This window comes from Apium graveolens, chromosome 1 (genome assembly GCF_009905375.1).
Source record: "Apium graveolens cultivar Ventura chromosome 1, ASM990537v1, whole genome shotgun sequence".
Classification (NCBI taxonomy): domain Eukaryota; kingdom Viridiplantae; phylum Streptophyta; class Magnoliopsida; order Apiales; family Apiaceae; genus Apium; species Apium graveolens.
Window position 1 is genome coordinate 108,540,201 of NC_133647.1, and position 72,089 is coordinate 108,612,289.

A 72,089-nucleotide genomic window follows, 5' to 3' on the forward strand; every position below is an offset into this window, starting at 1 on the left:
CATAAATTCTAAGCATAATTAATAGATTAACCTCAAAAACCATCAAACCATGACAACAATCTAGTCCTTAAGCATACTCTAAGACTTAGTGAAATTACAAGTATTTCTAGCATGCATGTCAACCTACATGATTCAACATTACTCTAACGCTATCACTACACTCGCATCAATATCACAAATCAATCGGTAAAGCAACGCAAAAGGGATCATGGTATATTCATGAGCTAAATAACATGATAAATAAAGCTATAAAATAAAATAAAAAAAACTATATATGGAAAAACTATGCAACTATATGAACTAAATTATCATGAATATGCAACTACATGACACACACACAAATATGCTCCTTAACTACCACCCGAAAACTTAAAATCTTCACTATCCCCAATAAAGGCAGTAGAAAGGAACACAGGGTATACCTACTCGAAGAAATCATCATGAGCACCCTCAGAGGGTGGAGTGTCAGGAGGAGGATAAGCAGAGTCCTCACCAAAAATGGGCCACTGGATGTCAGCTCCAAGGCCTCTGAAAGCACTCCCAAGTGCGAGGGTGAGCTCGTGAGCAAATCTACTCTGCGACTCGTACATCACATCCATCCTCCTCGATAGCCTCCTATACTGAGCATCAACCATCCCTGAACCAGCACCTTCCTGGGCTCTAGAAGAGCCTACGTTATTATGAACCTGACTGGGCCTAGCCATAGTAGCACCAGCTGCTGGACGTCCACCTGGAAAATGATATCCCAAACCATGCTCTTCGGGCTCTCCACCCGTCCACTCCTGCATCGCATTCATAGTCGATGAGTCAATAGGAGCGGCCGGTATCTACAGCTGCTCATAAGAAGGCCAGTGAACTCCAACTGCTCTGCATAACTTCATGACAGTAGATGCATAAGGGATGTTGCTTTAAGTCCTCCCCCTCAAAAACTTCAAAATCCCTTGGTAGAACTCACCAAGGTTCACATAATATTCCTCATTCAAGATCCCCCACAACAACCTGGCTCTCTCAACTGTAACCTCATGTGCATATGAAGAAGGCAAAATATTAGCATAAATAAAGGCATTCCATGCACATGCATACCTGTTCATCGCAACCGCCGGAAAAGAACGATACTCGTTAGATTCCATTTTGAACTTCCACACCGTGCCCTGCTGACAGAGAGTAGCACAAATCAAATCCAAATCAAAATCCTCGGGGGTCTTCTCATTCCAGTTCTCCTCCTCGGGCTTCCTTTGTCGCTGCCCAATAACACGGTGAATCGCCTCAGGCTGATAATCAACAGTAAGCCTCCGAACAACCGTTTACCCATTCTTGTCAGCCTTGGCGTTCTCATAAAACTCGTGAACCACACTCATTGGAACCGCCTCCGGTGACTCACAAAAAGGAATCCACCCCTTTTCCGTAATCATTGGCAATAACTCACCATCCCTCCCCGATGGAAAAAATCCCCTCTCCTTCAGAATCGGCTTAGTCAGAAGCCTAGTATACTCCTCCTCAGCAGCCTTATCCATCAAATGGGGCCTCACAGTAGTTCCTCTCGATAAATCAGCAGTAGGAACGATGCTGCTGCTATCAATAGTTCGAGATCTCTTAGGTGCCATTGAACTGAGAAAAAGTGTTTGGGGGTGTATTTTGATTGTAGGAGAGAGTTTTGGAGTTGAAAGTATATGGGAGTCTATATGGAGGTGTTGTGTGTATATATAGGGTGGAATTTAGGTTTAGAATTAGAGTAGGAGTGGGGTTGATGGGAGAGAAAATGTGGGTTGTGGGTTGTTTGCTGTGGGTTTTTATTTTATTTTGGGTTTTCTGTTTTTTTTTGGTTTTTTATAAGGCCGAAAAAAATTCTGATAGAAGGGTACCAGGCGGCCGCCCGGGCTTTTCAGGCGGGCGCCCCAGGGGTTTCTGGAAAAAAAATTTTCTGCCCAAATTTTCTGAATTTTTTTTAGGTTTTTGGATTTGGTAATAACTTCTAAAGGTTCCTAAAGTCTCAAATCTTGGGTTGCCTCCCAAGAAGCGCTTCTTTTACGTCATTAGCTTGACATAGAGGAGTTCGATCAAGTTGACAATAAAATGGCACTAACCACTTCCCGGTTTGCCATGTCCCCATAATAATGCTTCAATCTCTGACCATTAACCTTGAATGCTTGGCCCCGATCGTTCTCAAAAATCTCCACCGCTCCATGTGGAAACACAGTTTTGACGATAAAAGGTCCAGACCACCTTGATTTCAACTTTCCAGGAAAAAGTTAGAGACGAGAGTTGAATAAAAGAACTTGTTGCCCCGGCATAAATGACTTAGGAGATAGCTTCCTGCATGCCACCTTTTTACTTTTTCCTTGTACATTTTGTTGTTCTCGTACACTTGAAGTCGAAATTCATCAAGTTCATTTAACTGAAGCATTCGCTTCTTCCCAGCTGCATCTAGATCAAGGTTCAACTTCTTCAATGCCCAATAAGCCTTATTCTCTAGCTCCGCAGGTAAATGACATCCCTTACTATAGACAAGTTGAAACGAGAACATCCCAAGTGGAGTCTTGTATGTTGTTCTATATGCCCAGACAGCTTCATCGAGTTTTAAAGACCAATCTTTGCTTGACAGACAAACAACTTTCTCTAGAATCCGCTTGATCTCTCTATTAAACACTTCAGCTTGACCATTAGTTTGCGGATTCAACATGCATGCATGTCAACCTACACGATTCAACATTACTCTAACGCTATCACTACACTCGTATCAATATCACAAATCAATCGGTAAAGCAACGCAAATGGGATCATGGTATATGCATGAGCTAAATGACATGATAAATAAAGCTATAAAATAAAATAAAAAAAAACTATATATGGAAAAACTATGCAACTATATGAACTAAATTATCATGAATATGCAACTACATGACACACACACAAATAAGCTCCTTAACTAACACCCCCAAACTTAAAATCTTCACTATCCCCAATGAAGGTAGTAGAAAGGAACACAGGGTATACCTACTTGAAGAAATCATCATCACCACCCTCAGAGGGTGGAGTGTCAGGAGGAGGATAAGCAGAGTCCTCACCAAAAACGGGCCACTGGATGTCAGCTCCAAGGCCTCTGAAAGCAGTCCCAAGTGCAAGGGTGAGCTCCTGAGCAAATCTACTCTGTGACTCGTACATCGCATCCATCCTCCTCGATAGCCTCCTATACTGAGCATCAGCCATCCCTGAACCAGCACCTTCCTGGGCTCTAGAAGAGCCTGCGTCATCATGAACCTGACTGGGCCTAGCCATAGTAGCACCAGCTGCTGGACGTCCTCCTGGAAGACGATATCCCAAACCATACTCTTCGGGCCCTCCACCCGTCCACTCCTGCATCGCATTCATAGTCGATGAGTCAATAGGAGTGGCCGGCATCTGCAGCTGCTCATAAGAAGGTCAGTGAACTCCAACTGCTCTGCACGGCTTCATGACAGTAGATGCATAAGGGATGTTGCTTTGAGTCCTCCCCCTCAAAAACTTCAAAAATTATTGGTAGATGAACTCACCAAGGTCCACATAATATTCCTCATTCAAGATCCCCCACAACAACCTGGCTCTCTCAACTGTAACCTCATGTGCATATGAAGAAGGCAAAATATTAGCACAAATAAAGGCATTCCATGCACGTGCATACCTGTTCATCACAACCGCCAGAAAAGAACGATACTCGTTAGATCCTGTTTTGAACTTCCACACTGTGCCCTGCTGACAGAGAGTAGCACAAATCAAATCCAAATCAAAATCCTCGGGGGTCTTCTCATTCCAGTTCTCCTCCTCGGGCTTCCTTTGTCGCTGTCCAATAACACGGCAAATCGCATCAGGCTGATAATCAACAGTAAGCCTACGAACAACCGTATACCTATTCTTGTCAGCCTTGGCGTTCGTATAAAAGTCGCGAACCACACTCATTGGAACCGCCTCCGGTGACTCACAAAAAGGAATCCAACCTTTCTCGGCAATCATCGACAATAACTCACCATCCCTCCCCGATGGAAAAAATCCCCTCTCCTTCAGAATCGGCTTAGTCAGAAGCCTAGTATACTCCTCCTCAGCAGCCCTATCCACCAAACGGGGCCTCGCAACAGTTCCCCTCGATGAATCAGCAGTAGGAACGATGCTGCTGCTATCAATAGTTTGAGATCTCTTAGGTGCCATTGAATTGAGAAAAAGTGTTTGGGGGTGTATTTTGATTGTAGGAGAGAGTTTTGGAGTTGAAAGTATATGGGAGTGTATATGGAGGTGTTGTGTGTATATATAGGGTGGAATTTAGGTTTAGAATTAGAGTAGGAGTGGGGTTGTGGGAGAGAAAATGTGGGTTGTGCATTGTTTTCTGTGGGTTTTTATTTTATTTTGGGTTTTCTAATTTTTTTTGGTTTTTTATAAGGCCTAAAAAAATTCTGATAGAAGGGTTCCAGGAGGTTGCCCGGGCTTTCCAGGCGGGCGCCCCAGACTCCAGGCGGTCGCCCGGGCTTTCCAGGCGGGCGATCTAGGGGTTTCTGGAAAAAAAAATTTCTACCCAAATTTTCTGATTTTTTTTTTGGGTTTTTGGATATGGTAATAACTTCTAAAGGTTCCTAAAGTCTCAAGTCTTGGGTTGCCTCCCAAGAAGCGCTTCTTTTACGTCATTAGCTTGACATAGAGGAGTTCGATCAAGTTGACAATAAAACGGCACTAACCACTTCCCGGTTTGCCGTGTCCCCATAATAATGCTTCAATCTCTGACCATTAACCTTGAATGATTGGCCCCGATCGTTCTCAATAATCTCCACCGCTCCATATGGAAACACAGTTTTGACGATAAAAGGTCCAGACCACCTTGATTTTAACTTTCCAGGAAAAAGTCGGAGACGAGAGTTGAATAAAAGAACTTGTTGCCCCGGCACAAATGACTTAGGAGATAGCTTCCTGTCATGCCACCTTTTACTTTTTCCTTGTACATTTTGTTGTTCTCGTACGCTTGAAGTCAAAATTTATCAAGTTCATTTAACTGAAGCATTCGCTTCTTCCCAGCTGCATCTAGATTAAGGTTCAACTTCTTCAATGCCCAATAAGCCTTATTCTCTAGCTCCGCAGGTAAATGAAATCCCTTACCATAGACAAGTTGAAACGAAAACATCCCAAGTGGAGTCTTGTATGCTGTTCTATATGCCCAAACAACTTCATCGAGCTTTAAAGACCAATCTTTGCTTGACAAACAAACAACTTTCTCTAGAATGCGCTTGATCTCTCTATTAAACACTTCAGCTTGACTATTAGTTTGCGGATGATAGGTAGTAGCAATACGATGATTCACATTGTAGCGCTGCATCATAGAAGTGAACTTACGGTTGCAGAAATGCGACCCCCCATCACTTATGGTTACTCGTGGTGTTCCAAACCTTGTGAATATCTGCTTATGAAGAAAATTCAACACTACCTTTGCATCATTCACCGACAGAGCCTTGACTTCTACCCATTTCGAGACATAATCGACTGCCAGCAAGATGTAGTGATTATTGCAAGACAAGATAAATGGTCCCATGAAATCGATTCCCCAAACATCAAAGACCTTGACTTCAAGAATCATATTTAAAGGCATCTCATCCTTTCTAGTAAGATTACCAACTCTTTGGCAACGATCACACCTTAAAATGAACTGATGTGCATCCTTAAACAACGTAGGCCAGAAAAAACCTGCTTGCAGAATACGAGCTGCTATCTTTTCACCACCATAATGTCCACCATAAACTGTGGAATGGCAGTCTCGTAATATCCCCTCCGTCTCACAGAATGGGATACAACTCTTGATGATCTGGTCAGCTCCTTGTCTAAACAAATATGGTTCATCCCACATATACCACTTCACCTCATGCAGAAACTTCTTCTTTTGAGCTGCATTCATATTAGGAGGCATTATATTGCTGACAAGATAGTTCACAATGTCTGCGAACCATGGTTCTTCCTCCTGAACTGCGAACAACTGCTCATCCGGAAAAGGTTTGTTGATCAATGTCTTATCATGTGAAGTAGAATCGGGATTTTCCAATCTAGAGAGATGGTCAGCTACTTGATTCTCAGTACCTTTTCGATCCTTGATCTCTAACTCAAATTCCTGTAGTAAGAGCACCCAACGAATAAGTCTAGGCTTCGAATCCTTCTTTGAGACTAGATAGCAGATGGCGGCATGATCAGTGAATACCGTCACCTTTGTCCCAAGCAGATACGATTAAAATTTTTTGAAACCAAAGACTATAGCCAAGAGCTCCTTCTCAGTAGTGGTATAGTTCATTTGAGCTTCATTAAGCGTCTTACTAGCATAGTAGACCACATGAAAAAGATTATTCTTGCGCTGCCCAAGAACTGCTCCCACTACATAATCACTCGCATCACACATCATCTCAAAGGTTCTGTCCAATCAGGTGCCGTAATAACTGGTGCAGTTATCAAACTCTTCTTGAGAGTCTCGAATGCCGCCAAGCATTCATCATCAAATTTGAAAGGCACATCTTTGTCGAGCAAGTTGCACAATGGCTTAAATATCTTCGAGAAGTCCTTGATGAAACGCCGATAAAAACCCGCATGACCAAGAAAACTATGAATTCCTTTCACAGAAATAAGTGGTGGAAGATTTTCAGTGACTCCCACCTTGGCTTTATCCACCTCAAGGCCCTTGCTAGAGACTTTATGCCCAAGAATAATTCCTTCACGCACCATAAAGTGACATTTTTCCCAATTGAGCACCAAATTAGTTTCCACACACCTTTTGAGCACCGAACGAAGATTATTCAAACATTCATTAAACGAATTTCCAAAGACGCAGAAGTCGTCCATGAACACTTCGACATTGTTTCCATTCATATCAGAGAATATAGCCATCATGCATCTCTGAAAAGTGGCAGGTGCACCACATAATCCAAACAAAACTCTGTGAAAAGCAAATGTGCCAAATTGACAAGTGAAGGTATTATTTTCTTGATCTTCTGGTGCAATGCAAATCTGATTATACCCCGAATAGCCATCCAGAAGAAAATAATACTCATGACCAGCCAACCTGTCAAGCATCTGATCAATAAATGGAAGAGGGAAGTGATCCTTCCTCGTGGCTTTGTTCAACTTTCTATAATCCATGCATACCCTCCATCCTGTGGCTGTTCGAGTGGGGATGAGCTCATTCTTCTCATTTGCTACCACAGTTATACCTCCTTTCTTAGGTACACATTGCACAGGGCTCGCCCAAGAACTATCAGATATAGGATATATTATTCCTGCATCTAGCCACTTCAGAATTTCTTTCTTCACCACTTCTTTCATGATAGGATTAAGTCTTCACTGTTGCTCAACAGTCGGCTTACTACCTTCCTCTAGCAGAATTTTATGCATGCAGTTGAAGGGCTGATACCTTTTGTATCTGCTATAGTCCATCCAATGGCCGATTTGAATTCTCTCAAGATCCTCAAGAGCTTGTCCTCCTCACTACCTGAAAGGTCAGATGCAATAATAACAGGAAAAGTAGATGCATCACCTAAAAAAGCATACCTCAGGTGTTCAGGCAATGGTTTAAGCTCCAAAGTAGGTGCTTCCTCAATAGATGGTTTGAGCTTTCCCTCAGCATTCTTGAGATCAGTATTACCAAGAGATTCAAATGGCATGTCTAGCTTCTGCTTCCAAGGAGAAGTATTTAGATATTGTAGTTGCTCATTGCCTTCCTCATCTTCACTGTCAAATTCCCCCACTAAGGCTTTCTCTAAGGCATCAGACATCAGCACATGATCAAGTTCCGAAGTTACCGCAGAATCAATCAAATCCACCTTGAAGTACTCCTCATCTTCTGTAGGGAATTTCATCGCATTGAATACATTGAATGTCACATCCTGATCTTGCACTCTCATAGTAAGTTCACCTTTTTGCACGTCTATCAAGGTACGACCTGTAGCCAAGAAAGGTCATCCCAAGATTATGGGAATCTTCTTATCTTCCTCAAAATCCAGAATGACAAAGTCTGCAGGAAAGATGAGCTTATCCACCTTTACTAACACGTCCTCCACGATGCCTCGTGGGTATGTAATAGAACGATCAGCCAATTGTAGAGACATGTAGGTGGGCTTTGGATCAGGCAAATTCAACTTTTTGAAGATAGACAATGGCATCAGATTGATGCTTGCTCCCAAATGCACAGTCACTTGTCGAAAGACAACTTGCCAATGGTGCAAAGAATGGTGAAGCTACCTGGATCTTTAAGCTTTGGAGGTAATTTTTATTGCAGCACAGTACTGCACTCTTCCGTTAGAGCAACGGTATCAAGGTCATCCAGTTTCACCTTCCTTGAAAGAATACTCTTCATGAATTTTGCATAACTAGGTATTTGCTCCAGAGCCTCAGCAAAGGGTATGTTGATGTGAAGTTTCTTGAACACCTCCAGAAACTTACCAAATTGCTTATCCAGCTTTTGTTTTTGCAATCTCTTAGGAAAAGGTGGTGGAGGATAGAGTTGTTTCTCCCCTGTATTACCCTCAGGCAGAGTGTGTTCAAAAGTAGTCTTCCTTGGTTCCGTCGCTTTCTCCTTTTGCATACCTTCTTCATCTACAACTTCAGCTTCTCCATCTTTTTCTTTTTCAGCTTCAGCAACTTTTCCAGACCTTAAGGTGACAGCCTTGACTTGTTTCTTAGCTTCCTTCCTGCCTGGCACTTCAGTATCGCTGGGAAGTGCGCCAGGTTGACGATTGAGCAAGGCATTAACTATTTGACCGATTTGATTCTCCAAGGTCTTGATAGAAACAGCCTGACTTTTGCACAATAGCTTTAGCTCCTCGAAATCAGCGCTAGAAGGTGGAGCAACACCTCTTTGTTGAGGATATGATTGCCTTTGAACATATTGATGAGGTTACGTGAATCCAGGTGGATTAAACTGTTTACTTACACCTTGCTGATATGGTTGCTGAACAGCATTCTGATTGTTATTCCAGCTGAAATTGGGATGATTTCTGTTATTAGGATGATAAGTAGCTGGCACAGGCTGCTGCGGTCGCTGATAATTGTTCACATACTAAATAGATTCATTAACGAGAGAACACTGATCCGTAGCATGAGAGCCTGCACAATGATCACAAATCATAGCTATCTGATTGACTCCATAGTTGGCTAAAGAATCGACCTTCAAAGACAGCGCTTGGAGCTGCGCTGCAATAGCTGTAGCTGCATCAACTTCCAGAATACTTGCTACCTTCCCAGGCATCATCCTTTGAGATAGGTTTTGATGCTCATTTGCAGCCATAATTTCAATAAGATTATAGGCCTCAGTATAGCTTTTGGCCCACAAGGCGCCTCCAGCTGCTGCATCGAGCATGGGCCGAGATTGGCCCCCCAAACCATTATAGAAACCAGTGATCACCATCCAGTCAGGCATACCATGATGTGGACACTTTCTCAACATCTCCTTATAGCACTCCCAAGCTTCGCACATAGATTCAGTTGGTTGTTGCGCAAACTGAGTAAGAGCACTCCTCATAGTCGCAGTTTTAGCCATTGGATAGAACTTCACCAGAAACTTTTGCGCAAGATCTTCCCAAGTAGTGATGGACCCAGCTGGTTCAGAATGTAACCAGTCCTTAGCTTTATCCCTCAGAGAGAATGGGAAAAGCCTCAGCTTGATAGCCTCATCAGTAACACCATTATATTTGAAAGTACTACAGATCTCGACAAAATTCCTGATATGCATGTTGGGGTCTTCAGTCGCAGCACCTCCGAAAGAAACAGAATTTTGCACCATCTGAATAGTGCCCGGCTTGATTTCAAAGGTATTAGCCTGAATAGCCGGATGAAGGATGCTTGACTGAATGTCATCAATTTTAGGCCGAGAAAAGTCCATAAGAGCTGGATCTGCTGCTGGAACTATACGATCACCCATGATTACTGGTTCTTTCTGCTCACTCTCATTATCCGAATCTCCAAAATCTATCTTCTCCGGAATATCAAGAACTGAGTCTGTCTCCTCAGCCGTATCTAGAGTTCTCTTGCGAGTACGAGAACGTGTTTGCATAAACGCTCACTAGAGTACCTGAAACACAACCGGAAATAATAAGTGACACGTCTTAATCAATGAGTCCTAATGACCACTGATGGTAAGTACATAAACTAAATAAATATGCCAAGTCCCCGGCAGCGGCGCCAAAAACTTGTTAGGCATAAAACACGCGCTAAAAGTTCATGCAAGTATATGTGTTCGCAAGTAATATAGAATAATTTCTAGTTCATTCCCACATAGACTCAGACTAATTATATTTAATTAACACTCACTCACCAATGTATGGTTACTTCTCAATGTCAAGACAATAACTCTTTAGGTTGATTAACTAATTATTGACTATAATTAACTACGAGAATTAAACACTAAACTAACACTTGAATTAACAATATCAAACACACATGAGATCATAACTTCATTATTACTTCCTTCAATAGTTATTGTTATTACCCTTAGCATGTAACAGTGATGACATGAATCGAACAACACGAAACTGATAAAAGCCAACTTTCGTTGTACTAATACCATTCTACCAAACATCCACAATTAAGATAAAAGTTGAATAGGCATCAATTATGTTGAGACCTTATATGTCTACAAAATTTGACAACATAACAATTTAAGCGCAAGTTATTCATTATGATTACACAGGGCAAGTAAAACGGTTAGAGTTACCCACTAATCATGCATACACATACATGAACCTATGCTAGCATAGCAAGTTGTAAATCTCAAGATCCACTGTCGCATCACAAGAGATTAACACACTATCTTATATGTTCGCGACGCACATAATACGAATAAGCACAAGCTATGCTAGATATCATACAATCATCACACACCAAAGTATTATACAATTAACTAATGAAATCCATAATAAATCTGCTACGACCCCGTGATCACGATTAGCCCATGATAGAACTCATCGTCACCATGGGTTCATATGAAAACATGATAATAACACACACTATAAACTAATAAAAATACTTATTAAAAACCAGAGTACGCCACAAGAGTAATAAGGTTCAAAGTAAAATAACTAGCATCCACTGTTACAACGAATAAAAGAATCACAAGAAAACGTATGCTTCCTCTTCTTCGTTGTGATGTGCTAAATTGGTTATCTTCCTTCTCTCCTTGCTCTTTTCTTAATACCACACACCGTGAAACGTCTCTGAAAACTACTTATATAGAAGTCCACAAGAACCAGCCGTCTCAGAAGTCCATCAGAATAAGGATTATAAAAATCAGTATTTAATTTTACATCCCCGGGCGGCTGCCCCAGCTTCTCGGGCGGGCGCCCCAGCTCCCAAGAGGCCACCCCAGATCCTGAGCGGGCGCCCAGCAGGTTAATGGAAAAAAATAATATTTTGCTCCTGATTTCTGCTGCGTTCTGCTCCCAACTTCCCATAACCAATGCCAAGCACTTCCTAGGGTTATTTTTTGATGAAATCTTCCTACATATGCAAGTTATAGCCTGAATGCAAAAACACTAGACAAACACATCAAATACATAAAATACTTGATTTCAAGACATCAATTCAAGCCATTATAGGACGTTCTAAGTGGTATAAAATGCCACTTATCAATAACCCAGAAGATTCCAGAATATTCTAGATAAATCTTGGGTTAAAAAGCCCGTGTTGATAGGCCCAAGGCTTGGGCCCAATTGTTATAGGTCCAGTACAAAGCCCAGGGAAAAGCCCAATTAATGGCTAGAGCCCAGTTTTCAATTTAAAAATCCTGATAGAAAAATAGGTCAGAATCCTGGTCGAAAGTTCGTGGTCGAAAAAACCCACGACCAGGTTGAAGGAATTTACGGACGAGTGGAAGCATGATATAACAATTATTCCGTAAAACCATGTATCTCACATATAGAAAAAAACATATAATATCAAGGGAGCGGAGGAATCGTAATCATACCTTGAAAATTGAAGCTTTATAACAATGGATGTGTGGCGCCTCAAAATCCGGGGTCAGGGATCTCGGAGGCCACGCCATCTCAATCACTATAAACCATATACCTCGCATCACAATATATAAATACTCACACTTTAAGACCCCACACTTATCACACACACACACTTACAGGCATTGTCTTGGAAACGAACCATTCATTACTAGAGTAGATCAACCACAAAGTGATAAATATAACAACCCAAAAGTAATTAAGTCTTACCGGGGAATAACCTTTAAGTAAGGCTAGTCCGTCGGCCAAATATACGTTTCTTATTTATTACTTTACATAAGTCATACTTATAAATAAGACGAACTAAAAATAACTGAAAACCAATCCAGCTTATTCGGACTACCTGTGGTACAACACCAAACAACCTACGCAACAGCTAGCCATTTCCTACCCATTTCCTGGCTGTGGTTCTCATGGTAGGCATCTTGATTCACTGTTGTGTTGTGTCAATTTAAGAAAACAAGTGTGATCTATAATGCCCAGCATAAAAATGTACAATATGAAAATGACTGTATGATAACTCACTTAAAACATCATATATGATAATTATGTTTTATTTGAAAATAGTTTTCCTTGGTGATACACACCTTCTTATGAAAACAATTCTTTAGTAGATTCTATTATCCTGCAAATTTCTTAATAGTAAACCCAGCACCTAGGCTTGGGTTACGGTATTGCATCACAATTCCAATAGGAAGAATAGGACTTTCACCAGAGCCACCGTATACGATGATCAGTCGTACTACCGAAATAGTAACCTTTTCTACATGTAGATGGACGATTCCCTTTTATTATTGGTTATCACCCTGGCCGCATTTGGGCCTTTTCTGTGTCCGTCCCTTTCAGGTACACACTTCGTGTCTATCCCTCTCAAGACACGGTTTTGCGTCCATCCCTCTCAAGTATGCATACTCTTCATGTTCATTAGTATATAAGATACCTTCTCATGTGGTAGTAAATTGGTAGTCTCCCAAGTCCACGAAGTACTGGAGTCTACCCCTCCTTGTCCTTGTAAGAATCTTATCATCAATCTGGAACTTATATTTTTCCCCAAGCATATTGCTTGTTGATATGTACACTTTGATTTATACGTGTATATATGTACTTCCGAGAATTTTTGGAAGAAGTAGTAGGGATGTGAGTTGACCGTTGTCAATATATTTGTTATATAAGGGGGAGTTTCTTTTGAAACTATAATCCAAATATTTAAAATAAGTCGAGATAATATTCTCCGACGATCTGAAATTATTCGAATGATTTTACGAAAATCAGAAAGTATTTTGAATCAGGTTCTATGCTTTTTAAATAATAACTAAACAATTAAATAACTAATGCTTAATAATCAATTATTAATCGTTGAATAATTAAACCTCAAATAATTATACTTTTAAAAGAATATTTGAAATAATATTCCTCAACTAATTTATGTTTAAGTAATTTAATAATCTTTAATATTTAATCGAGTCTGAAATAAATATTCACTGGAGAATACTTCTCCCATAATAAATGAATAATAAATAGATATTTATAATTCGAATGATAAAGTATAGTTGAGGGAATATGATTTTTAGAAATCGTTTTAATAAAAGTTTGAGGTGTTTAGTATTTTGTAAGTGGACGTTGAGTCCTTTTAAACCGTACTACTATGGACTTTTAATCGTCCTATAATATCACCGGAATGATCACCGGGTTTTTATCTTAAAATCCCGACTGACTCACGGTCTTATACTTATACGTCATGCTTAAAGCGGAATTAAACATTCTACGATACTTACTTATCGTACAACATCGCTATATTATGCAAAAAGTTCAATTACTACGTATCATGGCAAGCATGGTATTTATGCAATAATAATAAAACAATCCTTTCACAACACAACATTAAATGGAGTTGGGTTCGTAAACTTGCCTGGGTATCTCGAGTTGGAGGATGCTCTAGGTTCCGCTCGCAAATCTATAATCATAAACACAATTCGTTTCGTTAGGTCATGTTCTAATTTACGGCTACCCGCACTCATGCGCTAATTATTACGCACCCTCTCAACTTATATTATCCTTATTATTCTTTTAAGTCCTTATTCACATCATGGTCGCTTCCTTTTTCAAAGTATCTTAAGTTCATTTTCATTTTCGTCGTTGCCTCCGCTTATGGATTTTACGGTTTCAAATTGCGCCGTCTCGGCTCCGATATTTTAATAAACTTGAATAATCATTAATTTCACTTAAAATTTTTAAGAAAGTTAGGAAACTCAATATAATACTCTCTGTAAAAATTTGATGATTTATGAACATTCTTAAGTCGGTCCTTTATATTTTTAAAGTTCATAATTCGTAGTAGTTTTTGTCGCGTAAATCACTTTTAGTAAAACGGCCATAACTTTTGATCCGTAAATCGGAATCAAGCTATTCAAGAGCCTAAACGATCCTTATAACATTTTATATCATATTAAAGGGTTATTTTTCAAGAAACTACATTTTACATCTTCGGGACTTTCTGCAGAAATTTAAAGTTATGTTTTGTTCTTTGTAACGAGATTACAGTTATGATCGGAGTTTCGTTTATGACTTAAATCTTTATACTACCACCAATAATTAACATATCATCATCACCAAACTAACTCCTTTAAAGAACATCATGTTCTTGAGGCAACAACAATCATCCTTAAATCTACTTAGCTAAACATCAAGATTACAACAATACTCTCACCAAAACTAGGTTTACAACTATATACTAAAAGGATCTTGAACTTAAATCTTAAATAAGGTAGGGCCAAAGATTTATACCTTTCTTGGGAGCTTGAGATGTGTTCTTGATGATGGTGAAATCTTGGGAGCACTTAGTATAGTTTCTGGAAACTAAAACAACCATTAAAATCAAGAAACCAAAGAAGAGTTACTATTCACACTATTCATTATCAACTTTCTTGATTTTATTTCACCCATCAAACCTTGATAAAAAGAGCTCAAAGATTTATCTTACCTTATTTTGGTTGGTAGGAAGCTTGAGAGTTAATGGTAGGATTTATCCATGGCTAGAGCTTGAAGTTTTCATTTTGATTTCTTTGTTTTAGGGTGAAGGGCCGAATGGAGAAGGTTGGGAGAGAAAGAGAGAGTTTTTGGTGATGCTTCCTTGGTTGCTTCTTGGAAATGAGGCTTGTGATATCTTTTTATTTGATTGTTATTCCTTAGTATCTATCCTAGGATTTGATCTTTGTTGCCAATCTTGGAGATAAATCTAGCTAGCATTGGTAGATTACAAGCTAAGCCACTTGTTTAGCTCTTTAGCTTACTATTTGATAGCCTTGGTTGATCATCCTACACTTTAGCTCACTATTTGATAAAGTAACCATGGTTACTTTTCTACCATGGTTAGTTAGTGCGTTACATTTATTTAATTGTTTACGCGTTCGCTCGGTCGCTTAAACATTTTCGTAATACTTCCTCGTAAATGGTCCGCGACGTAATTCCTCTCGTATTTATTCCTTATGTTTTGAATTATCATACTTGGATATAAATTCGTAGGGTTTTAAATTGATAATTATATTGTGATTCCCGTAATCCTCGATGATTCGTAAATATGGTCGTTTTTCAAAGTTCGTTTTATTCGAAAACTAATAGCGTTTACATACACTCATTTGGTACGTATAATCATAATATCAACTCCGAAACTCATTTTCTCATGCACTACATAGTGTGGGCTAAAACGTTTTCCCCGTTCGTCAGAGTTACTATTCATTAAATGTTTTACAAGGTCTTAAAAATTCGAGTTATTACAGGATACTAGCAGTTGCTCCTCAGAGTGTGAAGCACTCTACTGGTATCCACCAAGAATAATCCTTTGATAAATCTTTTATAAAGATGAAGTTTATACAAATGGTGACCTTTTCTTTTGAGAGAGAGAGAGAGAGAGAGAGAGAGAGAGATGAAGAAGAAGGTGAGGGTGGCAACTAAGTTTTCACAAAAACACAAGTGCATGCCAAAACCCTTCTCATCTCATTCTTTATATAGGGCTCACTAGGTTTTCATATAATTAATATATCAATATATATTATTATATAAATCCCACACTTTATCTTATAAAATGTTTAAATATTAATTAAAACTATTTTAATCATTATTATTTTTCTAAACTCTTTAGAAAATAACTTGATCTCTCAAAATGCCTTCATCAATAAATTAATCTTTTTATGGTGTGACCCTGTAGGTTCAATATCAAGCTGGTAGTAGAAATAAATAATAATAAACCTTCTATTTATTATTTATATGAATTCTAAAATTCATTTAATATAATTAACTGATTAATTATATTTATTCTACATCGTGAGTGATGCTTCTCAACATATCGCGACTATCCAGATAATATGAATTCACTGCTTAGAATACCAAGAACCAGTCAGTGACTAGTTACCGTACAATGAATTCCTTCTACCCTTACAATATCCTGATTAAATACAAGGCATGGATCTCGTGTCAGGCCTATCAAATTTAATCATATGATTTCTTATTCATAATGTAAAGTTCATATTAATGCAAATTAGAAATTCCTTTCTAATTCATACACTATGGCCAGAGATTCCAGAACTCACATACTAAGAATAACATATAATATTCTTTTCCTATACTGGAAGGGGTAGATCCTCTATTGACGTTAACTATCTCCATACACAAATCCCTATGCCCAGAATAGACCTAATTGATGTCTTTGAGACTAAGGACTAAACCAAAGCACAGTTCATTATATACAAGATAACTTTAACGATCTCAAGTCTAAGGACACTTGTACAACTATCACTCAGTGAATAACTATCGACACGTGAGTAATCTCCATTAGTTGTCCAACTTATCGAGTCATGTTCAGTGAACTTATTCCCTAATAAGCACCTACATACCAGTTATAATGTCACCACACAAATACCTATGAGAACAGATATCCTCCTGAAGGGAGCAAGCATAGTATGTACCAATCTTTGTGGATTCACTACCTTCCGATTAGTTATCCTATGATCAGGAACTGTTTAAGTCTAAAGTTATCACCTTCTAGATCTCACTATTACAATTTCATTATAATTCTAGAAGCTTTACTCTAAACTATGGAACATCTTATTCAAAACACTTTAAATTGATAAAGCCCATAATAAAACCAAAACAAATCTTTTATTAATATTAATGAAATCAAATAAGAATAGAAGAAAGTTCTTCCTAACTCATCATGCATGATTGGATTTAGGACAAACACTTTCAATCTCCCACTTGAACTAAAGCCAATCACCCTGGTATCTAATACCCATATTCTCTTTATGACGATCAAAGTAAATATGAGATAATGACTTTATGAGTGGGTCTGCTATGTTGTTATGGTGTCAACTTTCTCAATCTTGACATCTTCTATTTCAATGATTTCCCTATTCAAATGAAAGCGTCGCAAAACATATTTGAAATTTTTATGAGACCTAGGTTCCTTGGCTTGTGCTATTACTGCGTTGTTATCACAATACAACACAATAGGCTCCTTAATGCTAGGAACAACTCCTAACTCAAAAACAAATTTTCTCATCCAGACGGCTTCTTTTGCAGCCTCGCAGCTATATACTCTGCTTCCGCTGTGGAGTCAGCCGTTGTAGACTGTTTGGAACTCTTCCAACTAATCGCACCACCATTCAGAGTAAACACGTACCCTAACATGGATTTGCTATCATCACTTTTTGATTGAAAACTAGAGTCAGTATAACCCTCTATTTTCAACTCAGATCCACTAAAAACAAGAAAAATATCCTTAGTCCTTCACAAGTACTTAAGGATGTTCTTCACTGCTTTTCAGTAGTCTTCTCTTGGATCGGACTAATATCTGCTTGTCACACTAATTGAGTAAGCAACATCAGGCCTAGTACATAACATCGCATACATGATACATCCTATTGCTGAAGCATAAGGAATCTTACTCATACGCTCTCTTTCCTCAGGTGTCTTAGGAGACATCCTTTTGGAAATGGATACTCCATGGCTCATCGGTATGAGACCACTTCTTCTTGGGAGGGTTCCGCTTCCTTTTCTTAGGATTAGAACCTTAACCAATTAGAAGAACATAACTCTTCTTAGAGGGAAAATTCAATTTCGCAGTCTTCAACCTATTGTGGAGTTCAGCCAGACTGACGTTCAGCTTATTCATGTGAAAGTTCACAACAAACTGCGAAAATGAACCCGGAAGTGATTGCAAGACCAAGTCTTGAGTCTGCTCCCCATCCATGGCAAAACCAAGTTGTCCAAAACATTCAATCAAATTGATCATCTTAAGTGCATGGTCATTCACAAATGATCCCTCAGACATCCTACAGCCGAACAACTCCTTTGATATCTCATATCGAGCTATCCTCCCTGCCACATCATACAAATCTTGTAGATGCGTTATGATAGGGTGAGCATCCATATGCTCCTGATGCTTCTGTAGCTCAATGTTCATGAAAGCTAGCATGATACATTGAGCAACATTTGCATCATCTATCCACTTACGATACATAACATGTTCATCATTATGTGCATCGTCAGCAGGTTCAGCAGGCTTAGGTGAGTCAAGAACATATTCTAGCTTCTCAACCCTGAGAACATTTCTCAAGTTTCGAAGCCAGTCAGCAAAATTAGGACCAGTCAATTTGTGAGCATCTAGTATGCTCCGGAGTGATAGTGCAGAAGATATAATGTATATAGTAAATCTGTAAATGATAAACACATAACAACACTTAGCAAATATTCAATTACATTTCAAAATACTTTATGAATCAGGTCTTTATTCATAAGTGGCTCCCACTAGTCTATCTAATATTTATACAACCCCCTAAGTGAAAAATTAAGCATTCATAATGCTAGTGGGAATATGGATCCCACATTCCATCACACAACCTCGGCTATAGCATGAAACGCCATGTGATGTTCAATAGGCAGACAACTCTTGTCAATTACATCTTATGCTATTCCCTGATAAAAATTTAGCCTCTTGAATAATTTGAGTCACGGATGTAGCACGACAAACTCAATATTCTAAGTCAAGTCTAACCCAACATTTCATACAATTGAATTAGTCTCTAACGGCCCACGACGGTAGCACGTAACGACCATTAGATTCTAATTCATTGTACACATCTCTATACAATAGGCAAGTATTTCTTATTTCAAAATCAAAGCCCTCAGCTGTAGCATGAAACGATAATGATTCAAAAATGAGAACTACTTTCTACCATGTTGGAAGGCTATGACCGACACAAGCCCGTTGTGTCATTGGCGAATTAGTACTTGATATTATTTAATTTTAGAGGGATTATATTATATTACAACACTAGTACAGTCTGAACTTTTAGCGTCGGTTAAAACAGCACTAAGACGTCGGTCAAGTGGCGAAGTAAGTGTGGGAGACGCTATAGGTATGGACCTACAACGTCGGTTAAATGAGCGACACAGAAACTTTAATTGTGTCGGTTAAACGACACACATTAAAGGTTAATCAACCGACGCTGTAGGTTGACTTATAGTATCGGTGTTATAGATATAACCGACGCTATTTGTCGCCTTGTAATGCGTCGGTTGGACAAAATGCCGACGCTTTTGGTTTGATTAATTGCGTCGGTTATATCCAATGCCGATGTTATTGGTTCTCACCTGTTGCGTAGGTTCACTAAAATGCCGATGCACTTGCCTGTCACCTGTTGCGCTGGTTCACCTGTTTGTTAACCGACGCTATTGCTTCTCACCAAATGCATCAGTTAGCAGAAATGCCGACACACTTGCTTCTCATCAATAACGCCGGTTAGCTAGAATGCCGATGCTTTTTATCACTGAAAAATTAATTTTTTTCCTGTTTTTCATTGATATTTTATATATTCTATTAACCTGTTTTATTATAACAATTAATACTAAAATCCCAAAAATATAGTACAACAAAAAATTAAATTGTACAACTTAAAAATTATATATTATAATAAATTTAGATAATTTAAATATACTAATCTTGAAAGAAAAGTATATATTGAATTACAAATACAATCCAACTCTTTCTATTATGGTTCCCTTACAGATTAAATAACACATAATGTGTCTCCCCTAACAAGTACTTCAAAATCTTCAAGTCCCCCTTCATAAATGCTTGACCATCCGTTCTCATTTTTCTCTGAAATGTTCAATAAAAAATAAATTCACAATCATGCAAATTATAACCAACATGAAGATTCTATATATCAGCTAAATGTTTGAAATAGCAAGGTAGGAAATGCTTTTATGCTTCTCCACACATATTGTAAACAAATAAAATCAACCAACACATCCAATTATAAAATGGTTATATGCTTCTATCAAGTACTTATAGCACATATGGAGGATCTAAAAATTTAAAAGAATTACCTTGTTAGAAACATTCTAAAGTAAAAAATTGTGCCCAAAGCTCTCGTATCTCTTTAATTTCCTTTTTGGTATAGTTCCTTGAACCAAGACCCTTCAATATATGAAAGACAAAGTATTAGAAAAATCTCTATTTGATCAATATTTGTAAAATAATGTGGACATTATTTTTCTTACCACTTTCCAATTTATAGTGGAATTTTTTTGAGAAAGCATGATTATGTCGTGCATGTACCTCATAACGAAAAAACCACACTCCGTGCCTCCTTCTTGTTGAGGAAACTACGCATAAAGAAACATCATTTTTCAAGTTATGTATATAAAAAAAAGATCAAACATGTAAACAAGTAATACCAGAACCTCAGAATGATGCCAGAAAAATTCTTTTCTATTATTCATTAATCCACCTTCTCGTACGTATAATTTATATGCCCTGTGAATTAAGCATACATCATTATTCACATTTATTATGAAATTAGAACAATACATTATGCAAAACTAAAATTCATATTTAACTTACGTCAGGGCAGGCGTTGCCAAACGTATTTTCCGTTCTTGTTTCAATGGATCAAACACATATATAGTACTTTCCTTGAGACAAAACAGGAGCAACATCCAATGGTTGCTGCAATGATACAAACATATGTAATAAATATTTTGGATTACACTAGTAATAAAATTAGTGATAGAGACTTATTTTGTTCGTACTCTTGGATGTATGGTGCTAGGATAAAAGGTTTTTTTTATTTTCTACCAAAATATTTGTCATGTAATCAGCTGCTTCCCGTTGACGTTGATAGTCACGATTATGTGTTATGTCTAATCTAGATGGCAACATGAATCCAAATGTATCCTTGCACAAAGTGCTAACGTACCTACTAAAATTACTTATCACAATAAGCATGTGTGTTGATAGATTTTAAAGTAATTACGGAAGAAAAAACTTGGTCTTACTTTAGAAATATTTGCAAAACGGATATGTTTAACCAACTCATTTTCAAAAATTGATCAACATCTTCAGGCGTGATGTATGTTGGATCCTCTCCATTTTCTTCATACTTAAAGACCTCACTTTTTTTTTTGTGGGAGGCCTCTTATTAAGCAAGAAACGTAGAGATTGACAATGCTCACTTGAGTGTATGACATCATCAAGCAATGGTGGAGTTTTCTTTATAGGAGTCACTGAACATTTGCTTTCAACTTTTTTTGGCACCTGACCATTTTCTTGAGGCTAGTCTCACTCTTCTTCTCCAATAATATCGGCTCCTATAGTCAAAAACAATTACAAACATGAAAAACTGTAAATGAACGAGAGAAAAAAAATTCTGGAATAAACTTTCACCTCACAAGACTTATACCTGCTCTAATGTAACAAGGTCCTTCGGCCATTGAACAAAGCTACCCGCTGCATTTCCTACCGTCTCATGTTCATCACATGGCATAGGAAGTGGGGTTAGTTGATATTCAGCTACAACATTATCAACTGATACTTTGACATTGTGAGGCACAATCGGGATATTATGAATCATATTAACCCTATTTAATGGAAAAACAGTCCCCCTTGCTGCAATAACTCTCTTTTTCTCCAGATGTATCACCCAAAGACATCAAAGTGTTGGAGTCTGGAATGTATAAATTAACAGAAATACCAAGTAAAAAATATCAATCCGCTAGAATCCTCTTTGTAAATTAAGAATTAACATTTAACCTTGGTGTTTAGATATTCCAAATAGAAAGGTTTATTTATTACCTTGAGATTTGTGAAATGATCTTCTCAATGTACCGAATCATGTACCGACTGGCAACTGCTTTGAATAATTTCATTTTTTGGTGCACCAAAATTATTCACATACTGATCATTTGAAATTAACACACCCATCTACTTCAATTGATTAAATATACCTTCAAGCTTTGAATTCATCATTTCATTCATCTTCTCCTCAAACTCCTTATGAACTTTCCTAGTAATTTCTTGTGTAATTGTGGCCAACTCATCCACCGAGACGAGGCCACTATGTTTAGTTTTCCCTGATCCAAATACATCTTTAATTTTGGCTCCTCCACCAACCCCTCTAACAGGTCCTCCATGCTCCTTCTGACCAAGTGCACGTGACAAAATGTCATCATGGCCTTCTGGAGTCCATGACCCATCTGAAAGCTGCCTCTGCAGCTCTCCCTGTTCATAATATTCATTAGGAAGTGAAGCAACATTAGCCTTCATTACTATATGTAATTTAACACAAGAATAGTTTAGTAATTTACCATTTTGTCAAACACTTCCTTCGTCTTGTCATTTGGAAAGTAATAACCTCCGCCCTCACGAGGTTTTGTACGTGCTCTAATCCAATCATAGCTACGTCCGGTAAGCTCACTCGATAAAGCTGATGAATTAATGGATTCATAACCAGTTAAAGAAGCTATTGGGTCATCAACACACCACTTTGTCCTTCTTTCCGCGTATCCACTAGGTCCAAGATAATTTACATGTTCATTATGTTGTTGACTTAATTTTGCTTTTTCACTTATTTCCTGTTTAACACAAAAAAAGAGAGGTGTGAGTTAACTAGCAACATATGTATAATCTTGGAGGATGCCTGCTGCGAGATATTATCGGTTTAGTTTAATGATTATTTAGTAATCAATCATGTTATACTCACTAACATTTACTACAACATAGTTCAATCTGTGCATGATTAGTTTTAATTATCAATTTTGAATGATAAGTAAAGGCAGAAAATAGGACAGGGGAGAACCATAAACTTCCACAAGTGAACAAGACACCTGAGAATTTTAGGGGCATCATTTTAGTTACCTTAAACTCCTCTATTTCACGTCTTTTTTAAATAATTCCCACATCTCCTCGCTGATAAAATTGTATTTTTTACATGGATCATTCTCTCTGCGCAAGTAATTTTTGGTCAACTTAATCTTGAAATCCCTCCACTGCTTCCCTGCTCTTTCTAAGACGTTCTTTTTATGCGAATCATCCAATTTCCAACGACTCTGAACATAAAGATAAAATTACATATTTAATCTAATATGCAGACATGCAGTGTGCGTGTGAACAAGTATATACCTTATAAAGAAAAAGAAATCCACTGACAGCAAATGGTAACTATGCATAAAAATAATTCACTAAGCTTACTCCACAAAACTAATTTCCAGACTTTAAAATATAATCAAACCTAAGAAAACATTTCTTATGCAAAACATAAGCATTACAGAAAATTAAAAAAAGATCCCTATAAATTTACAAATATCCTGACAGAATATAATGAAAAAATATCCTGACAAAATATCTCAGAATACAAATATCCTGACAGAATACAATTACGCAAATTCCTTGGATAAAATTGAATAAGCCAAATTACAGCAATTATATGTACAATCACGGTCTTAGTAGGTCATTAGGTCTTAATTGTCCATAATTTGGTATGTTGAATCTATTTTATCTTGTTCTTTTTGTTAGGTGATTGCAGTAAGTTGTTTATAAGTTCCAGTTAATTTGCTTAAAGACAAGTATAAAGGTAAAAGGAATCCACTAGCATTTAAAAATTAGATATATCTACCTTCTTAAATGGTTACAAAATTAGAAATACATCTAAAGCTTTTAGCAACATGAATATACTGATATTTTAAGTAGCCTGATCAACTAACATGTTGAAACCTCACAACTGTATTTAGTCAGCTGTATATATAACCCGGTCTGCAAGTGTTACTGGATCAAAATATGAAAACAACAGAGTATTTAGTCAGAGCTTATTGCATAAGGAAACACAATGAAAAATATTTACTTGTATTTAGTCAGAGTATTTAGTCAGAGCTTATGGCATACTTTTTACTTGTAGAGTCATGCTTAATGCAAACAAACATTCACAAAATTTGAACAGCTATTCATCACATTATTCAGATTTCAACCTCTTCTTCAATGTACAACAGTGATCATGTAATATGTAAGAGAAACTAACAAATAACAAGAAATGATTTATGATAGTGAAGCAACAAAAATTATACAGAATTTTGCAGAACTAATTAATACAGTAATATGCAAAAATATTTGGTCAGATTACAGGAAAACATAGAAAAATAATAATCTGCACAGTACAGTTGGAGAGAAATAGAGCAGAAAGAGTAAACTGCTTTGTAGAATTCTGCAGAAATGCAGAAAAGAAAAAACTGCATTTTATATTCGAAATTAGGGATGAAATTTGTCAAAAAGAATTTTGACCGAGTTTTGACTGGGTTTGGGTCTTTAAAATAAAGCAGTTACAGGACAGGAACTACTAGTCGACATGAAGTCAACCAGCCACCCGAAATATGCTGTTTTCTAAAATCTACAAGATCAGTCGACCATTCAATCTCGACTGCTAGACTGTTCGACTAGTCGAGCGCCGTGTCAATTATGGTCTGGTAGCATGTAAGGTCATAATTCATTCTGTCTTCAGCTTCTAAAAAGTTCAAATACAAGAAAAAGTTTATCAAAGCAACATATTTAAACAAAAAAATCTTAAAAAATACGAGCACACTGGATTCAAATATGTATTCTGGATTAAAATGAAATTGGTTTAGTAGGTAAATTTTTGAGATAAGGGCTCCAGAAAATCTAGCAGTCTCATGAGATTAACTTGTGTTTATAATCTAGAAGCTGAGAGTTTAAAGAATAGAACATAATAATAAAAACCAGCAGATATATCATACTTGTGTAATATCAGAAGGTCACACCTACTATTTACAGTAGTTTTAGTTAAATATTAAAGTTTGTACCTTAATGTCATCCCACATGGCATCTTTCAGCCCTTGATCAACTTGATCCCAACTCTCGATATTAATATTGACTTGTACTCTGGCCACTGATCCTATATAACTCCTCAAATCTTTAAGAATGTCCCCGATTGGGTCACCATATTCGTCGAAAGAAATGCTACACTCCAAGTTCTGATTTACCATCCTTCTTTTATGTTTTGTGCACAACGTCGGACCTCTGGTCCTTTTCTTGGATACTCCTTCAGAATTCTGCTCCTCATTATCTTTATCTTGATCCATGTAAAATACCTAAAACATAATAAATGCGACAAGAATCTGTATAGAGTATATGAAAAGATCTATTAAATTTCAATGTGCTAGATTTCAACATATCATTATTGGAAGGAAGAAATATCACTCTTTTATACAAATGACGATAAATAACGCTGCCAAGTATTTTCAATTTAATATGTTAGATATATTTGATAATGTCATGGCTAATATAATTTATGTTTAGATTTCAGATCTTACATAACAGGACAAATCAGTACTTAACCGTTGATCAGTACTTATACTGGAAGTCAGGACTTAAAGATATCAGTACTTATATTATCAGGAGATAATCATCAGAAGTTAGATATCAGAACTTAAGTGCTGAAGGACGATCAGATAAGGACAGTAGCTGATTAAAGGAAAGAAGATCGAGATAAACATAAGAAGAGATATGCATGAAGAAGGAGTTCCGTGAAGAATGGAATACTTGTATGAAAAGATATCTGATTGATATATTTTAGGAAGTAGAATTATATTCCATATCAATTAGCGATTATCTTGTAACTGTGTAGTATATAAACACAGACATAGGGTTTATACTATAAGTGTTATCATATTCAAAAAGATTATTCATTGTAACCCTAACAGCTCTCGTGATATTTGTTCATCACTGAGAGGTAATAGTTCCATACTGTAACGGAGTTTATTATTTCAATAAAGTTTGTTTTCTGTTACTTAATATATTAAATATCGATTTGATTGTATTATACACTGTATTCACCCCCCTCTACAGTGTGTGTGACCTAACAAGTGGTATCAGAGCTTATCTGTTAACACATATACAGTTAAAGATCCAAACACAATCATGTCGGACACAGAAACTCCAACTAAGCCTACCAAAACTGAGGAACCACCAAAGACACAAATTCAGAGTCGGTATGAGACCATTAGATTTCCATACTGAGACCATCTGAATATCCCATATGGAAGGTAAGGATGACCATGTTCCTGGAAGCAACAGATCCAGAATACCTTGATAGAATCAAGGAAGGGCCTCACAAACCAACCAAGCTCACTGTTGCAGTTGCAGGTGAAGCAGCAAAGACCGTACCAAAGGAGAAGAGTGATTATACTGCTGAAGATATAGCATCAATTGCTAAGGATGCTAAGGTACGACACTTACTGCATAGTGCCATTGATAATGTAATGTCAAACAGGGTAATCAACTGCAAGACTGCTAAGGAGATATGGGATGCTCTGGAAACAAGGTGTCAGGGAACTGACACAATTAAGAAGAACAGGGAGACAATACTCACTCAAGAGTAGGAACATTTTGACTCAAGGACTAATGAGTCATTGAATGATTTATATGATACATTTGTCAAACTTTTGAATGATTTGTCATTGGTTGATAAAGAGTATGATCTTGAAGATTCAAACCTTAAATTCCTGTTAGCTCTTCCTGAATGCTGGGATTTGAAGGCAACGACAATAAGAGACAACTACAATCTTGATGAAACAACTCTTGATGAAATCTATGGAATGCTCAAGACTCATGAGCTTGAGATGGAACAAAGAACCAAGAGGAAAGGAGGAAAGTCAAGGACAATTGCTCTTAAGGCTGAAGAAGAATCCCCCAAAGCAGCTTCCTCAAGGAAAGACAAGGGTAAAGCTCTTGTCATAAAGTCTGAAACTGAGTCATCAAGTTCTGAAAGTGATGACGACTCAGATTCTGAAAGCTTGCCTGAGACTGATGCTGATGAGGAGATGATGAAGCTGTGTGCTCTTATGGTGAAATGAATCACAAAGATTGCATACAGGAAGTTCAGGAAGGGAAAGAAGTTTTCCAGGAAAGGCATAAGTTCTGATAAGAAGAATTTCAGAAGATCTGAAGGCAGAGGAGGAAAGTCTAACAGAGGAGATTATACCAATGTTAAATGCTATAACTGTGGTGAGAAAGGCCACATATCTCCTGATTGCAAGAAGGTAAAGGGTGACAAAGGCAAGGCTCTTGTCACAAAGTAGAAAAGCTGGCCAGACACCTCAGACTCTGAAAGTGAGGAGAACTATGCATTGATGGCAAATGCTGATAAAGAAAGTGCTGAGAGCAGTTCTGAAGCTGCTGAAACAAAGGTACCTCAGACTACTTATGCTTTTCATACTGATGATATTAATGAGTTGAGAAGATATCTTAAAACCATGTTTGTTAGTTATAGAGATCAAACTTTAACATGTGAAAGATTAACCTCTGAAAATCTTGCATTTAAGAAAAGAAATGATTTCTTAGAAAAAGAGTTAGTCATGTTCCATCAAACTCAGAAGGATAGAGATGATGCTTTTTATGTTAGGGATGAAGTGCTAAAAATGAATGAATCTCTAAAAACTGAGTTAGAAAAGGAAAGAGAGATTATCAGGACTTGGACTAACTCTGGCAAAACAACTCAAAATTTGCTAAGTAGTGGAAACTGAAAAGAGGGCTTAGGTTATTGAGAAGATAAGAATGATAAAGGAACTGAAGAAATTAAGCCTGTTGTTAAGCAAAAGCCAAAGTTAAAACCTGTTAAGTTTGTAACTGTAAAGTCTGAAAATGAGAAATCAGAAGTTAAAGAGGAATTAACTTCTGAAAAACTAAAACAGGAAAAGACAGCTAAAGTGAACATAGGCTTAATGACAAAGAAGCAGCTTAAGCATAAGCTGAAAGATGTTAAGAATGCAAACAAGGTAAAATCACCTAGGAAAATAGGAATGGAAAGGAAGGTGTGAATAAAAGCAATGATTATAAACCTGTTCCTGATGCTCCTAGGAAAACATGTCATAACTGTGGAAGTTCTAACCATCTGGCTTCTTTTTGCAGGAATAATAAGAATATTAACTCCTTACCTTCAAAATCAGGAGTTAAGAGTCAGTCTGTTAGATACAAACCACAAAATCCTTGTTTTCATTGTGGTAGTTTATGGCATTCCATTTATACTTGTAAGGAATATCATAGTTTGTACTATGATTATTATCAAATAAAACCTTCTTTGAAGAAAGTTTCCATTGTTCCTTCTAGTGTAAATTCTGATTCAAAGTCTGATAGTGTAAGTTCTGATAAGAAAAATGTTAACATAAACTCTGATGCTAAATCCGCTGCAAATGTTAACAAACTTAATAAGGCCAAAGGATCCAAGCAAGTCTGGGTCCTTAAAACTAATAATTAGTGGTCTTTGTGATTGCAGGGCAACAGGAAAAATATTCTAGTTCTGGACAGTGGATGTTCAGGACATATGACTGGAAATAAGGCCCTGCTATCAGACTTTGTGGAGAAAGCTGACCCAAGTGTTTCTTATGGAGATGGCAACATTGGAAAAACATTGGGATATGGCAATATCAATCTTGGAAATGTCATAATTAAAGAAGTAGCTCTGGTCTCAGGACTTAAACACAATCTACTGAGTATAAGTCAAATCTGTGACAGAGGTTATCATGTTGATTTCTTTGAAGAACACTGTGAAATTGTGAGTAAATCTAAAGGCAAAGTTGTTCTGAAAGGATACAGGCGTGGTAACATTTATGAAGCTAAGCTTTCAACAAGTACTGATGGTTCTACAATCTGTCTGATGAGTAGAGCATCAATTGAAGAAAGCTGGAATTGGCACAAGAAACTCTCTCATTTAAATTTCAACAATATATATGACCTGGTCAAGAAAAATCTTGTGAGAGGACTGCCAAAGTCAGTATTTGCTCCTGATGGCCTTTGTGATTCCTGTCAGAAGGCCAAATAAAGAAAATCTTCATTCAAGAGCAAGACTGAATCATCAATTCTTGAGCCTTATCATCTATAACATGTTGATCTATTTGGTCCAGTAAATGTCATGTCTATTGCAAAGAAGAAGTATACGTTGGTCATAGTGGATGAGTTCACCAGATACACATGGGTGTATTTCTTGCACACAAAAAGTGAAACTACATCTATCTTGATTGATCATGTCAAACATTTGGATAAATTGGTCAAAGATTCTGTGAAAATTTTAAGGAGTGATAATGGCACTGAGTTCAAGAATTTGATAATGGAAGAGTTCTGCAAAAACCATGGAATAAAGCAAGAATTTTCTGCTCCTGGAACTCCACAGCAAAATGGAGTTGTTGAAAGGAAGAATAGAACTCTCATTGAAGCTGCACGTACAATGCTTGAAGAAGCAAAGCTTCCAACCTATTTCTGGGCTGAAGCTGTGCAGACTGCTTGTTTTACTCAAAATGCAACACTCATTAACAAGCATGAAAAACCACCATATGAGATGGTGAAGAAAAAGAAGCCAAATCTGAAATACTTTCATATATTTGGATGCAAGTGTTTTGTTCTCAAGACTCATCCTGAACAGCTATCCAAGTTTGATTTAAAAGCTGATGAAGGAATCTTTGTTGGATATCCACTTTCCACAAAAGCCTTAAGAGTCTATAATTTGAGAACAAAAGTGGTCATGGAATCTATCAATGTCTCTTTTGATGAAAAGAAGATTACTGGTCTTGAAGATTTCATTGACCATGATCAGCTGAGATTTGAAAATGAAGACTCAAATTCTGATACTGAAAATCCTGACAGTCTAAGTCCTGATACTGTAAATTCTGATGGATTAAACTCTGATGTTATTGAAACTGTGGTGACTACTTCAAAGGAAGATGCACCTATGCAGGGGGAGCATATTCAAGATCCTACCACATCTCAAGAAACATCAGAACATACATCTGGCTCTTCAAGTTATGATTCGTCAAGTTCTGATAAGCCAAGTTCTGATAGTGCTGAAAATCTAAATACTGAAGAATCCAACTCAGAGAGCATAGTTTCAGGGGGAGCATCAGAAAATGAAAATGAAGACAGTATGGATCATGGGGGAGCATCCAGTTCTAGAGAAAACCTTCCATCTGCAAGGAAGTGGACAAAATCACATACACCTGATTTGATAATTGGAAATCCTGATGCAGGTGTCAGAACTAGAACAGGTACTTCAAATGAATGTCTCTACAATTCTTTTCTCTCTCAGACTGAGCCAAAGAAAGTGGAAGAAGCTCTTCAAGATGCTGATTGGGTGCAAGCAATGCAGGAAGAGTTAAATGAATTTGAAAGAAACAAAGTCTGGACCCTAGTGCCAAGACCAAAGAATAGATCTGTTGTTGGTACAAAGTGGGTATTCAGAAACAAAACTGACAGTGATGGCATAATTACAAGGAATAAGGCAAGGCTGGTTGTAAAAGGATATTCTCAACAGGAGGGAATTGATTATGATGAAACATTTACACCAGCTGCTAGGTTAGAAGCCATAAGGATATTTTTGGCTTATGCTGCTCACAAAAAGTTTACTGTCTTTCAAATGGATGTGAAAAGTGCTTTTCTCAATGGAGAATTGGAGGATGAGGTATATGTTGAACAACCTCCAGGCTTTGTAGATTCCAAACATCCAGATTATGTCTACAGGCTTGATAAAGCACTTTATGGACTTAAGCAAGCTCCTAGAGCATGGTATGAGACTTTAGCTCAGTTTCTTATGGAAAGTGGATTCAATAGAGGAACAATAGACAAAACACTGTTCTACCTCAACCATGGAAAGGACTTACTTCTGGTCCAGATTTATGTTGATGATATCATTTTTGGGTCTACAAATGACAACCTTTGCAAGAAGTTTGCCAAACTAATGCAGTCAAGATATCAGATGAGTATGATGGGGGAACTTAGCTATTTTCTGGGCCTTCAAGTCAAGCAGAATGAAGAAGGCACTTTTATTTGTCAAACCAAGTACACAAGAAACTTGCTGAAGAAATTTGGAATGCAAGATTGTTCTAGTGCATCCACTCCCATGGCCACTGCAACAAAACTGGATAAGGATACTGGTAAATCAGTAGATATTACTGATTACAGAGGTATGATTGGCTCTCTACTCTATCTAACTGCTAGTAGACCTGATATCATGTATGCTACCTGTCTTTGTGCAAGATTTCAAGCAAATCCAAGAGAACCTCACTTAACAGCTGTGAAAAGAATCTTTAAGTATCTTAAAGGAACAGCTGATCTGGGATTGTGGTATCCTAGAGAATCAGATTTTAAACTAATAGGTTACTCAGATGCAGATTTTACAGGTTGCAAAATTGACAGGAAAAGCACATGTGGAAGCTGCCAATTCCTTGGAGGCAGATTGGTTTCTTGGTTCAGTAAGAAACAAAAGTCAATTTCCACATCAACTGCTGAAGCAGAGTATATTACTGTAGGAAGCTGTTGTGCACAGATTCTTTGGATGAAGAATCAGTTACTGGATTATGGGTTAACATACTTCAAAATCCCTATTTACTATGATAATCAAAGTGCTATTGCTATGACAGGTAATCCAGTTCAACACTCTATGACAAAGCACATCAGCATCAGGTACCACTTCATAAGGGAACATGTGGATGAAGGTACAGTGGAATTGCACTTTGTTCCAACAGATCAACAACTAGCAGATATCTTCACAAAACCACTGTGTGAAGCCACTTTTACAAGATTGGTAAATGAACTTGGAATGATTTCAGGTTCTTTATCTAAATCTGCTTAGTCTTGTTCTGTATTATCAGACTTTATGATCAATATTTACAGAATTTAATCTCTTTGTGTATTCTGTGATTAATTGACAAATATTTTTAAGTACTGACTGCTGTCTGATATATGTTTCTAAACTCTGATAAGTGATATGTCTATCTAAGTAACCATTCAATCCTATGAGGATAACTGTGCTAGATACTGACTTACTAGTCTTCAATAAACAAATGATCCCATGTAAGAAGTAATTATTTCTGTGGAAATCTTATGACACTAGCAAATTCTGATAATTGAGCTTAGTTGAGTTTACTTTGTTTATCTTATTACTAAGTCACAAATTAGAATAATGCTACTCTTCTGTTAAGTTCTGATACTAGTAAAACTGCTGAATGTACTAAGTGCTGATAAACCTCACTTATAAAAAGAAAAATCAAAAGGATCAAAGAATAAAATCAGGTACTCCTTTGAGATCTAGAGTAAAAATGTGGAAGGGAAGACCCAAGTGCATTGCTGGTATTAAGTAAATATGCATTAGAAAAGCAAAATATTTTCTTGGTGACTTTTCACACTCTATGATTACTGGAGAAATACTCTGATAATAGCATAAATTCTGATAAGCAGTCGTGACTCACTTACACTGAGGAGCCACTGTAAAATAGAATTTAAAAAGATGCATAAAATTAGCACAAAACAGATGAGGTGGACTCAAGCATGAACTCATTCATCAGTAGGTTTCAGGATAATGACAGCTCTTTAGCAAAATTTTAGTTATGCCTTATTTCTAAGATATACTGAAGTGAATCAGACTTTACTCTTTGTCTGCTATTTAGCTTGATGCACACACTAATCACTCCATCTGAATGATGAAAATTACTGTGGTGGTCTATGTTGTTTTAGATAAACAGTCATTGTGTCATTTTGCACTAACTCTGAGGCCAAGTTCTGGTTGCATATTCTGACGATTAAGTTCTGAAGAGTATAACTCAGCACTTGTATGAGGATTTACTTAGATAGGCATTCATTTTTCGAGTTAAGAAATTATGTTCTGAGGACTGTTAAGTTCTGAAATAAGTCTAAGTTCTGATATTACAGTCTAAATTCTTTACTTGACTTATCTGTGGATAAAATTTGATAACAGTCTCGGTACAAACTAGAACATGTGAAGTGGAAGATTAATAGTCACTATGGTTAGGATTAATGGTACTCGTACTTGAACAGTCAACTTTTACTTGTGTCTTGTGCACATTCAACCATGTTTTCTCTTTCCAATGAATGTTATTCTTTTTCCAAGTCTGGGGAGACGAGATAGAATTAATTCTACCTATCAGCATTAAAAACCTTTATGTCTCTTGGCATTCTCTTGCCTATATAAACAGCCTCTTCACATCAGCCTTCCCATCAAATTCTTTCTCACAAACTTACCTTCATACTTTTTCTTTCAAAAACACAATGGTCAGATACAACATGTTTTTGAACTACCAAAACTTCAATATGGAGCTAAGCTGTGCCGACTAGCAGCAGGAATGGCACGTCACGGCCATTCCTGAGGAGATATGGGACTCTGTCCCACAGGAGGTACTGACCCACCTCCTGTTCTTCTATATGGACTACCATCGCCATCTGGAGCGATTGGAGGACCAAAGGCTGGAAGCTCTCCGCCAGCAAGAGCGAATCATTCGACTCGCCATTTTGTTTGTCCAGAGGAGGAAGAAGAAATGATTTAATCTCATCTTCTTCCTGTTTTTCTTCATCATCAGCTTTGTCAGGCTTCTTAGCTAGGACTAAAGCTGTTGATGTTAGGTTTAGTAGCTTAGGGAAATCTTGTATAAGTACTGATGTAATTTCCATTTCATGAATGTATTCTCTTGATATATTAATGAAATCTATCTTTATTTCAAGATTTTGTCTCTAAGTTATTTTGTAATGCATTGATAAATCCTGATTGATATTCTGATGACCATATAAATTCTGTTTTAATTTAAGTTCTGACTTTCCTTTATCAGTACTTACTCATATGATTTATCTTGGTCATTTTCACTTGATTTCTTTTCAGAATATTAATGATGCAGTGAAAAATAATTAAATCAGTGGGAACAATTTCAATTTTGAATTAAAACTGTTTCACCTTGATTAATGGAATATCTGGGTAAATGGAACGGTTTTTCCTTGAAAACAGGCAAGTGGGCAAGTAATGAATACTGTTTTCTCGCGCCCAGTAACTATCCGTTATTACTGCATGTCTGACAGGTGTCCAACGGTAACATTTTTTTTAGAGTATAAGTACGACAGAGAAAGGATTTCTTTAATCTTTTATTTCCTTCATACTTTTTCTCTCTACTTGCTTTTACTCTCTCTTTCTCTCATGTTGGTTTTTCATACAGACATTTTATCAAACACCTAACAGGCACTTTTGAATCTCAATTTTTCACATGGCACCTAAGGATTTAATTATTGATGGAGCTAAGTTTGTTCCAAACAACTATGCTGCAATTCTTGATCATGCTGAAGTTCCATCTGAATTGCATTTTGTGCAAGATCTTCTTGCACACAGTGAGATTGGGTATGCATTAACCCAGCCTTCAGTCTTTTCGAGTCAACAAGTTCTGACGTTTTGGCGGACTGGGCACTTTGATGATGGTGGTAAACATGGCACTCCCAGTATTGTTTTCGAAGTGGGTGATTCATCTTATGCAGTCACTCCTGGTACAATACGCAAAGCTCTACATCTCCCAGAAGATTATACCTTTTTAATTCCAGAAGAATCAGCTCTTCAGGAGTTAATGGCAAATTTGGGGTATGAAAGGAGTTTGGCAAAACTTGGGCAGTTGAAACGGGCTCATATCAGAAGAGAATGGAGCTTCTTCTTCGACTGCATCACCAAAGCTTTTGGGAACAAATGTTCGAATTTTGATGCTATCCCAATTCTGAGTCAGCACATCGGGTATGCTATTATCAATCAAACTCATTTTGATTTTGCAACTGGTATAATTGGTTTTATTGGGGATAGGATGACAGAGGATAGGAATGTTGTCTATTTTGCTAGATTCTGTCAACTTATTTATACTTTTTGTACTGATGAACCTCAATTAGTCAGTTCCTCAACCCCACCTTTTAAAGTTGCAAAACGATACTTTAATGACCTGGTAAATGCTGACACTAAGAAATCAGTGGTTAGACCAGTACAGATTCCTCAGTCTGTAAAACAGATCTTAGTAAATGCTGATCCTGATACTTATAGATCTGTTTACTCTGATGTCCAACCAACAATAAACACCCAAAAACCATCATCCTCAGCACCTACCACTCATTCTACTCAACCTACCCTCAGGAAATATCTCAAATCCTATCTCTCCACTTCACAGACTGTTCAACACTCATCCTCAGCACCTACTGTGATGCCTTCATCCTCCAAGCCAAAGAGGACAAAGACTGTTCCTCAAACACCTCAAAAGAGAAGGAGGATTGCCTTGAGAGATGAATCTGATATTGAGGAACAGGTACCTTCTTCAGAACCTATTATAGGTGAAGCTGAGAAAAAGACTTCTCAGAAGGATTCTGGAATTGGGGGATCTAGGCTTCTCAAAAGGCTTAGAAGAATGACAGTCCCTGAAACTCCCAAGGAATCCAAATCAACAAAGAGATATCAGAAACAGAGGGCAAAAAGGCCAGTTTCAGATGATGAAGAGGAAGCAGCTAAGGAAGGGGATCAAGAATCTCTGATCTCACAAGACAAGGAATTTGCTCCAGTCACTTCTTCTCCATCAACTCCATCTAAGGAAGCTGCTACTGAAAAGGCCAACACACCATCTGTGTCTCATGTTCAAAAGTCTGTCTCTCCTGTTGATCCAGGCCTAAGTGCTGAAATTGATATTCAGAACCTGGTTGTGCCTGAAATACTTTTCTTAGAAGCTCCACCAACAACTAATCCTTCTACAACAGCTGTTCCTGATGCTGTTCAAACTCCAGAGTTATAAACAACATCTTCTCTGAATCATGATGCTTATGATCAAACTTTAGGTGAGCATCAGGATTTGGCTGTTGATCAGAACTTAAATCAAGATCAGCAATTAGAGGATGCTGAAGCCTCTATTGCTACTCACACTGTTGTCTTATCAGAAGATACTGATTCTTTAAGTTCTGATGCTGCAACTGCTGAGAATACTGGTGATGCTGCTCCAACTGCAGATGCTGATACAGCAGGTCCTTCAGGACATGCTCCTTAACAGACTATTCTAAAGTCTGAACTGGTTAAGAAGTTTGTTATCGGAGAAGCACCAGTACCTTGGAGTGAAACTCCTGTAGGTCAGGAGTGGACTAAGGAATGGAACTCAGTTTCATGTGTTCCAACTGAAAAACATCTTGCTGAGCACTTGACTAAAGCTGATGAAATGTTAAATTTTGATGATTTCAAAACCCAGCTTAGAGTCACTGCATTGAGTACTAAACATCTACAAGGTCTTCATTCAACTACTCATGCAGAGCTACACAAGATTCAGGAGAACTTTATCAAACAGGAACAAGTTTGGAAAATTGATAAGAAAAAGTTCTTCCAACCTACCATTGACAGGATTGCTTATATTGAGAAGACTCAAGATCATCAACAAGCTCAGATTGATGAAATTCTGAAAAATCAAGCTTCTCAGCAATGACAACTAACTGAAATCCAATCCTCAGTGGAATTGCTTATCTCTCTTCTACTACCTGCTGATGCCAAAAAGGGGGAGAAAGTAATTAAGTCCAAATGCAAGACTGACAAGACACTGACAGGAAAGGATAATGAAAAAGATGATCAAGGAAACTCTGGAATGAGTAGAGGTCATAGTCAAGGTAGAGGATTCACATCAAGACAAGCTAGTCACAGGACAAGTTCTGATACTGGGAAGAGAATAAGTTCTGCTACTGGTAAAAGGATAAGTTCTGATGAACTTTTAGATCTTGATGAGGAAATGTCAAGGCAATTATTTCTTCAGGAAAATCCAGGAATGGACTTGGAGAATTTAATGAAAGAAGAAGCCAGGCTTAAATCAGAGAAAGTCACATCTAAATCTGAAGCTTCTGGTAAAAAGCCACTTCCAAAACTCAAAGGCATTGTGATCAAAGAAAGGACACTTACTGAAGCAACATTGGCTAGATCACAACCGCAGATAGATCCAAAATCCAAGGGTAAAGAAAAAGTTGGTGAACCTATCAAGGTTTATGTGCCTCCTGAGGATGAAGAAATTAGTGATGAAAAGGATGATCTTGCTCTGACTTCAAGAAAAGTTCTTAAAACAACCTCTGACATAGCTCAAGTTAACTTGATATCAGAAGATAGACCAAAGACACTCCTACCAGTATTCACTAAAGCAAAACAGACTCAACCTTTGAAGACTAGAGATAAAACTGGATTGGGAAGTGCTGATGAAAGAAGAATACATAACAGTACCAATGATCCAACTTCCTTGAGTGAACCAGGTATTGGAGCAACTCCTGAGAGATTGAATCAACTGGAATCTGTACAGATGGTTTACCATACCTACTTGAAAGAATACATCATGTTGTATTTCATGACAGATGGTAGGGTTTATCATATAAGACAAAATGCCATTCCATTGAAGTATTTTGAAGAATTGGAGCATGTACTTTTCTTACTTCAAGTGGATGACAGAATAACAGGAACTGCTGCAAACTATTTAAAAGAACAGATTCAGAGACAGAAAAGGCTTTATTTTGTTAAGTCTGACAACATATATGTTCCAAAGTACAGAGATCACAATGATGATATAGTTGAAATGAAGCCCAACAATGCTAAGATTATAACTACCTTTCTGGGGTACAGGGCTGTTGAATTCAATCTTGAGTCTGTTAAAGCTTATTTGATCAGACTGGATCAGGATATAAGAAAAGCAAAGATCAATGATCTCAGAGCTGTAATCTTTCAAATTGGTGAAGGTACTGCAGAGCTTAAAGATGCCAAAAGGAGAATGATTGATGAACTCAGATATGCTGAGAAATGTTTGTTGAAGAACTATCTCAGAACAACTCCTGACATCAGAGAGATCAGATGATGAAGCCAAGTCGAAGATCTACAACTGCTTAAATTCTGATATTTGTACAGACTGAAGTTGTTATCAGAAGTTGAATATTGGTAAAGCTTTAAGGACTATAAGTTGTAGTTATCTAGTCTAATTCTCATGCATTTGTACTTAATATTTTTGACATCATCAAATATCTGTTAAACTTGTATATTATGCTAATTTACAAGTTGGGGGAGATTGTTAGATATATTTGATAATGTCATGGCTAATATAATTTATGTTTAGATTTCAGATCTTACTTAACAGGACAAATCAGTACTTAACCATTGATCAGTACTTATACTGGAAGTCAGGACTTAAGGATATCAGTACTTATATTATCAGGAGATAATCATCAGAAGTTAGATATCAGAACTTAAGTGCTGAAGGACGATCAGATAAGGATAGTAGCTGATTAAAGGAAAGAAGATCGATATAAACATAAGAAGAGATATGCATGAAGAAGGAGTTCCGTGAAGAATGGAATACTTGGATGAAAAGATATCTGATTGATATATTTTAGGAAGCAGAATTATATTCCATATCAATTAGCGATTATCTTGTAACTGTGTAGTATATAAACACAGATATAGGGTTTATACTATAAGTGTTATCATATTCGAGAAGATTATTCATTGTAACCCTAGCAGCTCTCGTGATATTTGTTCATCACTGAGAGGTAACAGTTCCATACTGTAACAGAGTTTATTATTTCAATAAAGTTTATTTTCTGTTACTTAATATATTAAATATCGATTTGATTGTATTATACACTGTATTCACCCCCCTCTACAGTGTGTGTGACCTAACATAATATTTAAGCGAGGGAAATTCTTTCAGACATTTAATTTTATCTTAATTGAAGTAATTCAATTATAAGCTAGTAATTAGGATGAGGGTTAACTAGTTATCTTCTAAAAATCCTACATTTTTAAAATAGATATGCCTGAACCTATTATAATAATATCCCGCGTAAAACATTTATTGTATGACTGCACATGTCACAGCTTTTCTGTTTAAAAAAAACAAGGTTGACACTCTTTATCAAAATCCTCCAACTTCTCATGTTATTAAGCACTAACTGAATATTAAATTCAATAGAATCATTCTACTTTATAGGGTAGAACATATATAATCTTATATATACATAGGAGTATAGTAGCATCAAGAGTTGCAAAGTTTAAGATATGAACTCTTGGTCATATTTAGGTTGAAAAGTTTACAAGTAATTCAATGTTTCTTATACTGAATACTGTAGAACTATATCACCTATTAATCCTCTTGTTTTGACCAAAATACAATAACTGCTGGTTAGTTAGATCAAGATGTTTTTATTCTGCAAACTTAGTCGTTATTTATATTTATAATGCTCCAATAGTTTTAATGTACAATTTTGAATTCAATTCCAATTCAAGGTTCATACTTGTAAGTTGGAACATTAAAATCTGTTAGTTAACTTAAATCTTTATAAAAAGCTCCAAACCTGAAAAAGAGAAATTCAACTTGTATAAAAGCACCATTTCCTTTTGTGATGCAAACAATATAAGCAGCAGAAGGAGTACTGGTACCAGCAAGTTGTTTGTTGTATGCATAGTATTACTCATAAAACCTATATGCTTGTTATAGCATGTTTGTAGGAATAGACTTCTTCACATATAATTATTTCAACTCATAATTGACCATCAATCCATTGACCTTCATCATGATCGTTACGTGCATAATTTGTATCTGCATTGTCTTCCCTTAGTGTGGTTGGTATTCCAATTGAGAAAGGGGGATTCTCGTCAAATTGATTATACTCTTCCTCGTCTTCAATATTATCAATACCAACAATACGCCGCTTTGAAAAATAATCGACCACCTATGATCAGCGGGATCTCTTACATAGAAAACCTGCTTAACTTGTGCAACAAATATGAACGGATCATCTTCATGACCAAATCGATCAAAGTCTACCAAAGTGAAGCCCGACTCATCCACCCGAACACCACGACGAATATCGAACCATTTACACCTAAAGAGGGCAACTTTGAAATCTTTGTAGTCAAGCTCTCAAATTTCTTTAATCACCCCGTAGTATGACTTCCTTATATCTCGCGATGTGATAGAATTTCCTCTTTCAAATTCTGTTGATGAAGCTTCTACAGATACTCCGCTATTCTGCACAGTGCTCTTGTCATCTTGACACTTTGTGTGGAAAGTATACCCATTAACATCAAATGTTTGGTAAGATCTCACGGATATGTCAGGGCCATATGCTAACCATTTTAGTGTATTAGAAATTTTGGAATGATTTTCTGAATAATGAGACATCACTCGATTTTTAAACCATTTACTAAATGATCGGTTGTGTTCACTTGTAACCCATTTTCCACCCTTAGAAGTATGCATTTGTCGAATCTCGTCTATGTGCTCTTGTAAGTAAGGATTAACTTCTATCATGTGTTGCAATACAAAGAGATGGGCTTTATCAAGCATTTCGGCACTGGGAGAGATCATTTTGTGGCCCAATGTCCCCTGTCCTTGAAGTCTTCCTTCGTAACGAGATCTTGGAATTCCAACTGAATCGGTAGATGCTAAATAGTCTGTGCAAAATTCAATGGTCTCTTCAACCGAATATCCTTCAACTATGTTGGCTTCAGGAAGATATCAATTTCTCACATATGCTTTTAAGATACACAAGAATCTCTCAAAAGGATACATTTGACGCAAATATGAAGGACCACAAATTTTAAGCTCTCTCACAAGATGCATAACTAATGGACCATAATGTCAAAGAATGAGTGTAGGAAATATATTTCAAATTCACAAAGTGTGACAATAATATCAGCTTGCAACTTATCCAAGGTCATGGGATCAATGACCTTACTGTTTATTGCATTAAAAAGTAACACAGTTTCATGATAACCACTCTCACATGCTTTGGTAATATTCCTCGAATTGTAATCGGTAGTAGATGTTGCATTAACACGTGACAATCATGTGACTCCATACCGACCAGCTTCAAATCTTTCATTGAGACAAAATTTTTAGGCTTTGAGGAATATCCAGATGGAACTTTCACGCCAGATAAACACTCACAAAAGCTAATTTTCTCTTTCCTTGACAAAGTATAACATGTTGGGGGTAGATATGCACGTTTACCAGATTATTGTGGTGTTAACTCTGTTCATACACCCATCTCTTGCAGGTCTAATCTGGCTTTCACCCCATCCTTTGTCTTACCAGGTATATTCAAAAGTGTTCTGATAATGCTTTCAGAAACATTTTTTTCGATATGCATAAAATCAAGACAATGTCTAACTTGCAAGTGCTTCCAATATGGAAGATCCCAAAATATAGATCTTTTCTTCCAAATGCTACTAGTGGTTGGATTTTTATACAGCTTCCCAAGTACAATATCAATATTTTTTACTCGTTCAAATACCTCCTTCCCAGTTAAAGGCAATCGAGCCACGCGAGTCTCGATAGTCCCATCAAAAGACCTTTTCCTCTTACGATAAAGGTGAGCAAGGGGAAGAAATGTACGATGACCCATGTATACATTTTTTTTGCAATTTTTTAGACGAATGTCAATCGTAGCATCTTCACAAATCGGACATGCATTAGCTCCTTTAATACTGTACCCTGAAAGGTTTCCATAGCCAGGAAAATCACTTATGGTGCAAAAAATCATGGCACGCATGGTAAAATCTGCTTGGTTGTATGCATCATACACCTCTCGCCTTGATCCCATAATAACTTTAGATCTTTAATAAGTGGCTGCACATATACATCTATATTATTTCCGGCTTCTTTAGGACCGGGGATTAACAATGTCAACATGATATACTTGCGTTTCATGCAAGTTATTAATCGTTAGAAGAACTGGCCAAGTGCTACGTTGAGAACTTAGAGTGCGATATGGGTTCATGCCATCTGCACAAAGTCCAAGTCGAAGATTTCTAGCTTCTTGACCAAATTCCGGGAACTTTCCATCAATGGTTCTCCACTGTGGAGAGACAGCAGGGTGTCAGAGCATCCCATCTGATTTTCTTCCTTCCATGTACCACCTCATAAGCTTTGCATTGTTCATATTTTCAAACATGCGTTTAAATCATTCCATAATGGGAAAATACCGTAAAACCTTCACAGGAGGCCTCTTCTTATGACTAGTAGAAGAATTACTTGCCTCTCGCTTGTACCCAGAGGCTCCGCATTTTGGACATGTGTGCAGATGTTCATGCTCATTTCGAAATAGCACACAATCATTAGGACATGCATGTATCTTTTTTACGTTCATACCCATCGGACACAGTATCTTCTTTGCCTCATAGGTGGAAGTGGGAAGCTCATTATTTGGAGGAAGCATTTCTGATAGAAGTTTTAGCATTTATGTGAAACTCTTATCACTCCACCCGTTCTTTACTTTGAGCTTACACAACTTCAAGGTTGTTGATAACTTGGTAAACCGATCAGTGCACCCTGGATAGAGAAGTTTTTTGGAATCATCAACCAAGTTCTCAAGAACTTTCGGTTGGTACATTAAAAGATCTTCAACATCGTGGATCATCTCATCAACTATATCATTTTCCTCATCATCTTCTTTATTGATAGGAGTACTATCTCTATTACTTCCATAATCATCATCAGGTTTATTTGTATTTTGAGAATGTATTCCTTCCCCATGCCAAATCCACTTAGTATAATTATTCATGAAACCATGACGAAATAGATGATCACGCACTGTCATAGCATTAGGATACTTTTTTAAATTAAAACAATCACGACATGGACAGGTGATCATGTCTTCTTTTCCTAATTCCATTTTCTTTTTCTCTACATTTAGCTCTGCACATTCAATGAACTTGTCAACTCCATCAACATACTCTTGTTATATACGTGGTATTTTGTACATCCATGTATGCCGATCCATTTTAGATTTCTAAAAAATATACAAAAGGCAAGGCAACATTTATTAATATATCATTTTTGTTAGACTAACACTAGTACAAAATTGAACTTTTACGTTGTCTATTTTACTTCGCATATAAAAGAAACCGACATATATATCTCTTTATACGTCGGATTTTTAACAAGGCTACGTATATAAAGCTTTTGAAATTAAATTTTACGTCGGTTCACAAAATAACTGACGTAAATGATTGTCATATACATCGGTTCAAATTTAGCCGACGCATAAAAATTAAATTTACGTTGGTCGTATTTCCCTCCCTCCCTCTCCCTCTCCCTCTCTCTCCCTCTCTCTCTAATTTCCTTAATTAAATTATGTTTGAAATAATAGAAATTTGGAATTTGTTATAAGTTGGGTACTGGTTGTTATAAGTTGGATAATGGTTTCCATATATTTTAGTAGGAGTTTAGTAAGAGTTTATGTGTTTATGCACATGCCGTATGGTGAATGGATTTCAATATATACTCTCTTCTACAAATGGATTGACAGTACTAACAAATACACAATTTTATATGTTTTATCCTTAAATAAATTTTAAATAAACTTTAGTCTTCCAGTAAAATATTTTGTTTGTTATTTATTAGAGTCATTTGATAGATAAAATACAATTCCAAATTCATATTCTACAATAATAAAAAAATTAAAATATACAAATCTTATTAACAGTTTCCCTTTTAATAATATGAATACGGTAGTGTAACACCCCCAAATCCGAGGTCGGGGATCCGGGTTGTCACGAGTTCCATTTCCCTTAATAACACTTAATCTTAATAAACAACCAACTACTACGTACTGTGACCCCACAATATACGCACACACACCACAAGTTATAGTCTCAGAGATGAATACCAAAAATACTACAAGTCATTTTATTCCACAATTATAAACCATTACACCTTGAAAGGGTTTTTGGATAAATTTATATATTCCTTTCCATTATTACAATTCATAAATATACATAAGTCTGGTACATCAACAGTTGAAAACCTAGCCTTTTGGTAGTTACTACCTCGACTACAACGACATCAACGCCTACAGGAAACTGCGGAACGTTTCCTATCCGCTCACAAATTGGGAGCTTGTTCCTGTTCATCTTGTCTATCTGTTGTTGTGTGATGAAAGAAGAAAGCAAGGGTGAGCAACAAGCCCACCAAAATAACATGTATTGTAATTAACAATATATGAGCCTTCTCATAGTACTCATAAAAGTCTTGGTCAAGCAGATATGAACCAAGTTTGATATCTTAACGCGACCAAGTCGTAAAATATTCAGTATATATGTATATATACTTTTCAAAATCTTGGAAGTCTTCTTCCATGCATAATATACACAGAGTTCCAGTTTATAAATGTATAAAAATATCGTTGCAAGGTGATTTCATATATCTAACCTTGTCTCAACGTTTATCTGAAAATCTTTGTCAAGCATAAGATAATCATTAACCAGATATAAGTTGAAAATTTGAAGTTACAAGATACTCCAATATACTTATATCTTTTTCCGAATACTACTTGAACTACCACCGTTCAAGGTATAAATAGTTCATCCCATAGATGAAGCTACATGACAAACTTATATAAAATCAATCTTTGAAATATCATCAAAATGAAATGAAGTTATGAGATACTTCATTTGATGAAAACATCATTTTGAAAACTCGACCCTGCCAACACTCAACAATCGCCCAGCCGTAGCCTTTCTTTCGAAGTGCTCTGGGTAGTGTTGCAGAAATATCCAACTGGATGATGAACTCATTACAGGAGTTTGCCACGCCAGGAAGACCACTCACGATGATCAGTCGCAGTAGTGCAACCCCACCATTTTCTACATGTAGAGGAGAACAGTCGGATTTACTTGTCGACCGAACGCTGGACTCCTAAGGAATGGACCGTCTTAGCGGAACTTCCGGGCTATTTGGGCCAATATAATAAGGCTGGGCCGGCGCCACTCGACCACTTACGCCACTCCTAGTTCAGATGAAATCCATGACTCTGAAACGTAAAGCTCGTCCCCCCTTCCCCAAGTAGAAACTTGTTAATACGGCTCCACCAAGAAGTCGTATCTAGTTGGAAAGGAAAACTCACCGATATTTCCCAGGCGATGCCTGTTAATGGATTAACTTATTCCAAGAATTTTACTTCCCGAGTGTTGGGTAAATAATCAAAAACTCTTTTATCAAAACAGCAACCTTGTTGCGAATATAAAAATACATCACGGAGCCGGATCCCTCAGATTTTTGAGCGAGTATTTAAATCCCCTTCGAAAGGAAGATCTTAAATTTGAAACGAGTTTGGGGATCCGCTCTAACTTTCCAAAAATAGTTTTGATAAAGTTTGAAAATAATCTCTGGAAATATTTAAAGTAAGAATGATTTGATAGTATCAATCATTTTCCGAATACTTGGCAAATATTGACACATTATTCTTTACGAAAATAAAAAATATTATTTATTAAAATAAGCGGAGTCATAAGTCCTCGAATGAAAATTCAAACTAATATTCATTAAATAAAATAAGCGGAGTCATAAGTCCTCGAATGAATATTCAGGCTAATATTCATTTAATAAAATAAGCGGAGTCATAAGTCCTCGAATGAATATTCAGACTAATATTCATTTATTAATAGAAATAAAATAAGTTTTATAAGTAGAAACTCTATTCAAATAATTAAACTAGTCTTTGATCGTAATAGGAATCTTAAGTGAATATTCAAAAAAATAATATTCACTTATAATATAAAACTATCGAATAAACATTATTCGATTAATAGTTTTGAAAACTATATATATATATATATATAATATATTCGGGAACATGGTCTCCCGTGTTTAGAAAAATGTTCAACTCTGGGTCCCCTATACTAAGGGTATACGCAACTACTGCTTATCTCTAGCATTTGTATTATGCAGTTTATAAGCATTTGAATTGATAATAAAATATCAAGATTTCACAACATACATATATATATCATATCAACATGCTCCAATATATCGCAAGATTTGCTAATAACAACCATGCACTTATCTCAAGATAATGCATCAATATATTTACATCACAACAACAGTATAATGGGTAGAAAACTTGCCTGAGTGTTCCGGGGTAGACTTAAGCTTAGAGTGGGCCCGGTAACCTATGAACAACAACATAAGACCGGAATTAGACCACGGTCGCTTAAGAAACTAGTCAAAACTCACTCATACCCTAACGGTCGCTTATACGCTTAACGATTTGCGTTAATTGCTTGCGTACCCTCGGCTCTACCAATTTTAATAAATTAACCGTTATGAATTTTAAGACGAATCTTTCGCAAATACTCTACCAACTGCCTAACCCACCTTACATAATTGTTTCGTAATCCAATTAGTCTTTTAAGGGCCTTAAACAAGGTCTTAAAGTAAAGCGAGGGGTAAATATTCGTTCGCGAAATGCCGTTACTTAAAACGATCGTTTCTCCTAAATCGTACATCGGAACCAAGCGATCCACATATCAAAATGAAGCTTACGACACGCTCTAGATAAACATGGCAATGTTACAGATTGTTTGTTGAGTTTTCTGTTCTGAACACTAAGAACAAGCAGTTGAATAAAAATTGGGCATTACGACCACTATGTTTACGCGATTACCAATGTTTAAACTACTCCAATTAACCACCAACCAACTCATAACCATCAATACAACAAAACTTCACCTAAACCATACCACATCAGTCCATAACCTCCAAGTTTTTCAACTCAAACAACCACAATCAAGACCTATGAACTATAATCAAGCTTCGATTACCAAAACACTTCCAAATCAAACCAAACTACTAATAATCACAATCCATGCTTCTCATTTCACAAAACCAACCATTAAACTTACTAACAAATAAAGTAAAGGCTAGGATTTGAAGTTTATACCTTTCTTGGGAGGTGTTAAGTTGCTAGGAAGCCTTAGGGAGCCTCCTACAAGCTTGATCTTTCCAATGAAATCAAGAACACAAAGTTAGGCTTTTAAGTTTCTAAAAGTCCGATTGAAAGAACTGTAAAAATGAGGGTCTTACCTGACTTATTTGGATGAAACTTGTGAACGAGAGTTGTAGGCCATCTCAATACCTTTCCAACGAGGTATAGAACACAACATTTGAGTGAGAAATGAAGGAGATACAACAGTTTTAATGTGCTGGTTCTGTTTTGGCCGAGAGCAATGGAAATGGGGGAGAAAATGCTTTTGCTTTCTTGTGTTGGTGGAATAATATGGTGGATAATGATGGGTTGTCCTGATATTTTGCTAGATTAATAATAAACAAAGGAGTTAGTGGAAGATGATCTCACCATTTGCCATGTGTTGGTGATTTGTGGTGAGATGAGATCATCCCTAGTTAACTAGATAATTAACTAGCCATTCCTTCCTAACTATCACTTGGTTTCTTGGTTGATCAACCATCCACTTGTCTTGCCACTTGAAAAGGTAAGCTATGTTATATACCTATTGTGTACAACTATGTAAGCTAATAAGAAAATTGAATCATGTTAGGAAACTTGTTGCCGGCTGAATATGTGTTAAGCCAGATGAGCAGGATGGTGCCAAATGATGGTGGAATATCTGCTGGTTCAGTAATATCAATCCAGGAATGTGTGTCCAAATTTATCAGATTTATGACAACTCAAGCGAACACTAGGTGCATGGAGGAGAAGCGGATAACTTAATAGTAAATATCAACTTATCCTAACTTATTCTACATTATAGACGTGGAGAGTTTTAATTGTTCACATTATAAATATACAACGTTCACCAAATAATACATACAAGCATAGTAGAAGACATATTTCCCACCAGATGCCTAATATTTTTAATGGGTAATAAGGTATAAAATCATACTTCTAATGTACTCAGTGACTCATAGTCTCTATGAACTCAACATTAACTTTAGCAAAAAAAATTCAGCATATTCACCACTTACAATTAAAGAGTATACATTTCGTTCAACAAGTTTAACAATAATAAACCCTATAATGCCCTGTTTAATTTGCCATTTAATTCATCATTTGCCAATTACTTATAGTAATCACCGATTTTATTATTCTAGCAAACTTAACTCAGCAAGTTTGAATAAATAAATTTATATGAACTATTATAAAGGTCAAGAACAGAATATCATATAACTAAGTTTGCTTATCCACTGAACTCAATTTGTTTTCTTCTTGTTGCTAATAAAGTTCTATTATATATTGATAATATCAGGTATAAGTTTATCTGAACTCAGCAAACTGATTTTTTTATTATTAGAAGCAATTGGTAGTCTAGTATGGAGTTTCTCTCTTTAAAAATTATTTTCGATGACTACATGTAGAGCAAGAATATTCACTAAACTATTTCACCTGGTTTTTAGATTACTGATTTGGATATTCCTAAGGAAACAATAGTTTGCTTTCCTGACTCTATATACCAGTGACAAGAAGAAAACTAAGTTTGATACAATAGAACCTCAACAAACTTATAACTTAAAGTTACAATAAAATTGACACTTCTGGTGCCAATTGGGCTAGGTACTAGCTTTTTCAGATCGGGGACAAATGTATCAAGCTCTACCCTGTTATTAATTGTATGAATACTACAAAATACTGGAAAATATCAATAAATACTTACAAATTGTAAATTAAGATAAACCCAATTTAGTACCCAAAAGATAAACCCAATTTAGTACCATCAAATTAAGAACCCTAAACTAAATACCCAAAATTTAGTAATTCACAAACCCTAAAATTAAGAACCCTAAAATACTTACAAATCGTAAATTGGATACTTACAAATCGTGATACGGCCGGAGATGTTGTAAGTTGTTGATGAAATTTCAAGACCCAACGATAATCGACCTAGAGCTTTACAAGAACACCTGATTGAGCTCCCAGAGATATTTTACTCAGAGAGAAAAGGCACATCCAAAGCTTAATTAGCAGAGACTCATCCAAAGCCAAAGATTTAAAGGTCGGGGAAGATGATTTTGTTTGAGAAGACATTGATTTTGTAGAAGATGATTCTCAGAGAAGGCCGATGTCGGGTATCTTTTTTGATGAACCCATGTCCGCTTCTATTTTATTTGATGATAACTAAAATTAAAAAATTAATAAAAAATTTATTTACTTGGATAGCTGTTTTATTAGAGCTATAGTAATGTTTAAATTTAAAAAATAAAAAATAAAAAATAATTAAAATACGCTATTTTACATAGCATTTACAGAAAACGCTGTCTAAGCCGCAACTTTTATAGCGTTCATTGTAATATATTATTACTCAACAAAGTTATATAGTACTTTCATATGATCTCATGTTATTACATTTAATTATATATTATTACTTTTTTCATTATAATATATAATATAATTGTATATATCTATTCTCAACACAATTATATGATTAATTCTCATTATAATATATAATATAATTAATGTAGGTAAAGATGAAAATTATGATTTATGTTTAAAAAAATTATTCTGGAAGATTTTTTCAAAAAATACATGTATTATGGACCCAGCTGGGGGAGTATTTGTATTAGTGCATTATCCACTAATTGTTAACACCTGTGTGTTTACTTATATAAAATTAAAATTTCAATTAATTTTCAAAAATTGAAAAATAACATTTCAAATCTACTAATTATTAAAATTAAAATTAATTAGTTAATTTATTGTTAGATTTTTTGGTGAAATATCAATTCTTTTGTAATTATAAAATTATTTTATTTAATTTCTTTTATATTTTAAAAGAATTTAAATTTTAGTATATCATAGATATTTAATTTTCTACTATTTTTAATGATTTTAATAATTTATCATCCATAATTTATTAATTTTATTTCATATTTTATAGCTATACTTAAAATTTTTATTATTTAAAATTTTTCTAATTTTTTTTAAAAAAAATTCACAACCTATAGCGTCGACATTTAGAAGATGACGCTTTAAACCCATTCTACAGCATCGGCAATTAAATGCCGAAGCTTCAAACCAAATTTGTAGTGTCGACATTTACAAGCCGACGCTTTAGACCAAACCTACAGTGTCGGCATTTTTAATGCCAATGCTGTAGCTTCTACATACAGCATCGGCGTATGTGATTTTAGGCGTCGGCGGTGGAAAGCCCGACACTACAGACTGTCAAAAGCGTCGGCTGTATCAAAGACTGACGCAACAGATCATGGACAAATGCCTTAAGGCGTTGGTTAAAGTTGCAACCGATGCTTTAAGCGTGTTTACGTGTCGGTTCTATATTCAACTGACGCAAAAATGCGACGCAGAAGGATCTTTCTGTACTAGTGCAATCATAATCATATTATAAAGAGATTCTTCCTTTTAAATTAAATATTTCAAATCAATAATCGATAATTGGTTGATTCCCAAATCGGGGGGAGCATTGTCAAGAGGCGTCACTTAATACCCCTTTCTTACAGATCGAAATCCGCTTTTGACAGAATCATCCTTACTCTCAATATTGAAAATTTATATTTAATTATGTATTTCACAAACACAAGAATATCATGATTGTATTCATAATATTATTGTTAAGGAAAGAAACGATTACTGTTCTAGATTTTTGAGAGTACGCCTTATATTGATTTAAGTTCACCTAAATCTATAATCGCATGGTAAACATAGGCATATATCTCATATATAGAAATAAATAAATAAACAAGTAGGCATGCAAGTAATATCATGTCACACATTGATATATATATTGATGTATGGATTTATTATAGTATTTAAAAGCAATTAAAACAAGCTTTAAAACACTTTCGGGAATATAAACAGTTCAAAACTATTATATAAATCCCAAAACAAAAACTGACGAATTCATTTATTGTAGTATTAATAATAACTATTATTATTATTATCATTATTGGCCCCTTTTGTAAATGTTATTGCATTTATGTCCCAAAACAAAAACTGACGAATTCATTTACTGTAGTAACAATTACAAGGTCAGCCTATGGATGGAAGCAAATATTAAATTCATATTTATTCACATGCATATTTATTTTATGAATTATAATTAAAATAATTTTAAAAAAAATCATAACAAATAATCTACATATCACAAAATTATGAATAACAATACCTAGATGATCTACAACACTTGTAGAACCTAGATCAGTGGTCAAAATCCAATACAAAAATTATTTCGAATTAATTCATAATTAAATCTAAATAAACTTGTAAAACTTATAATAAATCCATACATGCATAAAAAAATCTGATTTTTTATATGAATCTCTATATGCGGAACCTGTCTCTGATGCCAATGAAGGAATTTATGGAAAAGCGGAAGCATGATATAACAGTTATTCCGTAAAACCATATATCGCACATATAGAAAAAAATATATAAAATCAAGGGAGCGGAAGAATCATAATCATACCTTGAAAATCGAAGTTTTATAACAATGGATGCTAACAGTTGCTCCTCAGAGTTTGAAGCACTTTACTGGTATCCACCAAGAATAATCCTTCGATGAAGCTTTTATAGAGATGAAGCTTTATAAAAATGGTGCCCTTTTCTTTTGAGAGAGAGAGATATGAAGAAGAAGGAGAGGGTGGCAACTAAATTTTCACAAAAACACAAGTGCATGCCAAAACCCTTCCTCATCTCATTCTTTATATAGGGCTCACTAGGCTTTCATATAATTAATATATCAATATATAATATTATATAAATCCCACACTTTATCTTATAAAATGTTTAAATAATAATTAAAACTATTTTAATCATTATTATTTTTCTAAACTCTTTAGGAAACAACTTACTCTCTAAACATACCTTCATCAATAAATTAATCTTTTTATGGTGTGACCCTGTAGGTTCAATATTAAGCCGGTAGTAGAAATAAATAATAATAAACCTTCTATTTATTATTTATATAAATTCTAAAATTCATTAAATATAATTAACTGATTAATTATATTTATTCTACATCGTTAGTGATGCTTCTCAACATATCGCGACTATCCGGATAATATGAATTCAGTGCTTAGAATACCAAGAACCTGTCAGTGACTAGTTACCGTACAATGAATTCCTTCTACACTTACAATATCCTGATTAAATACAAGGTATGGATCTCGTGTCAGGCCTATCAAATTTAATCATATGATTTCTTATTCATAATGCAAAGTTCATATTAATGCAAATTAGAAACTCCTTTCTAATTTCATACACTCTGGCCAGAGAATCCAGAACTCGCATCCTAAGAATAACATAGGATATTCTCTTCTTATACTGGAAGGGGTAGATCCTCTATTAACGTTAACTATCTCCATACACCAATCCCTATGCCCAGAATAAACCTAATGGATGTCCTTGAGACTAAGGACTAAACCAAAGCACAGTTCATTATATACAAGATAACTTTAACGATCTCAAGTCTAAGGATACTTGTATAACTATCACTCAGTGAATAACTATTGACACGTGAGTAATCTCCATTAGTTGTCCAACTTATCGAGTCATGTTCAGTGAACTTATTCCCTAATAAGCACCTACATACTAGCTACAGTGTCATCACACAAATTCCTATGAGAACAGACATCTTGTTGAAGGGAGCAAGCATAGTATGTACTAATCTTTGCGGATTCACTAACTTCCGATTAGCTATCCTATGATCAGGAACTGTTTAAGTCTAAAGTTATCATCTTCTAGATCTCACTATTACAATCTTATTATAATTCTAGAAGCTTTACTCTAAACTATGGAACATCGTATTCAAAACACTTTAAATAGATAAAGCCCATAATAAAACCAAAACAAGTCTTTTATTAATATTAATGAAATCAAATAAGAATACAAGAAAGTTCTTCCTAACTTATCATATATGATTGGATTTAGGACAAACACTTTCACAGGATTTAAAGAGCCCTTAATTCGGTCTAAATCTATAAGTCAAACGTCAAAATCCTAGTCGAAGTTATGTGATCGAAAATTCCCACGACCAGAGTTAACTGGCCCATAATTCGGTCAGCAAATCATAAGTCAATATTTAAATCCTGACCAAATTTCGGTTATAATTCTGATCGAATCACCCTGGTCGAAACCATGCATGATCAGAAAATAATGAGGCTTAATTCGGTCAGAAACTCCAAAGACAGCCTTGAATCCTATCTGAATTCGATCAGGATTCCTGGTCGAGAATTCCTGATAAAAAATAATCAAGACCAGAGCAATGTTGGGCCCTAATTCGGTCAGAAGTCAGGGTCAACCAGAGGTCCTAATCGAATTCGGTCAGGATTCTGATCGAAACTTCCTGACCGATTAAGGCTTCGACCAGACAATATGGGGAGATAATTCCACTAGGATCCTGGTCGAACGGATTCCTGGTCGAAATTATTTAGAAAAAAAAAAGAAAAAAAGGGAGAAATTTCAGGGAAATACAGAAAAATAATTCTGAAATACTTTCCTATAAATTAAGGAAAAATCCCAGAAATTAGGGAAAAATCCCAGAAATTAAGGGAAAATTCCTATAAATTAAGGAAAAATACCAGAAAATTCCGAAAAAAGTAGGGATGAGGTAATGAAAGGAATAGGGAAGTTCCAAAACAACCCTGAAGCCACGTACAAGGCACATCATTGTAAATGTGTAGGTCGCTCCACACTTTACGGAATAACGATACCCTGTAAAGGAACAAATGAACTTAACTTTCACGATATCTTTTATGGTTTCCCAGAAGTTGGGGGGAAAATAATAGGTAGTAAAATAAACCCTGATTGCGTAGTTAATATCGCATTAATTATACCCGAATTGGGTTGGCAATAAAGCCCATTATAAAAGGCCCAAAACCCTGAATATTAATTAATTTTGTAATTGATTAATATGGGATAAATCAGCTGATAAGTAGAGTCCAAATGAAGACCAATTCCTTGGATATTGGCCTTCAAGAAATCTCATAGGATAAGGAATCAGTTTCCAACTTCCTAGGACTCCAAAGTCCTTTCTAATTCTGAGACTTGTCCACCAAGTCTTCTAACCCTAACCTAATTCAAAGGTATCTCATGCCTATATAAGTGGACTCACCCCATAAATCAGAACTACGTTTTTTGACTTGATTCTTGGCGAACAGCAAGGTACGTAGGCATCTTGTTAGGGAAGATTGAGTCACGAAACACAAGTGCAGTCAAATCGAGTTTAGAAGCTCACGAACCCTAACATTAAAACATTAAATACACCCTAAGTTTTTATCCATAACACAAAGAGAGTGATTTAACATTTTATATTATTTTAGAAAAAAAACGTAATGAAAGTATTTGAATTGGTTTGGCAACAGTGAAAAACATGCCAGAGAAGCGATATATAGTAATAGTGTGTAGATAACCTGTGCACCCTGTTTATGTGAAATATCTATGTTCAAAATATAGTTTAAAAAATAAATGAAGATAAATTTGAGGAGAATTGTCGGAGTGAGAAAACAAATTTCTATCTTAAGTTACAAGTAGCCCATTTATTAATATTTTTTTTGAGGATAGGAGCAAAGGAAATCTTGGAGTTTCTCTTATAATCTACTATTTTAGGGTAATTGCATTAGTAATTAATGTTAAGTAATAGTGACCATTAATTCCTATCGAACTTAACATATTTAGTTATACACTCAAGTCTAATCGAAGAAACAATTAATCTTATATTTGCATAATCTCTGCTTTTTACATGATTATCGAACTAACATTAGAATTAACCTTTTTGGGTAGGAAAAATATGAAAAGGTCAAAATATTAACCTAAAATTTTTGGAGTTAATTTGTTTCCATGACTCTTACAAATTATAAATACTAGCTTACGGCCCGTGCGATGCACGGGTCTTGGTTAATATTTTTTATATATACATAATTTTAATAAAAATTTATATAAATAGTAAAATATTAAATAATAATTATATAATTATAAATTTTATTATGTATTATTTCAAGTTTAGCTCAAATAGTATACGATTGGAGATTTTTTTCATTAATAATAATGTAATTGTTTGTTGTTGGTGAGATTTGAACCTAAAAACATATATGTATCTTTATTAATAACAATATAAATATTTGTTGTTAACGGAATTCAAACCTGAACTTATATATCTATAACCGAGACCCGTGCATTGCACGGCCCGTAAGGTAGTATCTTTATAAATATTAATATAAATGTTTGTTGTTGACGGGATTCGAACCTGAGAATTTGTGGAGTGTATTTTTTTAGTGTTTGTTGTTGACGGCTCTCATTATTTGATGAAAAAGATCTGACGGTCGAGATTGAAAGGGATGACCAAAATGAGGGGTTAACCAAACTACAAATTATATCTCATTACAGTTATTATAGTATAGTATAGATAGCATCATTTTTAGAGTTTATTAACCACTACTAAATTTAGTAGAGTAAGAAATAGATTGAGCCTCATGTTGTGATACAAGTATCTGATTATAGAAATTATTTTATAACCAATCAGCTAAGCTACAATTATGGTTTCTTCCAAATATAAATAGAAATAGGTAAAGAACAGAATAGGCATATATCAACATAAAAGCCTAATAGAATGGGGTTGCTTAAAATCTCTTCTGCAGCTCTTGTTTGTGCCCTATGCATTCTCATGGCTCATTCCTGCCTCGCTCAATCTCCAGATCCACCACCACCCAAACCACGTGACCCCACACCACAAGAGTGAGTTGATGCCCACAATGCACATCGTGCACCCGAGGGTGTAATACTAATGCATTGGAATGAGAGTTTGGCTGCGTATGCAGGGAATTACATCAAAAAGATAGCCCCCAACTGTAAGCATGAACATTCGGGCGGACCATATGGCAAGTGTCTATTTCAAGGTAATGGTGCGGCAACTGCAAAAGAAATTGTGGATTATTGGGCGAGTGAGAAGAAGTATTGGGACCCTAAATCCAAAAGATGTGAAGAAAGGCAGGATTGCGGACACTACCTTCAAGTGGTTAATCCCAACTCGCCCAGCCTTGGTTGTGCTAAAGCTAAATGCGGAAATGATGTCTGGTACCATATTGATATCTGTAGTTATACTTGGTAAATTATCAAACTATAGCAAAGTTCAATATTTAAGCTACAAATGATTATTGTTATATGTATGACCAAACATTGTTGGACGGCAAAATTATAATAGGTTCTGAAATGATCAAATTATCTTTATATGTAAACTACAAGAGATAATTACTTTATCTCAGAATGTTGTATGTCAAATTATTAAGTAGTTATCTTATCCATTTGCTTTATCGTTTTAGGTAGTTGAAAAAAAATACTTCATGACAAGTAGACCTGGCAAATTGGGTCTGAATCCGAATAACCGAACCGAAATCTATGGATCCGAGATCCGATCCGAGATCTGAAATATATAATCCGATAATTATCCGAAAACCAAATTAAACCGATCCGAAAATTACCCGAACCGAAAGTTAACCGAAAATGATCCTAAATACTAGATCCGATTATAAATTGGAACTGAACAAAACCGATTCATATAATATCACAACCGAATATGATTCGAAATAAACAAAATTCATAGTATCTTAAATTCGTGATAATTTAATTATTTAAATATAAATTAATGTAAAAGTACATTATATTATATTAAAAGTACTATATTTAATAAAAAAATATATTTTTAAGTCTCAAAACATGAAAAAATAAATAAAGTATGATCTGAAATTTCCGAACAAAATTTAATCCGAACCGAATTTTGTCCGATTTTTATCCAAATTTCATCCGCTTTTGATCCGAATTAGACCCGAACTGAATCACATCTGATGCGATCCGAATGGTCTCCAGTTATATCATAATCCGACGTGGAACCAATCCGAAATAGATCCAATCCGAAACCGATCCGGTTATCCGATTTGCTAGGTCTAATGACAAGTATAACCAACATGCAATCAGATTGAAATGCCAAATAACTTGACCATATGATGTTTGTATTCACATTTTTGAACCAGTAGTTATATAGTTTTTTTTTCAATTGACCTCAATGATTTATGCAAGAATAATGTCAAAGAAATTTTTTAGCCGGCCCATACGAAATCGAATCATAAACAAAATACCAGTATTTAGTTCTCTCTTTATATTGAGCGTATAAACTCCAAAGTAAATTTTAACTTAACTCCTCTTTAGGGCATGGTACAAACTATGGTAACTAAATGCGTATAATTATTATTCTATTATGAAATAAAGGAGAAAACCTTTGATTTTCATCTTTATGAACTGAAATTCATAGCATACTTTTTTAAATTTCATTAAATCGTGCTAAATTTAGTATGTTAAGAGCATCTTCAATGAAACTAACTAAAATATTTGGATAAAATGATATAAGATACGGATTATTGATATTGTTATATATATTTGTGATGTCATGTCTAATAGTGATTTGTGTTTAGTTTTCAGATCTTGACTAACAGGACAAATCAGGACTTAACTGGAAATCAGTACTTATACTGAAGTCAGAACTTAAGATATCAGAACTTAAGTTATCAGAACTTAAGATATCAGGAGATATACATCAGAAGATAATATCAAGACTTAAGAAGACTTTCAAATAAGGATGACGGCTGATTGAAAGGAAAGAAGATCAAGACTAAAACAAGAAGAGATATGCATGGAGAAGAATTCTATGAAGAATAGAAGACTTGGAGGAAAAGATAACTAATTGATATATTTTAGGATGCAGACTTATATTCGATATCAATTAGAAGATTATCTTGTAACTGTGTGGTATATAAACACATCATAGGGTTTACACTATATGTGTTATCATTATTGAGAATATTATTCATTGTAACCCTAGCAGATCTCATGATATTTGTTCATCACTGAGAGATAACGGTTTCATTGCAATACTATTTTATTAATAAGATTATTCTTTGTTACATACTTGTGTTCTTAATTCGATTTGATTGTATTATACACTGTATTCAACCCCATTCTACAGTGTGTGTGACCTAACAAGTGGTATCAGAGCCAATCTGTTAACATATATACAGTAAAGATCCAAAACAATCATGTTTGAAGAAGAGCAAACTCCAACCAAGCCCACCAAAACTGAAGAAACTCCAAAGACTCAAATCCATAATCGATATGAGACTATTAGGGGGTTCCCATACTGAGACCTTCTGAGTATCCCATATGGAAAGTGAGGATGACTATGTTTCTGGAAGCTACAGATCCAGAATACCTTGACAGAATTAAAGAAGGACCACATAAGCCAACCAAACTCTCTGTTGTAGTTGTAGATAAGCCAGCAAAGACCGTACCAAAGGAGAAAAGTGAATATACAGCTGAAGATATCTCATCTATTGCCAAGGATGCAAAGGTAAGGCATTTGCTGCATAGTGCCATTGACAATTTCATGTCAAACAGGGTAATTAACTGCAAGACTGCAAAGGAGATATGGGATGCCTTGGAGACAAGATGCCAGGGAACTGATACAATTAAGAAGAACATGAGGACTATACTCACTCAAGAGTATGAACACTTTGACTCAAAATCTGATGAGTCATTAACTGGTTTATATGACAGATTTGTCAAACTCTTGAATGATCTGTCACTGGTGGATAAGGAATATGATCTAGAAGATTCTAATCTTAAATTCTTTTTAGCTTTTCCTGAAAGTTGGGATTTGAAGGTAACTACTATAAGAGACAACTATGCTCTTGATGAAACTACTCTTGATGAAATTTATGGAATGCTCAAAACTCATGAACTTGAGATGGATCAAAGAAGCAAGAGACATGGAAGAAAGTTAAGAATAGTTGCTCTTAATGCTGAGGAGGAATCCCCCAATGTGGTTGTCTCAAAGAAAGGAAAAGGAAAGGCTCTCATCACAAAGTCTGATACTGAGTCATCAAGTTCTAATAATGATGAGGATTCAGAAACTGAAAGTCTATCTGAGATGGATGCTGATGAAGAGATGATGAGATTGTGTGCTCTTATGGTGAAGGGTATCACAAAGATAGCCTACAGGAAATTCAGAAGGGGAAAGAAGTTTTCCGGGAAAAGTGGAAGTTCTGATAAGAAGGGATTCAGAAAATCTGAAGGCAAAGCAGGAAAGTCTGACAGAGGAGATTACTCAAATGTTAAATGCTACAATTGTGGTGAGAAAGACCACAAATCTCCTGATTGCAAGAAAGGAAAAGGTGACAAAGGCAAGGCACTTGTCACAAAGAAGAAAAGCTGGACAGACACTTCAGATTCTGAAGACGAGGTGAACTATGCCTTGATGGCAAATGCTGATAGCAGTCTTGATGCTGCTGAGTTAGAGGTACCTCAAACAACTTATGTTTTTCATACTGATGATATTACTGAGTTGAGATCTTATCTTAAAACCATATTCATTAGCTATAGAGATCAGACCTTAATATGTGATAAGTTAACTTCTGAAAATCTGGCTTTTAAGAAACTGAATGAATATTTAGATAGGAGTTAGTTATGTTCCATCAAACTCAGAAAGAAAGAGATGATCCTTTTTATGTTAGAGATGAAGTGTTAAAATTGAATCAATATCGAAAAACTGAGTTAGAAAAGGAAAGAGAGATTATCAGGACTTCGACTAACTCTGGTAGAACAACTCAGAATTTGCTAAGTAGTGGAAACTGGAAAGAGGGCTTAGGTTGTGGAGATGATAAAAATGAAATAAGAACTGAACAAATTAAGACAATTGTTGTTAAACAAATTGTTAAACCAAGGGTAAATCCTATTAAGTTTGTAGCCAAAATTGTAAAGTATTATTCTGAAAAGATGAAAGATATTGAGACAGAAGTTAAGGTAGAGTCAACTTCTGACAAATTAAAGCAGGATAAACCAGCTGAAGTTAACATAGGCTTAATGACAAAGAAGCAGCTTAAGTATAAGCTGAAAGAGATTAAGAATGTAAACAAGGTAAAGCCACCTAGGAAAAATAGGAATGGAAAGGAAGGTGTGAATAAAAGCAATAATTATATGTCTGTTCTTAATGCTCCTAGAAAGAAATGCTATAACTGTGGAAATTCTAACCATCTGGCTTGTTTTTGCAGGAAGAATATGAATATAAACTCCTTATCTTCTAAGTCAGGAGTTAAGAGTCAGTCTGTTAGGTTTAAGCCACAAAATCCTTGTTTTCATTGTGGTAGTTTATGGCATTCCATTTATACTTGTAAGGAATATCATAGTTTGTACTATGATTATTATCAAATAAAACCTTCTTTAAAGAAAGTTAGCATTATTCCTTCTAGTGTAAGTTCTGATTTAAGTCTGATACTGTAAATTCTGATAAACAGCATGTTAACATAAACTCTGAAATTAAATCTGCTGCAAATGCTAACAAACTTAATAAGGCCAAAGGATCCAAGCAATTATGGGTCCTTAAAACTAATCATTAGTGGTCTTTGTGATTGCAGGGCAACAGGAAAAACATCCTAGTTCTGGACAGTGGATGTTCAGGACATATGACTGGAAATAAAGCCCTGCTATCAGACTTTGTGGAGAATGCTGGCCCAGGAGTTTTTTATGGAGATGGCAACATGGGAAAAACTATTGATTTGCCAATATCAATCTTGGAAATGTCATCATTGAAAAAGTAGCTCTAGTCTCAGGACTTAAACACAATCTGTTGAGTATTAGTCAAATCTGTGACAGAGGTTATCATGTGGATTTCTTTGAAGAACACTGTGAAGTTGTAAGCAAATCAAAAGACAAAGTTGTTCTGAAAGGATACAGGCATGGTAACATTTATGATCAAGCTTTTAACAAGTTCTGATGGTTCTGCAATTTGTCTGTTAAGCAGAGCATCAATTGAAGAAAGCTGGGATTGGCACAAGAAACTCCCTCATTTAAATTTTAACAATATAAATGAACTAGTCAAGAAAGATCTTGTGAGAGGACTGCCAAAATCAGTATTTGCTCCTGATGGCCTTTGTGATTCATGCCAAAAGGCAAAACAAAGAAAATCTTCATTCAAGAGCAAGACTGAATCTTTAATTCTTGAGCCTTATCACCTACTACATGTTGATCTATTTAGTCTAGTGAATGTCATGTCTATAGAAAAAAGAAATATGCTATGGTCATAGTAGATGAGTTTACCAGATGCACATGGGTGTATTTCTTGCACACAAAAAGTGAAACTGCATCTATCTTGATTGATCATGTCAAACAACTGGATAAATTGGTCAAAGACTCTGTGAAAATCATAAGAAGTGATAATGGCACTGAGTTCAAGAATTTGATTATGGAAGAGTTCTGCAAAGACCATGGAATAAAGCAGGAATTCTCTACTCCTGGAACTCCACAAAAAAATGGAGTTGTTGAAAGAAAGAATAGAACTCTTATTGAAGCTGCAAGAATTATGCTTGATGAAGCAAAGTTACCAACCTACTTTTGGGCTGAAGTTGTGCAGACTACTTATTTTACTCAGAATACAACACTTATCAACAAGCATGGAAAGACACCATATGAGATGGTGAAGAAAAAGAAGCCAAATCTGAAGTATTTTCATGTATTTGGATGCAAGTGTTTTGTTCTTAAGACTCATCCTGAACAGCTATCCAAATTTAATCTAAAAGCTGATGAAGGAATCTTTGTTGGATATCCACTTTCCACAAAAGCCTTCAGAGTCTACAATTTAAGAACAAGGATTGTCATGGAATCTATCAATGTCTCTTTTGATGATAAGAAGATTACTGGACTTGAAGATTTCAATGATCATGATCCGCTGAGATTTGAGAATGAAGTTTTAAATTTTGATTCTGTAAATTCTGATAGTCTAAATCCTGATACTGCAAACTCTGATGGGTTAAACACTGATGTTATTGAAACTGTGGTGACTACGCTAACGGAAAATGCACCTGTGCAGGGGGAGCATATTGAAGATCCAACCACATCTCAAGGAGCATCTGAACCTAGAACAGGCTCTTCAAGTTCTGATTCATCAAGTTCTGATGGGCCAAGTTCTGATAATTCTGGAAACTCAAATTCTGAAGGATCCAACTTAGAGAGCATAATTTCAGGGGGAGCATCAGAAGATGTTGATGGAGACAGCATGGATCTTGGGGGAGCATCCAATTCTAGAGATCACCTTCCATCTGCAAGAAAGTGGACTAAAGCACATACACCTGACTTGATTATTGGAGATCCTATAGCAGGTGATAGAACTAGAACAACAACATCAAATGAATGTCTCTATCATTCTTTTCTTTCTCAGACTGAACCAAAGAAAGTGGAAGAAGCTCTTCAAAATGCTGATTGGGTGCAAGCAATGCAGGAAGAGTTAAATGAATTTGAAAGAAATAAAGTCTGAACCCTAGTGCCAAGACCAAAGAATAGATCTGTTGTTGGTACAAAGTGGGTGTTCAGAAATAAAATTGATAGTGATGGCATAATTACAAGAAATAAAGCAAGGCTGGTTGCAAAAGGATATTCTCAATAAGAGGGAATTGATTATGATGAAACATTTGCACCAGTTGCTAGATTGGAAGCCATAAGGATATTTTTGGCTTATGCTGCTCACAAAAAGTTTAAAGTCTTTCGATGGATATAAAAAGTGCTTTTCTTAATGGAGAATTGGAAGAAGAAGTATATGTTGAACAACCTCCAGGTTTTGTAGATTCAAAATTTCCTAATCATGTCTACAGACTTGATAAAGTACTTTATAGTCTTAAGCAAGCTCCAAGAGCATGGTATGAGACATTAGCTCAGTTTCTTCTGGAAAGTGGATTTAACAGAGGGGCTATTGACAAAAATTTATTCTATCTCAACCATGGAAAGGACTTACTTTTGGTGCAGATATATGTTGATGATATCATTTTTGGTTCTACAAATGACAGACTTTGTAAAAGGTTTGTCAAGCTAATGCAGTCAAGATATCAAATGAGTATGATGGGAGAACTTAGCTATTTTATGGGCCTTCAAGTCAAGAAGAATGAAGAAGGAACTTTTATTTGTCAATCTAAGTACACCCGAAATTTGTTGAAAAAATTTGGAATGCATGACTGTTCAAGTGCATCCACTCCTATGGCCACTACAACAAAATTGGATAAGGATACTGGTACATCAGTAGATATTACTGATTACAGAGGTATGATTGGCTCATTACTCTATCTAATTGCAAGTAGACCTGATATCATGTATGCTACCTGTCTTTGTGCAAGATTTCAAGCAGATCCAAGAGAACCTCACTTAACAGCTGTGAAAAGAATTTTCAAGTACCTTAAGGGTACAACTGATCTAGGATTGTGGTATCCTAGGGAATCAGACTTTAAGCTAATAGGTCACTCAGATGCAGATTTTGCAGGGTGCAAAATTCACAGGAAAAGCACAAGTGGAAGCTGCCAATTTCTTGGAGGCAGATTAGTTTCTTGGTTTAGCAAGAAACAAAAGTGAATTTCCACATCAACTGCAGAGGCAGAGTACATTGCTGCAGGAAGCTATTGTGCACAAATTCTTTGGATGAAGAATCAGTTACTGGATTAGGGGTTAGAATTTTCTAAAATCCCTATTTACTCTGATAATCAAAGTGCTATTTCTATGACCGGTAATCCAATTCAGCACTCAATGACAAAGCACATCAGCATAAGGTACCACTTCATAAGGGAACATGTGATGGAAGGTACAGTGGAATTGTATTTTGTTCCAACAGATCAACAACTAGCAGATATCTTCACAAAACCACTATGTGAAGCTACTTTTACAAGATTGGTATATGAACTTGGAATTGTTTTAGGTTCTTTCTCTAAATTTGTTTAGTTTATGTTCTGATACATCAGACTTTATGATCAGTATTTACAAATTTTACTATCTTTATGTATTCTGTGCTTAAATTGAAATTTACCTAAGTGCTGATTGTTATCTGATGTGAATTTCTAAACTCTGATAGTGATATGAATTTATTTATGACTATTCAATCCAATGAGGATAACTGTGCTAGATGCTGACCTAGTAGTCTCTTATATACTAAAAATCCCATGTTTGAAGTAATTGTTTATGTGGAAATCTTTTAACATAAGCAAATTCTGATATTGAGCTTGGTTAGGTTTACTTTGTGTATCTTATTACTAAGTCAAAAACTAGAATAGTGCTTCTTATCTGTTAAGTTCTGATGTTGGTAAATCTTATGGATGTACTAAGTGCTGATAAGCCTCACTTATCAAAAGAAAAATAAAGAAAAGAAATAAATATCAGGTACTCCTTTGAGATCTAGAGAAAGATATATGTGAAAGGGAAGACCCAAGTGCATTGCTGGTATAAGGTAATATGCATTAGAAAAGCAAAATAAAATTTTCTTGGTAACTTTTCACATAGTCAAATTTTGATTTTGAGCTTAGTCAAATTTACTTTGTGTATCTTATTACTAAGTCACAAACTAGATTCTTGCTTCTTATCTGTCAAATTATGATGTCAATAAATCTTAAGGATAACCTAAATGCTGATAAACCTCACTTATCTGAAGAAAAGAAAAGAAAAGAAAATTAAAGTCAGGTACTCCTTTGAGATCTAGAGTAAATATGTGGAAGGGAAGACCCAAGTGCATTGCTGGTATTAAGTAATATGCATTAGAAAAGTAAATAATTTTTTCTTGGTGACTTTTCACATTCTCTGATTACTAGAGAAATACTCTGATAATAGCATAAATTCTGATAGCAGTTGTGACTCACTTATACTGAGAAGCCACTGTGAAAAAGAATGGTAAAAGATGTATAAAATGAGCACAAAACAGTTGAGGTGGACTCATACATGAACTCATTCTATAGTAGACTTCAGACTAATGACAGATTTTGAGCAAAGTTCTTAGTTATGCCTTATTTCTAAGATGTACTGAAGTGAATAAGACTTTACTCTTTGTCTGATATTTAGCTTAAATCACACACTTACATTCCATATGAATGATGAAAATTACTATGGTGATCAATGTTGTTTTAGATGAACAGTTTAAGTGTCAGTTGCATAAATTCTGAGGACAAAGTCTGAAGGAAATTTTGATGATTATGTTCTGAGGAAACCATATCAGTATTTGTGTGAAGAATTACAGAAATAAACATTCACTTTTTTAGTAAAGGAGCTATATTCTGATAACCTTTAAATTCTGATAATAATCAAGTTCTTATGTTTACGTGGCAGTATTTATTTACTTGATTTATTTTTGGTCAATACTTGAACGGTTATATTTTATCAGAATATTTATTTAAGTGAGTTAAAGACAGTAATAATCATTTGTTTAGTGGGAACAGTTTTTTTTGAAAAACTGCATGTGCATAGTAATCATTACTTATTTTCCGTGCCCATTAACTTTTGTCTTAATTACTGTATGGCTGATAGGTGTATAGTCTGTTCCACTTCTCAATAATTGTTGTCAAGTGGAGCGTATAAGTAAAAGAGATAAAATATTTTAAAATCTTTTACTTACATTTCTTTCTATACTCTCTCTTTTTGTCTTATTCTCTCTATATTCGCTGACGGTTTTTATACAAGCATTTTATCAAACACCTTTCAGGCACTCTTATTCTCACTTCTTTTTCAATGGCACCCAAGGATATAATCTTTAATGGAGCAAAGTTCGTCCCCAACAACTATGCTGCCATTCTCACTAAGAGTGAAGCTCCTACGGAACTTCATTTTATTCAGGATTTCTTATCTCATAGTGAAATTGGGTTCGCTTTGACGCAGCCATCCTATTTATCTGGAACTCAAGTTATGATGTTTTGGCGTACAGGACTTTATGATGATGGTGGTAAGGATGGGACTCCAAGCATCGTGTTTACAGCAAAGGAGGTTGAGTATGTTGTTACTCAGGAAACAGTTCGAAAAGCTCTACACCTGCCTGAAAACTATCAATTCATTTCTGCTGTGGGGGAGCCATTGCTACAACAAATGATGGCTAATCTTGGGTATGAACAGAGTTTGGCTAAGTTGGGTCAACTCAAATGCCCATATATTCGAAAGGAATGGAGCTTCTTCTTCGATTACATCACGAAGATGTTTGCCAACAAGTCCTCAAATTTTGATGCCATTCATATTCTGACACAACAAATTGGGTATGCACTATTAAACCAGTCTCATTTTGATTATGTAAAGATTGTGTTAGGTTTTATAGGTGATAGAATGAAAGAGGACATGAATGTAGTTTACTTTGCTAGGTTCTCTCAGTTAATGTACAGTCATTGTACTTCAGACGAACCACAATTAGCAAGTGAACAGATAGAACCGTTTAAATTAGCTAAGAGGGATTTTACAGATCTATTAACTGCTGACGACAAGAAGGGAGTTTTGAGACCCCTTAAAATTCCTTTATCAGTAAAGCAAGCCCTTGTAAATGCTGATGCTGCTACCTATTCATTGCTATATCCTGATGTCCAACCCACTAACACACAACAGCCATCAGCACCTACTACTGGCACTCAACAAACACTCATATCTGAACATGCCAACCAATCATCAGCACATAATCAAGTGAAGCCTTCTTCTTCAAGAGCAAGGAGGACTAAGATAGTACTTCAGTCACAACAGAAAAAAAGGAAGATGATTTTAAGAGATGAGTCTGATGATAAGGTACATGTTCAACCATCAGAACCTGTTGCTGAAGTAGTTGAGAAGGTCTCTTCTCAGAAAGCTCAAGAAATGGGAGTTCTAGGCCCCTAAAAAGGCTTAGAAATCTAAACTTTGATAATGAAGCTCCCAGAGTCTCTCCATCAACTAAGAGACTTCAAAAGGAAAGAGCAAGGAGGGCTGTAGAATCATCAATCTCTGAAGAAGGAATAGAAGCAGCAGCTGAGGAAAGAGGTCAGGAATCTCTGATCTCAAAAGAACCAGTTGTGATTGAATCTCTTCCCAGTGCTGAACCAGAACTTACTGAAGCTCCACAATCTCCAATTCAAGAGCCAGAGACTGCTACATCACCAATGCCTACACCTCCTGTGTCTCATATTCACTCTCCAGTACATGTTGATAATCAAGGTACAAGTGCTGAAATAGAAATTCACAACTTGAATGTGCCTGAGGTTCTGTACTTGGAAGCTCCAACCATTCCCCAACAAACTCCACCAACAACTCCACTGCTAGATGTTGATGTCCATGAAGATGAATCTTCTATTGCTTCACATGCAATTATTATATCACAAGATGCTGATACTGAAGATTCTGCAAGTTCTGTTGAAGTAAATGCTGACAATTTTGGTGAAGCTGCTACAAATGAAAATGCTGATGCAGCTGGTCCTTCTAGACATGCACCTCCACAAACAGTTTGTAAAGCTGATTTGATTAAGAAGTTTGTGAGAGAGAATGCACCAGTACCTTGGAGTGAAACCTCCGGAGGAAGAGAATGGATCAAGGAGTGGAACAAAGTTGATTTTGTTCCTACTGTAAATATTCTTGCTGAGCACCTGGCTAAAGCTGATGAGATGCTGATGAATGATGACTTCAAAGCATGACTCAGAGTTACTGCATTGAGTCTTCAAGGTCAACACTCCATAACTCAAGCCAAGTGGACAAAATTCAAGAAACACTGATTCAGCAAGACATGAACTTTAAACTGGATAAGAACATATTTTTCAAGCCTGCCTTTAACAGAGTTGAGACTATTGAGAAAGCTCAGGAGAAACAACAAGCTCAGATTGCTGAAGTACTAAAGAATCAATCTTCTCAACAAGTTCAACTAAATGAAATCCAATCTTCAGTGGAACTACTTCTCTCTCTCCTACTACCTGATGATGCCAAAAAGGGGGAGAAGCTGGTTAAGTCCAAATGCTCTACTGATTTAGCACTGAAGAAAAAGGATGATGAAAATGATGACCATGGAAACTCTGAAAAGGGTAGAGGTCATGGTCAAGGCAAAGACTCTTCATCTAGGAAAGCAAGAACTTCTACACAGAGATCAAGCTCTGATGCTGATAAAAGAATAAGTTCTGATAAACAAGTTCTGACTAAGTCTGATGTTCTGATACAAGGTGAAAGTCATGAATCACAGAAGTTTATGCAGACACTGAAGCTCAAGGGGAAGGAAACAACAGTCTACTATCAAGACCCCAAGATACAAAAGCTGGATAAAGAAATTTCAAAAAGACTATTTCTCAAAGACAATCCAGGAATGGGCTTTAAAAGTCTGAAAGAAGAAGAAGCCAGACTTAAAGCAGAAAATGTCAAATCCAAGTCTAAAGCTTATATTACTGCAAAGAAACCTTCAAAGCCTAAGGGCATTGTGATTAAAGAGAACACAAACTCAAAGGCAATCAAATCCACATCCAAAGACAAATCACAAGTGGAGGTAGATCCAAGGTTCAAGGGCAAAGCTAAAGTTGATGATTCGGTAATAATCTATCTGCCAATCATGGATCTGGAAGCAAAATCTGATAAAGATACTAGTCTGATTTTGAAGAAGAAGAAGAATATTCAAACAACCTCTAATAGAGCTCATGTTGTTCAAGATCAGGACTTAGTAAATTCTGATATTACAATGAAGCAAGCAACCTCTGACAGAGCTCAAGTTGTCTTGACATCAGAAAAAAAGGAAACCTCTGACATTGCTTATGTTAAATCTTCAAAATTCTACTACCAGGGTTTACTAAAGCTCAACAATCTGCTCAACCTTTGAAGACTACATCAAGTGGTTTTGAAGCAAGAGTTATTCTAGGAAAGGAAGCTAAAGACAAATCAGGATTGGGTAGTTCTAATGAAAGAAGAATATATAACACTCCCAATGATCCAACTTCCTTAAGTGCACCAGGAGTAGGAACAATTCTTGAAAGATTGAATCAATTGGAGTCTGTACAAATGGTCTACCACTCTGTGCTAAAAGAAGATATCATGCTATATTTCATGACAGATGGGAAGGTATTCCAGATAAGAAAGGATGTTATTCGTTTGAAGTACTTTGAAGAATTGACATGTGTTATTTCTACTTCAAGTGAAGAACAGATCAACAGATGGTGCTGCCAGATACATAAGGTCTGATATTGAAAGACAGAAGAAATTATACTCTATAAAGTCTGACAGGCTATATTATCCTAAGTACAGAGCTCACAATGGAGAACTAGTTGAGATGAAGCCTAACACTGCCAAAATCACTACATTTTTGGGTATTAAGGGACTAGAATTTAATCTGGAGTCTGAATAAGCTTATCTGATCAAACTGGATCAGGAAATAAGGAAAGCAAAGATTAATGATCTCAGGGCTGCTATCTTTCAGACAGGAGAAGATACAGCTGAACTTAAAGATGTAAAAAGGAGGATGCAGAATGAACTTGAATATGCTGAGATGAGTTTGTTAAAGAACTATCTCAGAACAACTCATGATATTCGAGAGGTCACACACTGAAGCCAAGTCAAGGATTACAACTGTTAAATTTTGAAGTATATACAGGCTAAAGCTGATATCAGACTTTAAGGATGGTAAAAGCTACAAGGACTGTGAGTTGTAGTTATCTAGTCAAATTCTCATATGCATTTGTACTTAATGTTTTTGACATCATCAAATATCTATTGAACTTGTATATTATGCTAATTTACAAGTTGGGGGAGATTGTTAGATATATTTGTGATGTCATTTCTAATAGTGATTTGTATTTAGTTTTCAGATCTTGACTAACATGACAAATCAGGACTAAACTGGAAATTAGTACTTATACTGAAGTCAGAACTTAAGATATCGGAACTTAAGTTATCAGACCTTAAGATATCAGAAGATATTCATCAGAAGATAATATCAGGACTTAAGAAGACTTTCAGATAAGGAAGGCGGCTGATTGAAAGGAAAGAACATCAAGACTAAAACATGAAGAGATATGCATGAAGAAGAACTCTATGAAGAATAGAAGACTTGGAGGAAAAGATAACTAATTGATATATTTTAGGATGCAGACTTATATTCGATATCAATTAGAAGATTATCTTGTAACTATGTGATATATAAACACAACATAGGGTTTACACTATATGTGTTATCATTATCGAGAATATTATTCATTGTACCCTAGCAGCTCTCGTGATATTTGTTCATCACTGAGAGAGAACGGTTCTATTGCAATACTGTTTTATTAATAAGATTATTCTTTGTTACATACTTGTGTTCTTAATTCGATATGATTGTATTATACACTGTATTCAACCCCCTTCTACAATGTGTATGACCTAACAGATATAATTAAGATACTGATTATTTAAATTTAGTGAATGTGTGACGGATAGTACTTTTATGGATGTGACTATAATGGCTGACTTATATTTTAAAAATGGTATATTAATATTAATTCAAATTGTTATATATAGAATATTTAATTTTAATATAATAATAGATGATGTGGAGTTATGTTACAGGTTGGTTCAACAAATTTGATCAATATAATTAGCTTGGCTAAAATTTTAATTAATGAAAATGTCCATTGAATAATAATTGATTTTTTCATAATCTCCATAATTAATGAATTTGGCAATTCTGAAAATATAAACTTACGACAATTGTTTATCACATATTCCGTCGTAAGTTACTAATTTAGGACATATAGTTGTGTCATAAATTTATGTTTTATTTTATCAAAAAGTGGGGCTCATAAGAAAACATCCGACGTTTCCTCCGTCGTAAGTAACTAACATACGACATTATTTTTCGTTGTATGTTTATAACATCCGACGGAATATTCCGTCATAAGTAGATTTATTATTTTATTGAGAACGTGGGCCCCTACTTCCTAACTTATGACACAATTTTATATTGTGACGAAAAATTGATTACTACTCAAGTAAAAACGACAAATTTTTTCCATCGTAAATGCCTCAATTACGACGATTCCAGTTCAAAAAAACCGTCGTAAATGGCCCGATTTCTTGCAGTGACATAAGAAATGTCACCTAAATTTTTAATAAGGGCTTTTACGTAAAAATGCTATAACAATAGATAGAAGAGAATACAGGTGGTAAAAGTTTGGGAGGTGATTTGTGAATAGAGACCAAATGCCCCTACAGCAATTCCTCGTTAATTCATTCATAATCCGTTAATTACCGTACATTTTTAGGTTATCATAACCATACTTGATTATATTTTAAAATATCATAGGTAGATAAATATTAATTTTTAATCTTTTTAAGAGCTTTAACAGGAAATATAAATTTTGATTTATGTATATGATTATAATATTAATTATATCGCCTATAATTATTCTATTTTATTTTTCCAGAGTTACAATTTTGAAAGAACTAAAACACAACTTTATGACATACATTACAATAAGAAATTCAATAAAATAAAAAACTCTAATAAAATATTATGATATACAACATTTACTAATAAACAAAACCGTACAAATTTGTTTTCTTATATTTTTGGTGAGACCCCTTTTCTATTTCTACATCATGTGTTGTGATTCGATATATATTATCTTTCACTTATTTCGTTTCCTCTGGGTCAAACATAAAATATTTTTATTAAATCTTTTTAGAATTATTGAAATCTTATAATATGTGAGTATGATATATAAAAATTATGATTGGATGCGTAAATATTCTTGGCTTGGTAAGAAAAAAATAGTATAGTGATTCTGCAAAATGAGTGGGGAGATCCAAGTGATCATCACAGATGTTTGGTTAAATGCTTAAACTTTAACTTTCTTTGAATTGATCTGTGAAGGAAAAATTGGTTGAAAAGGATTTTTGAAAATTCTTGTATTTTTTATATTAAAAATAATGTGTTTCAAATATTTGGTAATTCAAAAATCATTTAAATCAAAGTAGAATAAATTCAAATTTAATCAAAACATTTTGATAATATAGTTCATATCATTATTAGAGGTTAATCACCTTGTTATAACATTATAATACTTTTCTCAATGACATTAATATAAAAAAAACACTCGTAGTCGCCTCTCTCCTCTCCTAGGATTTGTTATTTCTCGAGTTAATCATGGGGTTTTCACTAGTTTTCTTCGATAGAATGTCCCAACCCCTTCATTTTCTTTTGTTCTTGATAATTTTCTTTGAATAGAATCCAATTTTGTCGGTGTTTGTATGTTAAGGCCTCTCCTTTTGGAGTGTGTGTTTGGTCTCTTTTGTTCGGTATTCTGTTACGTTTTTGTTTAGTTATGGTTGGGCTTATTTGGTGTTAAATCTGTGGAGGATGAGTTTATTGATGTTCTAGTGATCTAGAAAGCTTGCATCGAATATGGGGTAATGGTGATTATTGC

At 35.6% G+C, this 72,089-nt stretch overlaps 1 protein-coding gene, 1 long non-coding RNA gene and 1 other non-coding gene across 3 annotated transcripts; 2 read left to right on the top strand and 1 right to left on the bottom strand.

Annotated features, from left to right (window-relative positions):
- The first annotated feature begins 9,404 nt into the window (after positions 1-9,404).
- On the top strand, positions 9,405-9,511 carry LOC141680256 (small nucleolar RNA R71). Its single transcript, XR_012558297.1, has one exon. It is a non-coding gene; the product is annotated as a small nucleolar RNA R71 (small nucleolar RNA).
- Positions 9,512-20,081: 10,570 nt separating this feature from the next.
- Positions 20,082-20,814, bottom strand: LOC141720387 (uncharacterized). Its single transcript, XR_012574290.1, has 4 exons — positions 20,730-20,814; positions 20,611-20,657; positions 20,379-20,469; positions 20,082-20,148 (listed from the first exon to the last, which is right to left on the bottom strand). It is a non-coding gene; the product is annotated as an uncharacterized LOC141720387 (long non-coding RNA).
- A 34,843-nt stretch (positions 20,815-55,657) lies between these two features.
- On the top strand, positions 55,658-56,297 carry LOC141697172 (pathogenesis-related protein 1B-like). The gene is made up of 2 exons (XM_074501475.1): positions 55,658-55,942; positions 56,193-56,297. Exons 1-2 carry the CDS (start codon positions 55,658-55,660, stop codon positions 56,295-56,297), a joined length of 390 nt encoding a protein of 129 aa, XP_074357576.1.
- The last annotated feature ends 15,792 nt before the right edge of the window (positions 56,298-72,089 follow it).

Coding starts and splice junctions, on each gene's coding strand:
- LOC141697172 (XM_074501475.1), top strand. CDS start 55,658: ATGCATTGGAATGAGAGTTTGGCTGCGTATGCAGGGAATTACATCAAA. Junction 55,943..56,192: donor AAGCTAAATGCGGAAATGAT/GTCTGGTACCAT, acceptor TTATCGTTTTAG/GTAGTTGAAAAAAAATACTT.